This window comes from Pagrus pagrus, assembly GCF_965226575.1.
Source record: "Pagrus pagrus genome assembly, chromosome: 3".
NCBI classification, from domain to species: Eukaryota; Metazoa; Chordata; class Actinopteri; order Spariformes; family Sparidae; genus Pagrus; species Pagrus pagrus.
This window is the reverse complement of record NC_140187.1, coordinates 13,643,797-13,715,885: the sequence shown is the minus strand read 5'-3', so window position 1 is coordinate 13,715,885 and position 72,089 is coordinate 13,643,797. Positions and strand designations below refer to the sequence as shown.

Below are 72,089 nucleotides of genomic sequence, written 5' to 3'. Positions count from 1 at the left end.
TCAGAGGCAGTCAGGCTAGTACAGATCCTCTGGTCCACTGGAGAATGAATCAGTTTCAGCAGACTCCATGTAGACGTACAGTTCTCAGACACATTCAGAAGTATTCATTACATTTATTTAGCTAACTATTTTATCCCAAGTGACTTTCAATAAGTGTAATCATCCATGTGGATACAACCCAAAAATTATAAGAATCACGCAAGTACATCAGACTTCATCAAATATGCTGAAGTGCCTCAAGTCAGTAGCAGAGCTTAGTGGATGGGCTGATTTGACCATGGCTTGGTAGTAGGATGGACCTGAGCCATTTGCACTACGGTAGGCAATTACATAAATAAAATCAGACTCAGACTCTGCATTGTTTCAGGGCAGCAGAACCCATTACTCAAGTTGTCTAATGCTGTCATACATTACAATATATAATATTAATCTGACTATATGCATGGAATAAATGACCTATATTGTTTGTGTCTTGAGGTCTGGATGAGTATGGATGAGTGAGTCAAGAGCTGTTGGGGGGACTGGTGTTTGTTGAGAGTAATGTAGCACTGACCTTTGTGGACGTGGATTTGACCCAATTTATTGAGAACTTTGTTGGTTGTTATTCACTTGACCACCCAGATAACATAACTGGAACACGCAAAGTCATCTTTAGCCCAGTTCTCTCACATAAAGTTTCTGATCAGCATCAGCATTTTATCCCCATAAACTAAACTAACGATGCTCTGTTCACCTTCTCTTCTCCTCTCTTCTTATATCCTTCTTTGGATTTATATATTCTGTCTGCTTTTTCTAACAATAATTTAGAGATAAAGTTAGAGATAAAGTTAAGATAAAAGTTTTTTGTTATAAGATATATGATATCAGGGGTATGTACCAAAAACCAACAGAAAAGCATCATTGCCCCCAAGTTATGTGTTCAACCTTTAAATGTTGAAGCATCTGTTTCTTCACTTGCACATTTATTTTTTTCACTTTCACTTTTATTTAGATTTACACTTTTTAAGTAATTAACTAATTTCCAACCATTAGCATACAGTATGTTCTGTAGTAGCACTACTACCAAGTCAAATGTTTTTACAGGTCTCACATGACTACTACTTGGTAGTCCTTGGTAGACCTTACTACTCAGGGTTGAAGTCTTGGCATTTTGGGTCTGACTTGTAGAATAGAAGTGCATGACCAGCACATTGAAGTGCATGACCAGCACATTGCAAATGAAGTGGAGTAAAAATAGACTTCTGAGGAAGAACTAGCCAAGACATGATTTCTGTTTTAAATGTCATTTCAAAATCTGTCAGACGTGGCTCATGTTTTGGTGCCTCACCAAAACCTCTCTTTCCATAATTACTAGTGAAAAGAGCATGGTCTGCTGTTGAGTCAGAACCGATTAGCCACTTGTTGCCTGACTGCACGTGTGACCCATAAGTCACTCCATGGGAAACTTTTGATGTGATTTAGATTCAGGCTGCACTGATTTAAAGAGATGTCCTGCTCAGGGACCAGTGGGACTCATTGGTGACTCACAACATTTCAACATCCAGTCTTGAATATTATCTAACCAGCAAAGGTCAGGTTTCCAACTAGAAATATGTACTTTGCAATATGTGAAAAAACAACTCCATGTTGTACTGTATATTAACTTCCAACTACTGTAGTTTCTGCACACTGGCCTAAAGCAAAGGTCCCCTGAGCCTGGAAGATACAGCAGCCTGCAAACAAATGAGTTAACTGCAGCATGAGATCATTAAAGTGAACAATGCTGTTATCTCACTTGCTCTGCCTCAGGCGTTTGGAGGTCATGTTTGATGGTTTCATGATTATGTATGTTCATTGTGTATTAGAAAAAAATAATTGTCAATTTTGATACTACTTTGTGATAATGGAAAAATGTAACAATTATCGAGTGCTTTTCACCCCATGGGGCCAAAACTATTGAGTAAAACAGACTGGGGTTTACTGATGTGTGTTGTTTGAGCATAACAGGCTTTTAATTGATTTGTCCTCCAGCGAGACAAAATTGTTTTTTTTAAACAATACTGCCTTTGCTCTTGCACATTTGGGTAAAAAGCAAGTTTTGTATTTAACATTTCCAGTTATTGTTGACACTGTTGTCAGCATCAACATACAAAACATTTTCTATCCATAGTTTGTAAGGTTGTCTGACACAATGACATAAATCATAGAACCATTATTTGAACAGCTGCTACGACATTCCTCCACATTCCCACATTTAGGTCATTTGAGGATCTGGGGGCTTTGCAGCCTTTAGAAACCCTTTGAAATGAAGGAAATGGCTTATGTCAGCTAACAATTCCACCAAACTCAAATTGTGTTCTGTGGATTAGAAAATAAGTGTACCCTTCCTGAGTGAAGCACTGTTCACTGGTACAGACTTTAGTTACACAGAGCTGAACACACCACAAATAATTCTTATCAATTATCATCTTAATTCTGCACATGGGTATGAACGGTGAAAGGACTGCAAGTTTACTGTTTTGGAGGGCACTTTGTCTTCCTGTAACTGTAAGCCTTTGAGCTTGAAAAAGACTACTGACCATTGTGTATTATCCAGCAACAATGGGTCATTGGGTCTAAAAATGGTGAAATTTGGAGAAAGTGTCTCTGTTTAGGGCAGCACACTGAGCTACCAAAAACATGTTCGCAATAAAGTCATTATGATCCTCTCAGCTGTCTTTTTAATATAAAAATAGGTTCCAGTAGAGAGAGAGAGAGAAACGTTGTGTTTACAACTTGTTTCCACTATCCAAAAACAATGGACCAAAACACATCACTTTTTGCAGGTTTAAAGCTGCTGTATATGATATGTTTTTATTAAAATAAGTGTTAAACAGCTTTATATTCCTTCAGTAATCACGGTTATTGAGTGTTTGGTCAGTAACCCTCCGCCCGCTCATGCAGTAAAAAAAGAAAAGAAAAAAATTCTGGTATCCCTGTCCACTTTATCCAATCAGGACAGAACTCCATAAAGAGAGCTGTCTGCTCTCTGCTCGTGCAGAGAGCAGGACCCTCCTGTTTTGGTTGCATCCACCATTTTTGTCAGATTTCTGGTTGAGCAAATATTGATAAACATTTTTTTATTTAATCCCAAATACCTTTGTTAGCACATTACCAGTGGGTACTATTTTTCTTTATTATTGCTGTTTTGTGATTTGTTAAATGAGTTTTTCTTGTGATCAATTTACTGCTAATCAATTAAGCCATTGTGCCTGAATGTGTTGATTACTCCTCAGTGTCCAAAATCTCTCTTTACTCTTCACTACAGAGTAAGCTTTGTTATTGTCTAGTAGTGAATGAGCGAAACAAGTGGGTGATTTCAGACACAGCCTCAATGTATGTTTACTAGATGTATATGATGACTTAAAGTTTATGCCTTGATTGCATTCTAATTCGTTTAAACAGTTGGTCGCTACTGTTTATGGCACATCATCTATTTCTGTTTTTTGTAATCACTATATCATATAACTTGTCATCACTACTGTTTTCACACTTTCACAATTAGCTCACTGCTCCCCTAGACTCATAGTGAGGCTCACCACCATGTATTAGTGAGCTGTGAACGGCAGACAGAGAAAGACAAAGAACTTTCAGCTCCGAGTGCTTTGAGCAGATGCTTTCTGGAAATAACTAAAACAGCTTCTCTGTATTCATGGAGTGCAATCAAGTATTCTCCCTGAGCAGATACACAGCAGATGAAGAGAGAGAAGAAGAAGGCATAGTGATGCAGACTAGCATAGCATAAAGGCATCATGGATCATCGGTTTCCAACGCCGCTGGGCCTTATGCTTTTCTCCTAGAGCCACTCAGGGCATTCACTAACTTTATGAAAGGGGCCATGGATTAATTCCTCCAGCCCCCAGTAACCACTGCACTATGAAATCCACTAAATGCTAAAGACTGAATACTATGAGAGCTTTCTTTGCGAATGCCCATCGCCCTCAGCTCGTCTCGCGTCACGCCTCAGCTCACAGAGAGCCCTGAGAGCCTTACAAACTGTGACACAGTGACACAGAGATTATAAAAGATGGGTTTCTATCCTGAAGATGATTGTTGTGTAAAAGACTTGACATTGTCCAAATGTCAGTTTTTCTAGGAACGGCTACTGTATGTTTGGTGTATTCCTGTAGGCTCTTTTTTATACAGGAACACCCAAAGAGCAATTGAAATAACAAAAAGGAACATAGGTAAAGAAAAAAGGTAAATGGCAACAACTGATTAATTATTTTCAAACTTTTACAGTGAAAAAAATCTAATCTGTGTGATAATTGTATTGAAGGTGATTGCAGCAAAATGGCAACACACATGGAGTGTTTAACTGATAATACATCACTGTATAACAAATAATTTGATGATGAAATAGAGAAAAATAGAAACAGGTATAACTGCTGGGAATACTGATAAGAAAGAAGCCAGAAGACAAAGACACAAACACACAGTAGACCCCCTTAAAGCATCACACATTGCAGAGGTAATGACCTGCATCACCGTGACTGCTTCGAGAGGGGGCTGGGTGAGGTCGAGCTGGGGGCTGAACCTCCTCCATTCAACCTCAGTCAAAGCTCTAATTGACCTTGAACCTGCAATGACCCCCGATAATTTACTGGAGCCAGACTTACACAATCACAGCTTGGCTTCAGATATGAAAGAAAGACAATAGAAAGCACCTATGTTTGCTTGAGAGCGACAAAACACAAACAGAAGCCTCTGATGCCTTTCCATCTTATTTGGATAACCTTCACAAATGAAAGACCACACAGACAGCCAGTCCAGGCTACACTGTGAAATTGGTTGCTCCAGAAAATCAAGTCACGCCTTACAGTGTGGCATTCAATTTAATATCACTTGTTGGGAGACAAAGCAAGATGCATTTCTTGGAATCAAATGTCATCATAAATATCATAATGTAGCACGCTAGTGAGCCGAGGCGACATGTAGTGATAATGTTTCATGACGGTTTTTAGGTCACATACGTGATTAATAACCAACCACCTCCTCAGTGTTTCATGAGATGTTACATTCTTGTAATTAACATGATTGTAGGTCAGGTCATGTGCATTACCATTTTGATTTTTTTGTCAGAAGCAGGGCCTGCATGTTTACTAGAAGGGCCTATACATTTTTTTTTTGTGCTTAATATGTAACAGATTTCTTCCTATGTTTGACCTTACAGTATGTGTTGTGGTCCAAATATGAGCAAATAACGCTATAATTTACAGAGCCAGCAAGGCAGGGCCTAAGGACATTATTTGAGAAAAATAATAACCTTGACCCTCAAAATGACCCCTTTCCAAATGAATGGTCACAGTCAACACCTTGATTCATGAGTCAATAGGCAATAAGAAGGAGGCAGTAGCTCGACCCACACAAACATGTGGACGCACTGAGACAAAAAGGTGTTGTTCCACAGCCTCGGTGAAGTCGTAGTTTATTAGTCCCTGTGGGGAAATTTGTCCACAGCATGTGAACCATCCTCACTATTTCGCAACAGTGGGCAGCCACAGCTCAGCGCCTTGGGTCCAAATCCTGTTCAAAAGCCAGTGCTGCAGTCAAGGGCAGCCGCAGGAGGATTCCTGTCAGGAAACTACTGCACCACTAAGAAAATTGTAGGGATTTAAGGAGAACACATCAATTTTAAATTGATATATGTTTTTATTTTGCACGTTAGAACAATGAAACAGTCAAAACCAGTGAACAGCAGCATCATACATACACTGTCATTCATTACTAGAAAGCTTATTTCCTGAGACAAAATGTTCTTCATAGAATACTGTAAATGGAGAATGTCTTTTCACTTTCACTTACTTACTTATCACTTGGGTAAAAAAAAACTATAGTTTTTTGTACATTATACTGATGTTAAGGTTAATATGATATCCACATTTCTCAGGACCTTCTGACCTTTTCCACGTGCCACATTGTTATGCTTACTTCAGGCAACTGACTTCTTTTGTTAAATGATGTCTTATTTATTTCCCACTGACTAAACAAATGCTGATATTGCAGTTCTATAAATAAAATACTGTAGAAACAAGAGAAAAGAATTATGATGATGTCTTTATCAATATTTGGCCAGTCATGCAAAAATGAATGGGATGGTTATTTCGCTCATTATTTTGCTTGCAGAGCAGTGTGGGTTTGTATTTAACCCATTTGGATGGTTCTTATTGTTTGTAATTTTGTCATGAAGCCTTTATTAGAGATATAATATAAACAGCAATATTCAGGTTTTTTGTTGTTACACTTTGCTGTGACTTGCTTTAATGACACAATTACTTCACTAGTTTATCTTCCTATCTATAATTTATAATCCACAGGTGCAACTCCATCAAAGTTACATCTACTAAAAGTGCTTGTTTTTGCTACTGACCGACTAAGGGTGTTATTCTTAGTATTCCAAGTGTCTGGCAATGATTCCTACAGAGAGAGAGCTTTTTGGTAAATAATAAGATCTGTTGTTTTGCCAAAAGTTTGGAGGAGTTTGGAGTTTACCTGGAGGGCCTGCCAGCAAGAATTTATTTCCGAAGGCTGAATGGATGCATGGCTGAACTTTTGAACGAGACTGGTGTTTCTGGTGACAAGACAGATCTTATTATTTAACAAACAGGTCTATCGGCGTAGGAATAGTTTCCATAATGTTGTCAGACACTTGGAATAACAACCTCAGCCTGTCAGTGGCAAAAACAAGCACTTTTAATGGACGTAACTTTGACCGTCAGAGTTGCCTCCAAAGGATTATATTGCCGCTGAGGCGATTGACTGGACTGTATTTCTATCTGCTACTTTTTATTTTACTTTATGTTTTAATTGTCCCATTAATGCTTGTTTTAATGCATTGCCATGTCTCTGTAAACCACTATGAATTGCCTTGTGTCTGAATGGTACTATATAACTTGCCTTGCCTTGATCCTTGAGTCTTGACTATGACTCATAAAATGAAATGTCATTCAATGTCTCTGAAACACGTCAGTTTCAAGTCAGTTGAGCTGCGGAGAGATGCCATTCATGTCTGCGTGAGAAATACGCTATAAGTCATTATGCAGCTGCACCTTCTCACTGTGCCATTTCTCAGTTGGCATGTGATATTCCTTATAGGAACATCGGACAAAATGGTACAGAATCCTCCAGCTTGGTTGTCATGGAACGTCTCGCAATGTCTCCCCAGCCCAAGGCTTAATTCCCCCTCTCTCTGTCTGTCTGTCTTGATCACTCTGACTTTCTCTCCGCCTGCCTTCCTTTTCCCTTTTGCTCTTTTCTCTCCCTCGCCTTGGCTGAGATAAATAGGAGGTATTTAACTCTGATGTGAGAACATAATGTCTCTTGCTCAGTAAAAACTACATTTGTCAGTGCCACAGTGCTTTTTGCTCTGGGTAATTGCGCGCCATTGTCTTGCGAGGCTGCCTGGAGATATTCCTGCTGCAGAAAAGGAAGCGATGGGAGAGGGGAATTTCGTGCTATGTGGAAATGAAAAGAATGTGTTGTTCTAGCATGTGACACATGCGGTGGCCTGTATGATTAATTGTGCCATTAGCAGATGCAACCAGTTCCACGCTATTTGGGTCACACAGATCCTTAACATCTCTACTTTTGTGTGTGTGATTTGTGGTTTAAACATTCCTGACAATGTCTTAAGCTTCACTGAGGAATCACAATACTTTATCTCTGGTTTATTTGAGTGAATGTCTTTTTTGACATTTTTTGTTCAATGTTAAATAATTTTATTGTAAAATAGCCTCATATCTGATAAGTGGGTAGCGGGACTTGTGTTGCCATGATCTTTGAGCTAGGAAGAAGGATGTGTTTTCCTATACTTGTACATAGTAAATACAAGCTCACTAACTGAAGTCATGCTTCTTAACACACTAAGGAAACAGAGTGTAAACCACTTGATACTCAAATGAAATAAGTGAAAGTGGTGGCACAATGGCACTTTATGTGGAATATATTGCATTTTTTCTTAGAATCTGTACTCACAAAGGATGTATTGTAGATATTGTGTTGAGTGTCGCGATGGGTCACTGTACTCTTTGTTAGATTTGAAAAGTGACACTGAAATGTGAATTGAACATTTGTATTCTATAAATAGCACCCTCAGTGGGTTTCCTGTAAGGCTGCAGTAAAGTACTCTCTTTGTAATCAGGACCCGGTTGATGGTCTCGCCTCTCTGATGACGAGGCTTGTGAAGCCCCCATGTGGGGAGTAAGTGCTCACCTGCAACAAGGTTTTCACCCCTCCATCACTTGACCATCCTACTCTGTACAATCTGCAATCAGTCACCCTGTAAAAAGTGGTTACACAGTGTAGTCCTCCTATTACAAGCACAGGGTCTTTTATGAACTCCGTAAGCCAGTCCAAATTAGCTTGTACTCACTCACGCAAGTCAGGACGGAGGTTATATTCCCGGTCTGGTTTCTTTGTTGGTTGGGTTGTTTGTCTGTTTGTCTGTTGCAGGATTATGGAAAACAACTGGTCTGATTTTCATGAAATTTGGTGGAAGGGTTTAAGTATCAGGGTTCACTTAATTGTCATTCTACAACACAGGGTTTGACGACGAAATGTAAGTTGTACTCAATTTCTGGTACACAAGAAAACACTTTTTTTTTCTAACGGAGTATTGAGGATGAGTTGAGTCTCATGACCTGAGGAATGAAGCTGTTCTGTAGTTTGGTGGTATGACAGCCGATACTTCTGTATCTTTTGCTAGATGGCAGCGGAGTGAACAGACTGTGGCTGCAGTGGGTGTTGTCTTTTAGTTTGCTTTGGGCTATGTGCACCTGACACCTCACTCACTCGGTTTGGTAGATGGGTACTAATGATGTTCCTGGGGTTTTTTTTCACCACTGCTGCAGAGCCTTCCTGTCCTGGGCTATGCACAAATCATGCCAGTTTGTGATGTTTCCAGTCAGGACGCTTTCTGTAGCATTGGTCAAGGAAGAATCTGTGTATCCATCTCAAATCAGGGGATAATGTTTTTGCTTTCACTAACATTATGTGGGAATTAAACATTTTTTTTGATTCAGAAATCAATGTATGGATTAGAACTTGTCAGGAATTGAGATGAGGGGCGATTATCTTCGCCTGTGGTGTGGGGAGCTGTCAGGATTAGAACATGTCAGTAATTCACATGAAGGGCAATTCTCTTTGCCTAAGGTGTTATCAGATAGTCAGATTTGCTGACAGTTATTGTCCTTCAAAACATCAAAGGGTCATTGCTCTGGGGAAAGCATAATTAACACCTGTCATGAGGTCTGCATTTGTTGTCCTGATTTATATAAGTGAAGACAATCTGAAAGTCTGGAGAGAACACTACGGGTGCTCTTTTTATGTTGTACGTATAAAGAGATCTGATTCATCACACTAAGTCTGTAATTTTTCAGAGAATTAGCAACTCTCAAACTTCAACAAGGAGAATGTCCCTTACAATTGCCAGATAGGGCAAATTTGGCCTTGGAGGAATAAATTCCATACATTTTTCAATCCAATACCCCCTGATGTACACCCTGGTGTAGCCAACACATGTAGCTGCTCAAACTTCATACAGAAAGCAGTCATCATGGAGCACTTGGAGACAGTGATTTCATGGGTTAACCCGTGTAATTACAGCATCACCACAATTCCACATTTATCCAGACATAGTGTTTGCGTGTTTGTGGTTGCAGATTTGTGTATCATAGAAGAACGGACCATTGGCCTTTTCAAATGTCTGCGCTCTCTGAGGGCCCTTCTATGTTGGTATATAAATGGCCAAAATCTGGTGTCCAGAAAGTCCATGACTTGTTATAGTCCGAGGGTTACAAAGGTTAACCTGCATTCGATTTCCCACAGGCTTTGCCCTGACTGACTGCCTGACTACCATCTGCAGGCTGATCACGGGGGGACTTATCCTTGTGACATTATAAGACCATGTCAAGCTATGTGAACGACCACCAAAAGCAGTCAACTGCAGAATTATGAAGTATGTTCTGAACAAGGTGACCTCTCACTATGCAAATGGGCTCTGACAGATGCAGGAGTAATAGCTTGGTGGTAAATGCATGAATGTACAGTATCTATAATAAAGTTGATTTGTTAAAGGTGCAATATGTAAGATAGTTGATTGTTGAGTCTCACTCCTAGGTCATCAAATAACTGGAAATGAGACTCAGCAATCAGCTGTCTTTCCTAGAACTATTGCACCACCTTGTTTTTTCACCTGGACCCGTAACAGTAGTTCAGAATTGGATTGTTTTATAAATAAATGTGAGTCAATTAGCAAATTTTGCAAGCATTTGTCTGATATGGCCACTTTGAAAAAAATAGTGGAAATAGGTCAAAATTGCAGGTACACACTTAAAGAGTGTTAGGTTTTTTTTAATGTTAGAATTGTAATGAAGATGAATAAGACACTTAAAAAAACAGATACAACTTTTTTCTCTTTGTGTTGCTGTACAGTATAATGTCTTCCCACTTACACACAACATGCTGTGTCCCTGGAAGCAAATATTTAGACATGTAGATGTGAACCAAAGTGCATTCGGGCTGTGAAGCATCTCTTTGTGTCCAGAGCTCGCTACCTTCCCAAGCCTCCCAGTCATTCAAATGGTAAACCAGCAGAACCGAATCTTAATTCATTCGACAGCATTAACAGTCCAGTCCAGCTCTGAGCACTCCAGCCTGACTCACTGTTTCCCACTACTTTCTCCAAACAGAGAAAAGGAAAGCATTTACCATGAGAAAAGAGACAGAGAGGAGAGTTAGAGAGCTGGATGTGGCACGCTTAATCTGTAATCTGTCTCTGCCATTTTTCCTCGAAGCATGTCCTATTCAGGGTTTTGTTTGTGTGTGTGTGTGTGTGCCTGTGTGTGTGTGTGTGTGTGTGTGTGTGTGTGTGTCTGTGTGTCTGTGTGCGTCAGTCTTGTGCTCTTCTAAGTTGTACTCCTACCGATAACCACAGCTGAGGTTCAGCAAGCTTATTTTAAGGTAACGCAATTGATAAAATGATCATTTATATATATATATATATATATACATATATATCTTAACCAAATTCAAAAGGAATAGTTTATTAAATCTTGGGATGACATAAATGAATGATGAAACTGTTCAGATCAGATACACATCATGGTCACAGGCATGGTGAGTTATAACTTCATTTAATAACAAATCTTCTGTTGGTCAGAATGATTTGTAGAAGTTATTGTTTTCTTCAGCCGTGTCTGAAGAAAACAAACAAAGAAAAATCACATTATGTAACGATCAGATGAAATCCTTGTGTGGCCCATAAGTACTGTATGTATATAATTTGGTTTTGATTGCGGCGTGTGGTCATGTTCGCTTCCATACTCAATGCATTCTTCAAAATATTGGCAACAATACAACGCATTTTCAAAAAAACTAATCTATTTTATGGAGAAACATAACGCTGCCCAAATTCCCTTTATTCATTGAAATAATGAGGAAAAATTATTTCAATGAATGAGGAACAAAGTCCAGCTAGCTTTGACCTGCGTGCTGGAAGTGATGAAACTGGAAGTGAATGGGATGGAGGAGGGTCACAACGACGGCAGCAGAGAGGCGGATTGATTTAAGGTTTGGCAGCGTTGTTATGATGACGATCGTGGCATAATCTGGTTTGTTTAACTGAAAGAGTAAATGCCCGTAGGTGTTCCCAAAGGAATTAGGAGAAGAGGGAGAGAGAGACAGAGGAAGGGAAATGAGAATGATGAGTAGCAAAATTGATAGTCATCCTAATTGAACTAAGCTTAGCTCAGGTAAGGTATTACATTGGATCCTGAGGGGCAACAGAATGTCTGCAGGCCTAACAGATTTGTGTTCAGTACATTAACCTACCCCTTCCTTGACTGGAAAAACATTGTCAGTGAACAGAATCAAGGCAGCAATTTCCAGCCCAGTTGCCAGGATATGCAGCTCATATCTTTGTGGTTCTCAGCCCTGTTTAGTGTTATGTTCAAGCTTCTCCCAAAGCAAGAAACAACAGGACAGAAACTTCACTCAGAGTTCTCCTCAAACCACATTATCTCCATTATACATGTGCACAATCAGTGCTTACGTCCCACAATTTCATGATGGTGCGGGGGGGCCTTAAAGAACATCTGTCTGCAAACATAAAGTGACTGCAGGAGATGTGCGCCCGGCATTCAACACCATGTCGAGGGGTGAAATCCATGTTAATATCCAACTGCCTCTCAAACATCCGCCTAATTACATCTGATTTCTCTCAGCACGCCCCTCGGCAACGCTGAGATTGAGGCATGAAGCAAAGACAAGTGCATGTTCTGCTCCGGTGGCTCAGGTTATGGGGAATTGGAGAGAGAGAGCAGCAGAATGGGAGAGTCTCTGTGCAATCACTTAGTCATCTACAGGGGATTTGCATAGGAACTGTAGGCTTTAGAAACCCATATAAAAATGCCTTGCCTGCTATTTCCTCCCATATTCTGCAGACTAGCCTGAATTTCAATAGCAATGGTAATGATGAGGAAAAACTATCCAGTTTTGATCAGTTATTTTGCTTCCAAGGGTTTGTTTATGTTATGGAAAGTCTCTTTATGTGTTCAGAATTTTTGGAATCTCTTTTATAAGAAAAAAAAAACTGCAGTCGACATTTTCTTTTCTGAGATGACTGTCGAAATCATTTCGTGCATTACAGTGGGTGTGTCGTTGGTCATGTGTGAGTGTGGATCTGTAATGGTGCTCAGATTTTTCCTTCTGTATTATATATAGGCTGTTACACGCCTCAATAGTTTGATAATACTGAGTGATGGGCTTGCATCTGAACTGTCATGGAAGTAATTATACTGTAAATAACGTTTGTCTGTGTATGTGTGTGTGTTTGTGTGTGTCAGAGGGCTTGACAGCCGAGGGCAGGCAGGCATGACATCAGATTTCTTCCTCTCTGCATAAGCAGCATTAGGGAGGGAGAGAGGGAGAGATTGGGGGGTGTTGACATATGATGCATCCTTGGTTGGATGTTGTGCTGTTGAGCAATGAATCGCTGCACCATAGAGGACATTTATTCAAGGATAATTTTTTGCCAGCATCACTGTTTTATCCCTAACATGTGTTTTGTATACAAACAATTTAAATAGGGACGTCCGTAAATTGAGGTGTCTCAGTTTCAATACAAAATATTTATTGAATTGTCACTTTGGTGATCAGTGCCATTGCAATGTTGAATTTTTAATTGTCAATACTTTGGTTTGTGATCAAATACTTGCAAAACTAATGACATTCCCATCATCCTCAGGTGTAATTTTTGTTTAACTATTAGTCTCCCCTGGAAAGCACTCATGTTCTTGCATGCGGCCATAACCATAAAAAGTACCACAAATAGTCATGTAACAGTTGAATGGAATGAAGTGAATGAGGGATCATCGATTTTCAGCCTAGTTGCCAGGATAAAATGTTGGAAGTTAACGCTCCTGCAAACCACAGATTCTTTTAAATTTCATAGGCTACATGCTGTATTTACATTTATACGAAATGTGTCATATCAAGTTCACATTACATTTTTTCTATCTGAATTTCATGTCGGGAGGTGTAAGGGATGGTGGGACAGTTACAGGTGAGAAGGCTTCAAAGCCAGTGAATGCCAGTTTGAGTCTACGTTTCAAGATGTATAAGCGCAAAACTGCTGGATTGTTTCGAAGGCATTTCACAGCATTTAGACATTTGTACACGTCAGAATGTTTTGTAGACTTTGAAGGTAGTAATAACAAACAAACAAACAAACACACATTTGTTGTAGCATTGATGTAGCATTTATTTATACTGTTAACTATTGTCAGTTATTACACATTGCATGATTACTCATTAATATCTACACTGAAGTTACAAGGCATGGGGTGGTGGTGGAGTTACAGTTGAGAAGGCTGCCAAGCCACTGAATGCCAATTTGAGTCTGTTTCAAGATTTGTAATATCTTTAATGCAATTTTCCTAGATTTGGAAATTTGACATTAAACTTTTATATCATGATGATACAGGAAAAGAATGCATTTATAATATTGTTTTATTTTTTGTTTTATGTGAAACTTCATAGTACAGCCCTTTTTTTTAACACGTCACAGTTTAACACGTCACCATCAAGTAAATAATACAGTATGTACAAAGCCTTGTAGCTTGCTATGAGGTGGTTCTGTAACCTTTCATGAAAGTAAACACGTGAATCACTTTTGATGGTAGATCTTACAGTATTCCCACGCCAACAGCTACGGCTGAGTCTCAAACAGGAAGCTTTCACATTCATGGTACTGAACTCTTCATTTATCTCCTTTTGGTTCTCCCATCATAAACAAACGTACCTTTGATACAATTTTATCCCCACCGTTGGCTGTGTGGGTAGTACTCTTCAGAAAACCGTGTCAAGTATGCTGAGTTGGAGAGCACTGGGCTGATGATGTGAAGGTTCTTGACAGCAAACGAAACACTAATTAGACCTTCTTCAATGATAAGGTTTTTCTATTTCTGCTCATCGTGAGGTTATAGCACAGGTTTTCCCACAGCATTGGCTCAAAAACATTGTCTATGAAGAATAGAGGGACTGTACTGTGAAAAAACATAGGGGAAACACATAAAGATGAATTACTTGTCCAACTTTCCACCTTCTCTCACTCTACCGTATCACATCACTGGAATATGTGTTTCCTTGACATTATACTTAGTCTTGTGCCATTTCTTCTCTGCTTTAGCGTAGAAGAAGATGCCACAAGGCAAGAGCTCTGCCTCTGAGCTTTGGGATGCACCACACCGCCAGCGCTCCTGGTACATTTGGTGATAAATGTGGCGTGGCAAAAGACCCCAGAGACTGGAAGGGATAGGATGGGTTCATTGGTTGAGGCTCTGGCATGGCGATCACTCACTCTACCGAAGAGAAGAGAAGAGAAGAGAAGAGAAGAGAAGAGAAGAGAGTATGTGGGGAAGAGGCAGCTGAGACTAAGTAAGAAGAGGAAGAGAGCAAAGAGAATGAGCGTTGAGCTCTGTTTGGGGCTCTTTACTCTTTTGTGCCAGGAGAAAGGAGCTGTTTCCAGCTGGAAGTCAGGCTCCCTGTTTTGTCACACAGGCCTCCTCTGTCTCCATTCATCGCTAAAAGACAGAGAGGGTCTGAAGAACACCATTTGGTTCAAGCCTCACACTGCTGCTGTTGTGAAAATTATTACTGTTTGAACACTACAGCACATGTAGCTATCATCCTGGTTTAGCTGTTTTCATTTGGAATTTTTACTTTATGTGGACAACATTTCTCACAGATGGTCTGTTTTTGCTCCCTATTTCTCCACAAGCTGTTAGGTAGAAGGTCAGTCGTATCCCGTATTGTAAAAGGGCTGCCTCGAGGCACTTTTCTTCACATTCGACTATGCTAGCACCTTGTGTTGATTAAACAGTGTGGCCTTTTGCTGTGTCATTGTGTGGCTTGTGTTGTTACAGACATTCTGTTTCTTCCTCTGCTCAACAGTCGGACCAGCATCATAGTTTGCCACCATCTGCTTAATTATTGGCATGATTGGTGGAGGGCGACTGCTGCTGACCATTCTGGGATATCACGGTGACTGGTTCCCCATCCTCGGACTGTGTCTCCTGAACTGTTTGACAAGTCAAAATAGCTGACTAAGAGTAGGGAATGGCTAGGTCGGTTCACTTTAACTACAGGACATGCACATTTCAGTGCAGTGCTGTGCATGTTCAAACATGAGATCATAGAACTTTGGGGGGAAATGCTTAACTTCTGATTCTTATTTTCAAAGTGCCTTCAAACCATTGGCTGTATAAAATATGGACAGAGCTTCTTGTATGAAAAGTGGGCCAATGCAGATACCCTGCATTCTTTCTAATAGCCAGTGGGGGGTGATTCCACTGGTTTCAAAAAGCAATCTGATTGTATGTAGGCTTATGAGAAAATGTCCCTTCTTCTCAATTGATTTATTACCTGAGTAAACAGTTTCTTAATGAGTTTATGGTCTCAATCACTAGTTTCGAGACTTCTTCAATACAGCATGATGTTCATTTGGTGAATTATGGTCCCATTTAGAGTGAAATAGATGATAAAGCAGGAAATGTTTGAGGACGTGGCTGCCTGTGATACATTGTGGTCTAGGCCGTAAAAAGGCATTAACACAAAAACTACAATGCAGGGTGCACTGGTGATGGGTTGTGGGGGGTATATAACAGTTTTATAGCATAAATTATGCATACAATGGTGTCCATTGCTTTTCCATATTAGCCTACATGTTCACGTAATGTGGGACAGTGATATGAAATGTTTTTTCAAATAAAAACAAACTATTTATTTTAATTAATTACTATAATTTCTTTTGTGTTTCAACCAGTTGTTAAACCACTTCAGTATGAACCAGTAATACAGTGTGTTACCTAATTTCAATTAATTTAACTGCCTTATAAGTTAGAAAAGGAATGCATGAAATGTTCGCACTTGACAGACCATCTGTACAGACAGACCACGCCCACTCTGATGATGTCAGACAAAGCCAAACCATTGATTAGAGGCTAGATGTGTTATAGCAACAATTCAATATCAGTTTTGGTGACTGGCTGTTGAATTTGTACACATTAAATCATGACAATGCATATCTGTCCCACACTTCCTGAACTCACAATAATAATAATAATAATAATAATAATAATAATAGTAATATGTTTACATTTGGAGAGAGAGAGAACAAGAAAGCAGTTTTCCGGACATAATAAACAGAAATGTGGTGTTTACTGTGGAGTAATCTCTCTGCCATTTGATTGACAGTGCAGAGCATATAGCCACTGTAACCTTAAGAAATGGGCTTCATAGGATGGGCAAAAGTAGACCAAGTCACCTGTCTTTCTGAGATGTTTACTGATCCAATGAAAGCAATAGCACCCCTCATCACAAACTAATGACAAGTCCAGTCAGACAAGACATCACATATCTATAGAATTGTATTTTTGAATGGTATTTTTGTAGAGTGAAGTGAAAGAGGTTGCCCTCTGCCCTGCTGTAATCACAGGGGCTTTTAGGTCAGATCGCTGCTGAAGCCCCATGGCTGCCGTGAGGCTGCACTGTGATATGATACTACAAGATAATCAAAAACATCTATTGATTTCAATTAAGTCAGCATTGTGTGAGGGAGTAAATGGAGGTTAAAGTCATCTTCAAACCCATTTTCTCTGTCAAATTGTGCACCAATTGTATTGGAATGACAGCAATAATGGTCTGTTTGTACTGCAGTGATGAATACAAATTCTGTATCACTTGGACACCATTTCAGATGGGACAAATATGCGTCACAACTCTGCATTGGAGTGTGTGTGTGTGTGTGTGTAGTTCAGGCAGGGCTTGGCAGGGTATGCCGTGCAGGCAATTAAAACTGCTCATTAATGCTTTGTTAGACAACACTCAAGCTAATCCCATCATATGGCAGGCAGTGATAAGGGCATTTGCTTCTCTCACTGCCTGTCTGTCTGTCAGTCTGCTGGGAGCAGATATGCTATCAGTAGCCTGTTGTTAAGGTGAACAGAGGGAAAGCCATGAAGGCTCACTGATATTCTGATTCAGCTTTGGTCAGCAGGAGATAAATGGCTCCTAGGTGAAGGAAAGGTCTTGCAGTGTACGCTAGATAGCCTTTAAAAATGTTGCTACTGTGAAATAGTTGCAGACATCTGAAAAATCCCTCCATATTATGACGAAGTACATTGCAGTGTTTGTCTATGCCCTTCAGAACGACACATAGCATTGTTTTATGATTTTAGCCCCATATCACCAGGATGACATCACTTGTTTGTGCTGTCCAAAACCTTTACAAATAACTGTTGAAGTATAAATTATTTAATGACATGACTTTGTTAATCAAGGTTGTGTTACTGTAGGCATAAAACGACTTGACCATTTTGACAAAGGGAACCTGGGGCTGAGTCAGCAAGGACCACTTACCAAGCTAACGGCAGCTAACTACATTTAGCAGCAGTTAGTGCTTACTTTAGCAACAAAGATACTGGTATCTGTCTTCCATGAAACCATAAATCACCTCGGTTTTTGTTCAGTAAAGTTGCATTTTTGCACAGTAACTGGTGAGGTCCGGTAAAGAGCAACACAATGTTGGGAAACAATTGTGGAAAAAAAGTTGCTTTAAATGTAATCAGGAAAATCTTAAAATGAACAGTAAAGGCTGTCTGAGGCTATTATTATTATAATTACTATTATTTTTTATAAGAACGTGTTAGTATTTTTGACTGGCTCCTATTAACATACCCATGATATCACATCTCCTATTGCATAAAGTCAGTTGCATAACCTCCCTGCATCTTTCACATGAAACAACTTTGGGAAGTATTTTTCTCTCTTTTCTTGCCCCATCGTGCTGCGTACGTCAGCGTCCAATGATTGTGATGCAATTGGAGAGTATGCATGCTACTGGGAGCCTTGGCCAAGCTGGCAGGGAGGGAAAACAGATTACCATTTCCACAGTGTGTGTGTTGTTGGGGCCCCGGAGGTGACTTCAGAGCAGCTACTACCTCTGCTAGACTGGAGCTGTCAGAGCTGCTCCGCTCATGTCTGTGTCATCACCACAACTAACACTTCTACTACTGCTGCATGCTCAGATGAGCAGACACAGACTCATATATAAATATATATGCATACTCACAAGGACACGCTGAATCACATGCATGCGTGCCCACAGACTCACACATGCTCAAAAACACACAGTCATCACCACTGCTGTACGACAGAGGATGCGTCTGACCAGCTAGAAAATCACTGCCTCTTTCTAGATTCCTCCCGCGTGCTGTCACACACACAATAACAAATATACAGACGCACCATTCAATAACTTGCACGAGTAGTTTTCAATGATTATGAATTATTAACTCTCAAAACAAAGGGATCCTTACAAACAAACACCTGAGGCACACCAGACATGAATTTGAGCAACACATTACAGAATGTTGCGGCACCAAACACAATAAAATTACCTACTTTGGTATTTTGGCTTTGAAGGTGCAATATGTAAGAATTGGGACCTGTTGAATTGATACTTACAACAAACTGGGGGCAGCATATCACCAGAGTAACCACTAGCAGCTGCTCACTGTAGCTGCTGTTAGCTAGTTAGCTAGATAGCTCAGTTAGCCATGCAGCTAGCGGCCCAGACTGAAGTGTTGAAGTGTTGGTGTTCATACTGGTAGCACAGGGGCAAGGACAGGCTGGGGTTAGCTGGTTAGAATGCTAACTTCAGTAGATAGCTTTGCAACACAATGCATAGTGTTAATAATGTTGAAACTGTTATTTCTTTGCATTCTGTTGATATTTGTGGTAAATTCTTGAGTGATTTCAACTAAAATCTGAAACATTCTACACATTCTTAGGAGAACATCCGGAAGCATGGTAGTAAACTGTATTTGTATCCGGTTATAATTACTGTCCTCCGACTTAACCTGATCCCTTCTACTTGAAATTTCATCTTAGTTTAGAAGATGTTCGGTATCCATCTATCATTTTCTGAGGTGCCAGAATAACAACAGCCATACGATGGTTAATGCCAATGTGTACCACTGAGTCAGGCACCAGTGCTCAGTAGATTTGTGGTCTGAAGTTTTATTTCGGGAAATGGCTGAAAGTGCTTTGCCACAAGGATTCATACAGAAGATTCAACATAATATGTGGTGTTGGGCTCTGCATCTGATGCCTGTTTTTGAGGTATGTTTATTGTCATCCCTCCCCAATCTCTGTTTTGCTGAGCTAGTATATGCTTGCGAGGAATGATGATGTCAGAGCCTAGATGCCAATTAAAAAGTCTATATATATTCTGCATTCACAATAAATCTGTTCCACATGATTAGGCTGACTGAAAGAATGCAAAGCCTGTGAGCTAGTTCAGAAAAAAACAAAACTGGAGTCTACTCTCACATTACTCACAGTGCACTATGCAATGTATATCCAACACACCCCGCATTCAAGAATATATTTAAGCTGTTATTGCTCAGCTTAGTCTTTTGATTTGTCATGTCTCAACTGAAAATGTATCGGCTGTCACCTGATGATACTCTCACTCATGCTACTACATCCTACAGCATTTCATCAGCCCCGTCATCTCCACACCCCAACATCCATTTGTGTGATGTTAGTGTGAGGGCAACAGTATGCTTCAAATTAAGTAGATCACCATGTTTGAACAAATCTTAATGCAAACCTTTCATCCCTCTTCCAAATGGCCACCATCGAAGATGGGGGAAAAAAGCCTGCTGTCATAGAGAGGGAAGGGGAATAGCTATTGCGGCTTGCTGAACAGCCTTTTCCCTCCAGTTACTCCAGTCAATTGCAAAGCTTGTTCTATTTTGTTTCGACCTCCTTCTGGCTTCTTTCCATTACCTCCTCCTCCAAGACTTCTGTGTCTTTTGCATGTCTTTGTAGTCTTGCCTCAATAAATCGGAAAAAAGGGGTATAACTCTCAAAGGCATTCATGGTTTTGGGAAAGGGATGGAAGTGATTGTTAGAAGAATAGCTTGACAGAAGTTCAAATTCTGCCTATTTTCACACCTCTACACTCCCTGCCACTCACTGCATGATTGTCTATTTCGGTAACTTTAAAAAAGTTGACGGACGCTGCCCACTGCAATTCAGTAGTTGGAGAGGACGTGTCATATTCTAGGAAAATATCTGACAAACCCCCGGGCAAACCCGGGCAAAAAGTTGCCCAGTGGAACTGTCACTCCCCAAACTCTGTTGAGCTTGTTGTACCCCTTTGGGGTTTGATGAGTTTGGAGCAGAGACATCAAATACCAACTCTGTATATACGGTGCATTCACATAATCAGCTTTACAAGATGCCCTTCCAGATGCACAAGAGGACCAAGCCATATAAACAGTGAGACAATATTACATACATACATATTTGATGCTACAGAGAGACTGGAGGAGATGTGACCTTGGTGTGTATGAGTAGTTAGTTAGTGTTCCAGAGCATAACTGGACAGGAGAGACCTTGATGTGTGTAGTTAATAAGTGGTTAATTCATTTGAGAAAGACTGATGCTTGTAGTTCCCCTGGGTGGTGATGCTATTATTGTCACTCCCCAATCTATGTTGTCTCGAGATTGGTGTATTATTTGGGGGGTGATAAGGTCAAAGCCTTGACACCATTCTCTGTATGTATAATGCATTCACATCGTACATTCGTGCCTCTTCCTTGAAAGTTGTGTCATTGCAACTGTAGCTGGAAAAAGAGACAACAAAGTATACAGGATACCTTATATGACATTCAAAAACGCCAAGCCATATGAACAGTTTGACAAAGTAAAGCTGTAAACACGTAGATTCAAGGTCCTAGAATTACTGGAGGAGATGTGACCTTGGTGTGTGTGGATAGGACATAAACAACATTTAAAACATTTCATTAGTGTTTGAAGTAACAACAAATGTTAAGTAGAAGAGCCAAAAGAGATTTATGTTGACACGTTATATCATGACATGTTAGTTAATTCAAGCATTTCCCTATCTCATGTACAATACCAGAAGTATTATTTTATTGTTCACTTGTCATAAATCCTTTCAAATAAAGATGGCTACACATTGTGTACTTCTTTGTCCCTGGGCATTTTGTGATGATTTGGTGGCTATTTGGATTATAGAAATGTAGGCTAACTACTGCATAACAGCAGGGAGATGGATGGTGCATTGTGACTGGGAGGGATTGGCTGTCAGCCATGGCAGCCATAGAGTCTCTGCTGGCACAGCTCTCAGTGCAGGTGTCACTAGGATATTTCTGTTGCAAGAACTATTTTGTCAGAAACTATCAGCTAAGTTCACAGAGAACATCTCTTGCAGTGATGGAGCTGATTGCATATTCATTCCCCCTTACATAATAAATCAAGCATTAGCATAACACCGAGTAGGTCAGTGTCAAGCAAAACCATCCCATTCAACAATGCAGAAAGCATATTTGAAGAGCATTTGCATGCCTTTTAAGTCAGCGCTTGTAGCTATTCAAAGAGTCACATCCATTTAACAAATACAAATGGTATTTGTACTTTCTAAAACTCCCCATTGGCTTTTATGAAATCCCTTTTTATAATGCATTAAAAACTGAATGGACACCAAATATTGCCTGCTCCTCCTCCAACAGAAAGATTACATGACACAGACATTATAATCTATAGGTCTTTATTTATTTTTGCAGATAACATATATTGCAATCATGCTTTTTCATATAACACCATCTAAAGACATTTATTATATTTTTTTTTACATAGAATATTTTACATTAGGCCCATGAAACAGCTAGAAATATACAAAACAATATTCTCTGACTAGACATTTCTATTACATTATCATCATTATTATTATTGTTATCATCTTTATTATTACTCTATTCTGTTATTGTAATTATAATTTTTACAGTTGAGAGAGATATGTGCTTTAGTTTCTGAGATAATAATATTATTGCAGAAAACAGCAAATAATATCACATTTTTTGTTCAACATTTAGACAAAAGAAAAGAAAAACTCAGGTTGTACGGACATTCACAGATACATGTATTACACAGTCCAGTTTACAACATCATTCAAGAGAGAAAACTGCAGTATGGTAACTTTATACAAAATTCACGGAACCCTTTGTCATTGCACATTTTAATTCACATATCTTTGAGAGAAAAAGAACATAAATTAAAGAAAATAAACGGGACTGATTCAACCTGATTCCTGTCGCACGTAGCTGCCACAGAAGCATATTTTCTTGATCCTCCTTCATAGTAATACAGTGATATCTGTGGTCTGTCACAAAGTCAGCTTCTATATATATGTTTTTATATTGCCGAGCAAACTTGATATGTAATAATAGGTTTTTCTTTATCCCTTGATAAGGAGTAGTTTCAGTGGTGTTGGCCTATACAGCATCTGGCTATGTCCTGCTGTGTTAACAGTGCTTTTGCCGGCTTTGACCTCTGACTGAGCCAAAGTTTCTCTCTCCTAGACTGATATTGAATATCTGCACACGCCACAGGATAGAAACACATTATGGCTTCTACTAATATGACTGAGTGAAGGCCATCACAGTTCATTTACACTGAAAGAAATGATGCTCGCTGAATGGCACACAGAAAAGAGACATTTTGGATCAGCTTTCGGTTGTGCCCAGTTATGTATATTTTATACCGCTTCTTGTTTTCATGTTTTGTTGCTCCTCAAGGTAAATTGGATAAATGGGAGGAAAGGGCAGAAATTTGATAATAGTTGTGTTTTTTCTTTTTTTTTTTAAATACAGCATTAATTGTTTCAGTGTAGAATGGTAGTATCTGAGAGAATTTGGTCACGTCCACCTTTGTTCCTGAGAAGTGGGTTACTAAATAGATATACAAGTAAATGGTTCCCAAATCTATCATGCAGTCTTCAATGCAGCAGCCACTGGAGCATATTCAGTCTCACAGTTTAAAAATATGGATCAGAATTAGCATTGGCTTATTGCGACACAACTCTGTCTTTCCACTTAACTTGTTGGCAGGAGAAAAAAAAAAAACATTTTCCAAAGAAATATAGTACGCAAAGTGCAAATGTGGGAATTCTGTATTGGCTACATTGTTATAGTTGGAGGTGGTAGTTTACAGATTCAAATTGTGCTTGTAGGTGGATGCTGTCTTTACTTTTCTACCCTGTTGCTCTTTATAGAGACAAGAGGGGTGCTTGATTTAATCTATATAGTCAGTGAGTCAACTGTCTGCACCAATCTTTCAAACTTGAGTATGATTTTGGTCCTTCTCACTCTCACATATAGAAAACGACCTAGAAATGACTCTACAAAAAAGATTCAGACAACATACAAAGTTATTGTTCTTTAGAAAACAAAGAAACAATTATAACAGTCTCTTGCTATGTATCACATGTAAGTTATTTTTGCTGTTGTCACAAGTTTCAATCGAGCCAAAATGAAGTTGGACGCTTCAAAATTCCTTACTGTGCTTGTGCTTTTCAAAGGTAGTCCCAGACATGGGTGGTAAACATTTCAGGCAAACTGCAGGATCCTGCAAGGGAGTGATAGTCCGGCTAAATTATATTTTACACATACGAGCAGATTTGGCCTTACCTGTTGCACATTCCCATATTGTCTTTGCCTTAAATTGGTCAATATTCAATTTTCACTTTACAAACTTTCAAATAGCATTTTTTTCACCTACAACACTGCATTCATTTTAATGTATTTATTTCATGTACAAGCAAAATGCATTTAACCCATATTTGTCTTTGTACAGTAATTGTAGTTTAGTAGATTAGTTAATATCTTCAAAGTAGCACAATACTATTGAATCAACGCGGGCCTCCAAATTTAAATTATATATTCAATATACAGTAATTTCCTAAGTCACATTTCCTTTTCTAAAAAGACTAACTTTTTTGCATAATGAAATTCATAATATCACAACAATTTTGCTGGGTAGTTTGTTTTTACTCATCAGTTTTATAACTCTGTATTATACAAATAAACAAACAGAAAAAAAACCCTAAAAACAACTGTGTAATCAGGTTGGTCTCACGTGTCCCCAGGAGGTAGGTGAATAAAAGCAGACATGGAAGTCTGGTGGTCGTTCCCAACCTTGATTACGTTTCTTCTGTGGAGATCGCCAGTCTGGCCGTCGAGACAGAGACAGGCAGAAGTTTCTAGATGTAGGCTTCCTCGTTGGCAGGGTTCTGACTCTGGTTTTCTGTCTGCTGGTCCGGGCCATTTTCCTGAGCCTTCACCAGTTTCACCGGCTTGATCATCATCCGCAGACGCTGAAAGAGAGGAGTGGTGAAATCACTGGTATCACACAACTGACAAGTGCACAGATGGTGTCAAAATTACAATGAGACATTGTCATATACCATTAGGAGGAACCAAACAGCTCAAACCCATAAGCTGTAACAGAACACGCCAGCTACACAGCTGTGAGCTTGATGAATGCACAGCCTCAGGCTCTGAATCTAAACATCCTAGATAGTCTCAGAATAGACTATGCATTTTCCATGATATACAGCCGGAGATATAGCTGATAAAGGAACATAAAAGCCAATATTAATGACACTAAAAACTGCTTTATGGGCCAGATTCAGTGAGCCTGCAAAACAAAATCAAACCATCCCAAACTTCTTCCAAACTATGAGCAGCGTTGGACCCGGGCTCTGCGGCACAGTCGGCATTTATATGGAGTGTTTGTGAAAGTAAGCGTTCGCCTGGGTGCAGAGCACTAATCAGCTGGCTGATTGCTACAATTAGACAATCAGCCATCAGCTGTTACTGCAGGATCTGACACCTGCACATCGCCTCCGACAGCCTCCGTTGCACTGCCTGCAATTATGGCCCATTTATTCTGTCAGTGGCGGCTATAAAGCTATATCTGTACCGTGTAGATGTAAGGTTATTATTTAGCTCACTGTGAATGACTGCAAATCAAAAAGCTCTTTAATGTTAATGGCATGCCGGAAAAGGTATAATGTGTCATTGATTAGGATCATCAGATCAATAAAAAAGCAGTGTACCATTCTGCTGCATACAAATTAATGTAATATACCGAGAACTCAGTGGCTGGTGTAGCAAAAAGGAATCAAAAATGGTTTAACAGAACTAATTAGAAACTCTATTTTACTAATCCTTTTATCTCTGTTCTACTCTTCATGGCAATTTATCACGTCTTTACCCAGCATGCCTGTGTGTTTGCTCATTACAAAAGCATTGAATCACAGTACAGTTATAATGCACAGTGGCTTAAGCTGAGCATTTTAACATCCAGTGTGAGTCCTCTTGCTACTGAATTACATTTCAGGTACGGCCTTCATTGCCAGCCTTTATGTAATGTTGTAAATGTAAGTGAAGATGAAATAAATCCTGGATCAGTATAATTCTGGTAAACATATTTTAGCCTAACTGGTTGTAAAAATCTACAGGGTGACCTTAAATGTTTATTCAAGCGTCCCCACATGGTTAAAAATGATCTTCTCTGTAAAATCCTCAGGGCTTGTATGCCGCATTTACATTATCCTCACAAAATATCAGCACCCTCTAAAAACACCACTGTGTTCACTGTGTTGGATTTGTCTCTCATACAGTGTGTAGTAATATATTTCAGCCAGAAATCTTGCATACCAAGTAATCTACTTGAAACTCTTAACACAGAGCCTGCCTCGGTACTGACTGACTGCAGATTAAAATTCAAACCAGTTAATAGATGTGTGAAATGCTCAGAGGTAGTATACGTTCTGGGAAATCTGCGGCTATTGCATTTGCTCTGCAATAACCATAACTCTTGGTTTTTATATACCCTTTCCTTTAAGTGCATGGATATAGTAGCTGTACTCCCTTTTAACACAAGTATATTGTATAGTATATTAGTACAGTTTTAGACTGAATCCAGATTGATCTTACCTCTTTGTATGTGCCTTTGAGTGTGAGGAACATGTAGACCATGTAGCCAGGGATGAGGGTCATGGAGGAGAGGGCCATGCACCAGCCAACCCCCTGGCCCCAGGCTGGGAACACATAGTCACCCAATGTGAGGGGAACCATCTGCACTGCACTGAACAAGAAGACTCCCTGGACAAGAAGGACACAGAAGAAGATCTCAGCACCTTCATCATCATGCTCATAGAGCTCGTAGTGCAAAACTTTTAAACCAAAATTACAGTTGACTTATATATTGTGCTAGTTTAGACGTTTGACTAATAATTTGCAAATTCTTGGCCATTCACATGAAGATATCTTACAGTAAGGTAGGAGGTTTCAGATAGTAATGCCATTAACTACTTTTGGTTTCATGAGCACAACCATCAAGCTAAAGTAACAAGAAAAATCATGTTATATAGCAATCATTCTCAGTACATAGCATCACCTGAGACCTCATAAGCCTAAATATTGTGCACGATGTGGTGTTATTCTCCCTGCTGGTGTCTGGAACAGTGTTACTTACAACCACAATGAGTGGAGTGAATACAACCCAGCAGGCCTTCCACCACAGACAGGGCCTGTGGCCAATCATCTCCTCGATGTTGTCATAGAACTTGTCCACACCTGGAGATAAATGATGATGAATAGTTTTAGGTATCATGTTCATCTATTATTCAGGATCAAGTGTGGATCTTAAATGTTGAGATTTTGAGATTTTAGAGTTCAATGAGTCAGCAACAGAAGACAGAAATGTTTATGTCCTGTTTTTAGTTGGACAAAAAACCTTGTGAGTGTGGCTCACCATAAAACCAAGAAATTGAGATGCACTCAAAGAAGACCAGGAAGAGCAGGCACATTCCACTAGCTGAATAGTAGTCGAATAGCTTGAAAACGTACAGTCCACCCTGCAAAAGGAGAGGAGAAAAACAAAAGATGAGAAGATGATAAGACCGATGAAGGCAAAGGGGGAAGCACTGAAGATGCAATTATAGTGCTGGACGTGCAGGACAGGACTAAATCGGTCAAGTGGAATAACATCAAGGGCGAGAGCACCAGCGGCTGTGGCTGGTGAGCGTTAGTGACATCTCATTGGTGAGGACAGAACTGGTGCGAAGACTTGTGCAGCACAGACATGACCAGCGCAGGTCAGGCATCTCCCTGAAACACTTCATGTCTGTCCACGATCTCTTGCAGCTATCAGGTCATTATGGAGACCAGCGCTGAAGGACCTGCTACAGTTCGTCAGCTCTTACCCTGTGAAGCTGGATACATTTTATACTGCCTGGAGCAGTGATTAGGGTAACTGCCTCACTCTAACAGGGCTGTGCATGTGGCATGATGACAATCCAGTTTGGCAGAAGTAGACGGACAATGCAGGGTCCTCTAGTGTCATTAGATAACATGACCTTGGCCTGCGGTGATTCTGTCATTTTTAGCTCAAGAGTAGCCACACACTGAAGCTTCTTTGCCAACTTTTTGCTGAGCTCGCCTCCATCCCTTGTTATTTTTTATACTTTACTTTTGGTTTGAAATGTGATAAAACTACTGCCAGCAATGTTTTGTGGTGAAAAAATTATAAAGAAATAAAATATAAATAAAATGTTTTTAATCCGATGAAGACAAGATAGCCAAAAAAGTTTGGTGGATAAAGCATGGTGTGCTTGAGAAGAAACACTTCCAACATCTCTTCTGATGAGTACACGAAGTCTGAAACTGAAAATTAAGAATTCATGCCAATCGTGTTAAAACGTGGCTCAATAATGTCATCTAATATTGAGAGATAACTATAGACCAATACAATTAAATCTTTTAATTCTTTGATACAAAAAGATCTTTAATACAACATTAAAATAAATGAATAATATGAATAGAAGATCTTTAAGTAGAATTATGAAGTTTTTAAAACTGAATAAATACATATATTATTCCTTTTTTTTAAATTAGAGATATCAGGCTTATTTTCAGATTCTTAATTTTATTTGAGGTTACTACTAGAACAGGTTTACATCCTTTAATGCTCAAAAAACACTTCTTATACTGTTCGCTGCTGCAGCACTGTATTCGCACTCTGTCTGAAACACTCTGTTTCAGCTCCTGTCTCTTTAAGGCCCCCCACTCGAATACCCGGTCTGCTCTGATTGGTCAGGTCACACATGCCTGAGCCAGCACCGCTAACAACAACAGAGTAGCTGTGCTAAATCAGTTCTTATATGCCAAACTAGCTGCTAGGCATAAATTATGCAAATGTGTGACATGGTAACCTACTGTGATGTCACAAAGTCACAGAATTAAAGGCGAGACTACTGACAGGGCATTTCAGGAGCAGTGTTTTTCTGTAGGAGAGAGGAGCTTTTTAACTTTCAAGATCTTTGACATGCACAAGAAGGAAAGAAAAAAACTAAAATGCATAATAGGTCACCTTTACTCCTAGGGGGTGTTAGAGGAAAGCTCATGAAGTACCCATCATTCTCTGAGGGGCATGAATTTGTTTAGCAATAATAATAATATCATAAAGTACATTATATCTTCGTATTACCTATGATAAGTGCCTCTCAGACATTTTTTTCACTTATTTAATGTAAATTGTGGCCTGATGGTGGCACTAGCAAAGCATTAAAGAGCATTAGGATTCATCATCAACACATTTCATGGAATTGCAGCCGTTACAGACAAAGTGGGGCAAAGTGTCGGTCAGAAGTCAATTACGCCCGATGGTGGCTTTAGACAGTAGTTCATTGTAGTGGCAAATCCTACATTTCAGGGCATGTATATGTGAGACCTTTTGCTCTGGACCAAAGTGTTGAACAAACAAACCAGCTGACCAAGTCATCATCCTTTGGTCCAGCAGCTAGCAGTTAACCAAGTGTAGGATATCATGGCTGTGAACCTGTTTCATGTTGTTTCACGTTTTCCGTCTAAAACATGATGCTAAATGACCTGAATCGCTGTGGCTGGGAGCTACAGTCTCAGAGGAGGTATGACCCCATGACCTTTTGACTTACATGCTGTTTTCATATGAGGATCACTGCACAATTTAGGCCGAGCTGAGTTAATGGTGTTGCAGGATACTTGGTAAACTGAAGAGGTCACACTGCTGGTGTCCTGAGGGAAGCTTTCAAGTCTGTGGAAATGTTTTACTATCCTTTGACAATGCCATCGATGCAATCCCCATAGAGATGATGTGGTATGATTATTTGATAAACTGAACAATACAGACTCAACATTGACCCAGATATGGGAAGAGACGTGTAATTCAGTTGGAGGCTATTGTGAGTGCCTTTGAACTAACTACCCAGTGATGAAGTATTTACCTGTGTGATGTTGGACAGTCCAATGATATAAGAAATAAGGCAGACGATTGCGATGAAGATCTCTCTGCGTTTTCGGAGAATATGAGGGAATTCATCAACCAGAGCAGTGATGAAGCCTTCCACAGTGCAGAACTGAGGAGATTGGAGAGTCATGTCAAAACTGTGTTACGTAATACACTGTTGACACAATCAAAGAAACTGGGCCTATTTCTAAGGATCAGAGGTAACTTTAATCAATGAAAGACGTTCTACGTTATGTCATAGCATTCTGTTTACATGGCTATCTACCACTGTGAAAAAACAATAAAAACCTGGCCTTAGACATGTTATATGTTTGGAATCAAAAAACTAAGAGCATGTTGTTGGGTAGCGTTTACCTGGCTGTCGATTCCCAGCATCAGTAGCATGGAGAAAAATAGTATAGCCCAGAGAGGAGAGATGGGCAGCTGAGTGACGGCCTCAGGATAAGCCAAAAATGCCAGACCAGGTCCTGACCAAAGAAAAACAGAAACATGCTGATGTGAATTTACAATGGGACACTAATAACATAGCAAAAAAATAGTTTATTTTGAAATGTGTGCAGGGATGACATATTTTTGTAGGCTAACCCGGATTTTTCAGTCAGCTTTGGATCAATGTAGAAAATAAACTCTGTGGCAGACAAAACAATACATACACCACTTAAATGATTTTTGAAGTTTAAAATGCAAAAAAAGCTAATATTTGGTTATAAGCTAGCTACACCATGACTTCAGCATCACCATAACTAAGCTTCCTACTACAGTATACAATGCACTCTTTGGGGGTATGAGTGGGGTATTTATTGATGTATTTCATTCATAGAACAAAAGTTGAAAATCCCTTAAGCTTGTGTTGAACACTGACCTTAACTCAAACATCAAACTAAAATCCCATTCAAAAAACCCTGACTTTAAGACGAGGAAACAGAAAGTGCAAAATTGCTAACTCATCTTTGGGTTTTAGGAAACATTCCTGCAGCAATCTATAATGACAGTAACTGCAATACTTGATAAAAAAAAAAAGAACATCCAAATCCAAAGTGACCTTGGAAGAAAAAAATGTGTGAGTGCTTCATGTCAAACTTGACTACTTACAAAGGACAGACAGTTTTGAAAAATCATTGAGCAATTTTTCTTCCTTATAAACCCAGAAATCAAAACTGACGTATAGTGACGAGCTAAAAGCTTCCTTTTCTGACTGATAGAATAACATCTTGCAATTTCAGGACCTAATTTTTCGCACCCCTGCAAGTATCTTTTCTGGCCTGTGCCTATTGTCACTATCGAGATTCAACATTGATTGCAATTACCTGAGGCTGCCACATCAGCGATGGGTCTTTTTGTTACATTGGCCATGAATCCGACGATGGAGAAGATGACAAAGCCAGCAAACATGCTGGTGAAGGAGTTGATGCAGCAGACAATGACAGAATCTCTGTACGGGAGAGACAAAGCACAAGGCAGCCATTGTCACGCCTATATCAATTCCTTATCAACCCGTCACACATTGTCGAGAGGCATGGGGGGAAGGGACAGCGGAGAGCCATTTTGCATCCTGCAGCAGCACAGCAGCTGAATACATTTATATTGACCTGTTCTTTTAAAATGGCAGCGAGCTCCAGCAGTTTCAAAATAGTTGGAACCAGAGATGAACAGAGTTGGGCTGCAGGCCAGTGTTTATCTGACAATGTGACAGAGGCAAACCGAACGTCTGTGCCTGTGAGTGTAAAAGGGAGCCAAAATAATGAAAAGACTGATACAGCTGGAGGCTCAAATAGTCCCAAAATAGAAGGTACAGCAGACACTATGTTGCCAGGAGACCAAAATAATCCAAGAAAGAGACATCTGCACAGTCTCCTTTAACAACAAGAACAGATGTGTGAGTGACCGGTGCTAGATATTTCATCTGGTAAGGTTTTTGATTCATGTGGTAAATTGATCTGAAATGTAACATATAATAATCACCTACCTGTATACGTTGTTATTGAAGGTATTGTAGCTGCCAAGAGCAATCAGAGAGCCTAATCCCAGCCCATAGGAAAAGAAGATCTGAGTGGCAGCATCCAGCCATACCTGACACACAAACATTATAAAAAAAAGATGTTAAAATAACCCAATGTAGATTAAGCACAGTCGATGCTAAACAGAGATTTTTGGTTAAAAATGGCCAAGATTTATTTATTTCACTGATGATCATCATCATTTTGAGCCAATATTCTTTGTTTGGCTGATCAAGCCATGTGCACAAATGTATTTTGTCTCTTATAGACCTTTGATGTAATGTCAGAAACTGAAAAACAATTTCTGGGAAACTGTAACACCTAAGTGCTGTTGTGTTACACTTATCTGATGCAGTCTAATCACATTGCACCCCATCTTGATCAACTTAACACAGCTGCCTTCTCTCTTCTGGACATCAGCCTACAAACTGATGGCACACTTCAGCCTTTCAGTAGCTGTCTGAGGTATGTTACAGCATACAGTATGCTTTATACGCCTGCATCAGCAAGATAAATACAATGGTACATAGTCATCACAGGGGTTCAACTTTTTGTAATCTTGTTGCTCTGCTGCTCAAGGGAAAATATGCTAATATTAATGTTTATCTCGGTGTGCTAATAGATGTCCTTATCTAAACTAAACAGATCTAAGTGGATTCTTAGTCTTCTTTGGTACTGTGCACTAATCAATATTACAGCGTTGACTTGTCGAAGACAAACCATCTTTTTCACGTTGGCTTTGTTATGTTCTACAACTCCTCCTATTGGGAAGGCTCACACTTGTTCTCTAAGGAGACCTGGATTTTCTCTGTCTGGAGCCCCATTATAGATTGTATTGAAGAGGACTGTGCTGAAATCATAATAAAGGTTATTGCAGCTTTGGAACCAAGTAATCCCCAAAACATAAAGTCCATACATTCATTAAAGTGGCAAATTTAGTTGTGAACCTTCATAAATTAACTAAAATTATCAACCACAAAAAGTGAACAATCTGCAGTTTTGACATTATGATGTCTACGTATTATGTTGCAGAGCTGTCTGTAGAAGTTTGCATGCTAACCAGCTAACCTCGGCTTGACCCGGTCCAAAGCGCCCGTGCTACAGGTGTCCACACTTAGATTCCCCTGGTCCCCGAGCTCCCAGTCCAAACCACTAGCTGCATGGCTAACTGAGCTAACTAGCCAAGGCAGCTACAGTACTCTGGTGATATGCTGCAGCCAATTTGTTTTTTGACAGGTGGCCGATTGTCACATATTGCACCTTTAACATTTCATTGTTATATCAGTTAAAATATTGAGGATGATGATTTACGTTTCTGTTGTTGCCTTCTTGTTCTTCGTCAACAGTTAGCCATTGTCTGTGTCTATTGTTTGTGTTATGTACCTTGCTTTTTGTATGCAGCCTATACAAATTGAAAACAAAATGATTGAGCCCATTTAATCCACATTGATTTTAAGTGTTAGTATTAACATTATGCAATCACTGAAAAACTATTGGACTAAATTGAGGTCCATGCACACTTTAATGACCTCTACAATGGCATTACTTTAATCTGTAAACAACCTGTATGACGCATCCAAAACGCATCCCACTGACTTAGATTGTCCTCTGCAGCCACCTTTATTTCAGATGATCTACACAGTGCCATATGTTTTTCTAAACACAAGACATGTAGGGCTGCGATGAGAGAGCAGAGGTTGAGGAGAGCCTACCTCAGACTGCTTAAGTTTTTCAAAGTCTGGTGTGATGTAGAAGAGGATTCCATCAAAAGCACCAGGTAGAGTGACGCCACGGCAAAACAGGATGAACAGCATGAAGTAAGGGTACGTGGCTGAGAAGTACACCACCTGTGGGACACAAAGAAAAAATAGATCAAATATATTGTTATTCAAGCTGTGTTAAAATCAGCTGGGGAGCATTTTTTCACTTGGAAAATTTGCCCTGCAGGGCAGCAGAACAGGAGAAGAAATTGAAACTGCTGGGTTGTTCAACTTGTCATGAACAGTGTTACAGTACTGTGGCACCATCCCCACAGCACCGTGCAGCACAGTGACCTAGTCAGCCTTTCCCCAGAGGCAACATGACCCCAGCATGGTTGGGTTCAGCACACTTGAAGTGCACTATTTCCCTCCTTATCTGAACTAATTTTGCTCTGTGCTATCAAAAGTCAACACACTTCAGCGCAGTCATGATATAATCCACTGAATAAGAAGTGAAGCAGCAAAGACACAATCCCTGACACTGCTATGTGTTATGGTTTTGTAATTTTGTGGGCAAGAAGTTTAGGCCATCATTCTCTTTATGTAACATGAATTCAAGTCAAGTCAATTTTATTTATATAGTGCCAAATTAAAACAAACGTTATCTTGTGACACTTTTCAATTAGAGCAGGTCTAGACCATACCCTTTCATTTATAGAGGCCCAGTATTAACCCAGTGAGTAAGCACTTGGCGACAGTGGAGAGAAAAAGAGCATAAAGTAAAAAGTAACGGTCCAAGCACAGAGCCTTGTGGAACTCCATGACTTACTTTGGTATGCATAGAGGATTAATCGGACCAACTCAGATCCATGTGATAAATAGGACTTAAACCAGCACAATGCAGTTCTTTTAATGCTAATAAAATGTTCCAGTGTTTGTAACAGGATGTGAGGGCCAGTGGTGTCAAAATGTAGGCGCATGTAATACTTAAAGCAACATAATGTAACTTTTTACCCTGAAATAACAGCTTCAAAATCATTGTAATGGTACAGTGTCTTGTTATAGGGTGAATGGTGTCTCTGTCTCAGCCACTCCGCCCCCTGTCACTTGTTTCTGCACTATGTAACTTCAGTGAGAAGGTAGGATCAGAGCGTTACATACATGTTTACTTCAACGTACAAGTTTTCAACGCACAATGTGGACATAATGAGTTTTGTTTGTAGTTAGCACCTACATTACATATGACAAATTGTTACAGATCTGTGATTTGTATTTATAACAGTGGTGTCGCACTCAGGAACTGAGGGGGGCGCCAAATTGCACAAAAGGCCAAATTCTACATAATGTTGCTTTAAGGTGCTTTTGATTAAATGGAAATTGCATGTATCATAATGTATCATCTTTTAATGAAAGACTGCTGCCAGTCACCGTGTTGTTTAGCTTAAGTCAAAGTTGTGAAATTGTCATGTATGATTTCCAAATATTTCATGGCATTAAAACTTACGAAATCATGAAAACAGCTGAATAGATTAAGGGTTCAGTGAAGTTATGCAATCCCTTTATTCGAACAATAATCCAACATGTCATAGTGCCCATTCAGTGACCTAAACAAAAAGATGATGCAAATTCAATTAAAGATGGACGTAGTTTTTCCATTCTGTTTAGTTCCTATCTTAACTTACTTTGCCAGTCCAGCTGACCCCCTTCCAGATACAGAAATAGACGAGCACCCATGCAATGGCCAGTGTAATAGCCAGTGGGACCCTGACCTCCCCGGGCTTCTCCAGACCATCGGTCATCTGGTGCATGTTACGTCTGCAGGGAAGAAGTAAAGTGGTTTTACTATAACGCACAAATGCATCTTAATCTCAAACATGCAGCATGAATGGGTGCACACACAAATATGCACACATGTGTCTAGATATATACAAAGACCCCTCTGCCTGGCTTGCTTTTCTCACCCCTAAAGCTTTTTTAAGTCGCCACAGTAAAGGGATGTCATGCTTGCTTGCACGTATGTCTACATGCATTATTTAAACACTCATCAGCTTAATTTAGGCTCATTTGAGGCCCTTTATTGTACGTTCATAATTTTTCCTTCTAGAAGTATCTGGAGAGACAGATATTAGAGGATTTGTTGAACCAGTGGATCCTCAGATCCAAATGGCAACATCAGACTCCAACCCTGATCTTCATTATGCACAGAGAGGACCATGAGCTTTCTGTGCAGCTTAAAACTTCACAACGGAGCTCTATCCTCGTGATAAAAACAGACTCGTGTCCAGCTTACTCCCAGAACTCCACCACGGCGCTGGTGAGGTTTCTGGTGTCTGCAATGCTGTAGTTGGTGTAGCAGCGGTCTGTGTTCCAGGGATTGCCACAACTCTGCCATGGCAGGTCCTGAAAATTAAAGAGGAAAAAAAGAGAGAAAAATCACACAGACAGCTCTTTTTACTTGGACCACTCTCCCACCGCCGGGTCCCATTCTCTCTGGCTGTCGAGCAGCCAAGACCATGATACTCATTGAGATTTCATGCTTTTCTCAGAGGAGTGAATGCCTCATCGCCAAATGCATTTATCAATACCTTGTGTAAGGAGCTAATTATGTGGGAAAGGAAGTAATAAATGTCATACCCTGTTAAGGTCCGTGCACCCTTAAATAAAAGGTGCTGGCAAACAGAACCTACCACATAACTAAAAGGGTTACTATGTTAAAAAATACAACTTGGGCAAAAACAAAGTGCTTTGTTCCAATTTAAAGGGGCACTTCAAGGAAACTAAACTACTATGGGAATTTTTTCTCCCCTAAATTTTCAACATGTATTTGAGTCCTGGTATTACATTGTTGTATTAGGAAACAGCATGAATATAAATATCAAGTACTCACAGTGGTGAAGGAGTTGTACAGATAGTAAATAGCCCAGGAAATGATTACAATGTAATAGATATTTAGCCAGAAGGACAGGACAGCAGCAGCCAGACCCACACCTGGAACAAAGGGATGTTGTTAAATTATGCTGGAATATTTATGTTGAAATAAAACAAGAATAATTATATATGTAAGAAATGCTTGAAAGGAGAATTCCTTCCCCTTTGTTATGTAATTACAAAACCCCCCAATTTCCAGCTTTGCCTATGTCTGTTATTCAGCCTGGCCTTCGCCCAGTTAACAGTCTAAACAAAGCAGAGTTGAGGGCCTTATGGGTAACATAAAGGTGTCTTTTACCTTTGAACATGGGGGCCAGCTTCCACACTCCAAGCCCTCCAATAGACGTGTACTGACCAAGAGCCGTCTCCAGAAAGAACAGGGGCATGCCAGCAAATATGAGGGTCAAAAAGTAGGGAATCAAGAAGGCCCCTGAATGAGAGGTGAGAGGTAAAGGTGTGTAAGTGAATGTGAATCATAAACGTTTAACATTCATAATAATCCAGATAAGATACTTGGTTAAAGGGGTATTTGGTTTCACACTGCGCCCCAGATCACAGCGCAGGCTTTCACTTGTGCGCAATTACGCAGGGCTTAGATTGGGGTTGGGGTGGGGGATGGGGGGAGATAGACTTTAATTAAAAACCTCTGGAAGGCAAACTGGCAGGTTTTGATGTCGAGATCTTTGCACTCCTTTTTGGGGTATGGATAAAAGGAAAATTGCCAAGAATTCCTGTTTACCTCCTCCGTTTTTTCCACATAAATAAGGAAATCTCCAGACGTTTCCCAGTCCAATTGCGTATCCGACACAAGAGAGAAGAAAGTCAAATTTTCCACCCCACGTTTCTCTCTCGGGTATCTCATTTTTCGTCTTCTGCACTTTCACCACCAAGGTTTTGGGTTTGTCGTTTGGCGTGGTGGTGGGCGCGTCGTTCACCGTCTCCGTTAAGACGTGTCCGTCCGATGCTTTGGTCCCGTTCGTGGCCATGGTCACTGCGCGTGTCGGGTAGTCCTGACCAGTGGAGAGGAGGGGGTTTCAGCACCGGTCCAGGCAGACGACAGCTTCTCCGTCCTGTGAACCCAGCTCCCAGACAACCGCCGAGTAGAGACGAATAACTGGGGTAATGAGAGTGATCGAGAGCAGAAGCAGGGGCAGCTTAGCAGAGATCCAGCGGCCCTTAAAAACAACAATACATAAAAAAATGTGAATAGAGTTTGTTTTGTTTTTTTACAGAAGATATACGTTATCTGATAGGATTTTTCTTGCTGTCAATGCAAATCTACTTGTTTGAAAATATTTTCTGAGGTCGAATGTCAGTAACAATCATTTGCGTAATTCTGCCTTCACTGTTAAATATATTAAAATGTTGAAAAGAAAAAAACTGATTCTGAACTTTTCTTCAATGAAAGTGCATCTATTTCCCACATTAAGTGAATAATCACCTGTTTGCAAGAGGGAGAAAAAAAAATTAAGATTTAATCCGTGGCTGAATTGCTTTCTTGGGTGAGCATCGTGCTGGCCTGTGCTGGAAAAAAGAAGTTTGATATTTCCTGGTAAAATATTATTTTACACGGTTATTCTCCATGCATCAGTTCTAATTGCATGACATTTCTTAGGGATAGGGGGAGAGAGAGAGAGAAAAATGTGCCCCTCGATCCGTGAACCCCACGGGATCAAATAAAGACTTCTCATGCAATAAGAATTACTTTTAATTGCCTGGAGTGAATGCATGTTAGGCGAAATTTAGAGGCTGCTTTTGTCCTTGATTCATTACGCTCTTAATTCAATGGCCCACTTCCTACTGCTCCGATACAAGAGAGGAGCAATTAAACACATTTAGGAGTCAGACGCGACGACAATGTCCAATGAATCACCTGGAGAGGCTCATAACTCACTGGAGCTTTTTAATAGTAAATATGATAATAACACTTTTTTTTCAAATATCTGCAGGAGTTAAAATATTTAATTTCTATTTATTTTTTCTAATTAATTAGTACAAATAAAATCAGCTACACTTGCTTTAAACAACATACTTTAAGAAATGTTCTGCATTTAAAAAAGATTAACGTAATTATTTTTACTTTTTTACTAAAATGAGAAAATAAACACCTGCTCCTGACAGTTGAGCGGATGAAACACGGAGCGCGCTCCCTGCGCCCTCCTTCACCTCTCGTGCGTAATTGCGAAGCGCAACACGAGGCATCACGGGCGCAGTATCCTTTCATATTTATATGATAAGCATTTAATACCAAACGTGTTCATAATATTTCGAGATCGCGTGATGCTTCTTCAGAGAGACACACGACGTCAAGACGAATTGAGATTTAGTGAACAAAGAGCTGTGTGGGCATTTTATCTGCACAAGTCAGACATTCACGTTTGGCATGTTTAAATCATACGTGGCTGGAGGACTGAATGATCAAACTCGCTAATAACCCTCGTGAGATAAGTCTCTTCCGTCGCCATCAAGTGAAGTGTAGGCGCACATCCGCGCACGATGCCAAATTCGGCGCATCTGCATATGCCCAATCCCTCCGTGGTGCTCTATCGTTACAACATGTCAACAAACACAAATCTCTCTCTAGTTGAAGTAAATTCATACTGTGGAGCAGAATACTTACAATAAAATCCTTTAATTCCCCGATGGGAAAATCCGAATTCCTTTTTTTAAAAAAGTTACTTCCTCGCACTTTTCGAATAAAACCAGGGTGAAAACTTTGCATCCGTCGACACCGAGCGCATATACGATCCTGAGGGGGGAGGATGGCGGACAAATGCGTCTTTGAGAGCGAGGTGCTGTCCTGGAAGGAGTGGTGCTGAAAGAGAGGAGGGGAGAGAAGACGGGGAAAGGAGCTGCCGCCGTCTGAGTTGAGTCGAGCAGGGACGTAACATGGAGCGCAGGATCCTCACTCTCATCTACATAGCGTCAATGTCACCTCAAAGTCGACCCTCCCCAACTCCAACATTTCCACCACTGAGATGGCAGCGGGTTTGAGAGAGGAGCATCCTCTTGTCTCAAGGTTTTATATCCTTACTCCTGCTGCTTTTTTTTTTTTTTTTTTTACATCAGCAACTTCTCTCTCTCTTTCTCTCCCTCTCTCTCCCTTTCTGAGTCACTCAAGGGCCAGTTGATGCATAACACGGACTTCAATGGGTTACTTAACATTTTGATGGCATCCTTTGATTTGCCTTTGCTGTAAGTTTCTAAAGATGACTAGACGCCATAAAGTTGCTGCACACTTAAGTGACACTTGTTCACTGTTTCCATTTTCTAAAAACTTCCACCCATTCAAATGTGGGTGATTAACATGAAAACAGCTTGTGTTGAAAAAAAAAAGAAGCCACGCCATGAGTAAAAATAAGCAGCATCAAATGCAGCCACTCCAGATACAAAAGAAGATGCCAATGGCTGCTCTCGCCCCTGGCAAAACATGATAAGAGGGTCGCAGCCAATAAAGGGAGTCAGGGTGTGTGAGATAAATTGAAAACTGTGCTTATAATCTTCTTAGCCCGCTGTCTTCCAAAATGAAATACCCTTGTGGAACATCCCAAATGAGCAGTCTTAATGCAGACTTTAACTCCCACATCGAGATAACTTATTAGGGTCTCGCTGGGAGATTAGGCTCTCGCAGGGTTTAACAGTTAAAGTTTGAGTCGTGAAAATGAGTAAGGATTAAACCAATGTTAGTATTTAAAAAAAAGAAAAAAAAATCTGCCTCGAGATGTGACAAACGTGCGAGCGATGAAAAGTGTGATGGTGATATTTAATTTTCAAGTTTGTCGTAAAGCTGTCAGGTGACGCCCTATCATGACATGTGATATTTTGGAGCCAAACCAGCTTCAATTTAATGTTAAGTGGCATCATATGCGAAGTCATGGCTTATGTCACTTTTATAGATGCATGAAATGCATCAAAAACGTTCGACAAAACCCTACTCTCTGACATTCCCATATCCTCCCCTTTTTCTTTTTTCCACACCATCCCTATTCCCCTCAAGGCTCGCTTCCTTTGCTCCCCCCCTGTGCTCATCTGCCCAAATCTTTCCCTTCCATCTTTGCTTCTTTTTGTCTGCTTCCGCCATACTGTAGGCTGTGCGGTGCTGATACAGCGCTACTGCAAAGCCACACCACTGAGCGGGAAGGCAAGAATGCCCAGATGGTGAACCAATGAGGGGTGAGCTAACCCTCTAATGATACAAAACAAAATTTAGCATTTCTAATCCCAACTGGCTGATTGGCCTGCAGGCTGTGGCACCTCAGATGTGCAAAAAGCCTCCCGTCGGCCTGCAGCTCTCACACGGGGGGAATTCAAAATGCCACAGTGATGAGAGCTGCTGGTGCTGTGCTTGTGGCCCTGGCCCCACCTGATGGTGAGCCTGTGTGCAGTGGAGCTTGTAATTACAGAAGGAGGTGGTAGTAATAGAGAGTGGAGTACAGGCAAACACACAAGCAGACAGCTGGGCCCCTGTCAGTTTCACTGCTCAGACATCGGGGACAAAAGTGATGCTCGGAAACTGTAGAGCAGATTATCGCTCATGTGAGAAAGATAAAATGGTGATAGAGATGATGATGACAGCGATAATGATGACAGATTAATTTATAATGCAGGCATGTTTGCAGGTGTGTTTATGCATAAGAGCATCACACCTCAAAGACAACTCCACCTCAAAATGGGAGAGTTTGTATATTGATAAACTGCAAAAACATTAACAAACATAGGGTCTGTGACGCTGCTGACAGTGGTGCTTTGAGCTAAATGCTAATGTTGCCACGCTAACGTGCTTACAATATAAAATGATAGTAACAAACTTCATTTCTGTAGCCCCTTTCAAAACCAAGAGTTACAATGCGCTTCACAAAATACAATACCAAATAATATACTGTAGGTGCGAAGCTAGTGAATCATAGAGAAATAACACAAAATAAAATGCAATAAATTCAAGAGCAATAAACGTGAAATATAAAACACAGAGAGATAGAATAAAACATAAAAGAGCAACATTGCTTTACAGTGACAATCCCAACATGCTGATGTGTCGTAGGTATAATGTTTAGCATGTTGACCAGTGCCGAACACATAGGGGCCAAAGAAAATCTAGAAAAAACGATCAGTAATAGTCTGCTTTCATGTAAAATGACTTCCACAGAAAAAAATCTGTAATAGCATATGATTGACAAATAATCCATTTTATTATCAGCAGTAAGCACTTTACTGCAGTATCATTGGCCCTTTTGCAAACTCACAGGACACTCCAACAGGGTCAAAATGTGGCGAAAGTGCTTCTGTCACCTCATCAGCATAATTACATATCATTACAGTCTTATGATGTTATCATACTGGAGGACCATGTTAGCTCTGAACCTGTGTGAAGTGCATGAATCTACACTTTCCAGATCAGTTTCAATGCTCGACAGTCAATGCAAAGTGTACATTAGCATCTCAAACACCTACTTTGAGCTAACATTTTATTTACCGTTGTTGTATGTTGGCTTAGCACTTTAGAGCTTATGGAAATCAATGTGTGTGTTTGGGCATATGAAAGAGAGATAAAGACTGAGAGGTAAACAGAAAGACACACTGACAAACAAACAGACAGACAGACAGACGGAGCCCTGTACTGTAGCTTTTCCATGTCTCTTAATCCTAAAAGCCTCTGTTCCTTTCGGGTGGTGGGTAGAGGGAGGGATTGTTGTCAGGACCAGTTATGTGTAACACTGCAGGTCCATAGAATGTGTCTGGCTCTTCATTGGTAAGTCAGTCAGGTAGGACGCTGCTAGGCCTCTCCAGAAGAGCCTCGGTGCGACGTTTCCGCTCGCAGTGAAAAGATGGAGACAAAGTGATGTGTCTGTTGCCGGGTGATTCACAAAAAGAACCCAGGGTGCATTTCTAAAAAAAGGGGAGGGTGGAAACACAGCGGCAAAGTAAAACAAATACTGGCCTCCTTCCCTGCCTCCCTCACTCTTCTCACAGCCAGGCAGGAATGTAGAAGTCAACGAGGGCCAAAAACGGTCCTGCCAAGCCAGCTTATGCTGAAATGTTTCAACATCTTCAAGAACTGCATCATAATACCACAAATACTCACCGAAGCCACAATGTGGTTAATTCCCTACGAATTGTACATCAGAAAAATTCCAGTGAAGAATAAGTCTAAATGAAAAGGAATTTATAGTAAAAATAGTCATTTTCATAATAATAATCATTTTTGTCCACATATCATGGTAAATCACAATACACACACATGATAAATAACACAAATATCTTTACTTTCTACTCCTCACATTTCAAAACAGGCTTGTTACTTTAGTTTGAACGCATTCCAGGAGAATTATTGATTGATTTTCATTTTGCGTCATTGCACGCCACCTTCCCAACACAAGACTCACATAAGACACAAGACTTCAACCTATCAGTGCATATCACGCATGGTAGACGTAGCAAGACAAAAGGAAATAAAAGATGTAACAGGACAGAAACAGACCAGAAACAGTGAGAGAGATTCGAATGAACAATGAATAATGTTTACAATTTTAGCAAGCTATAGCACTTGGTATGAAAGACTCTTTAAAAACGTTCTTAGTGGATCAAATACAATTCTTAAGGCTTTGCCTGCGTTTTAAACATCCCAGTTATTTCTGTTTTTTTCTGCTCCTTATCATTTTCCCAGCCATGTTTGTAGTTCTGGACAGTCTGTTATTGTCCCATTCGATTCGAAACACTTTCCTTTATAAATGAATAGATCTGTTTCCCTTTTGATGGCTGTAAAACATTTTCTCCTGAATCAATTACGGTGAACGAGCTGTCATGGTCCAAGTGTCAAAGAAGTGTCGAGCTGGTAGAGATGTCTACAGAAACGTGATGAGCGATGTGTTGTCTGTAAATGCGCCGTGACATTGTTTTGACCCCCGTCATGAATAATTATAAGGTAAAAGGTCAATTAAGACAGAAATGGCTGTTTTCCATGACTGATGACAGAGCTGCCACGTGTGATGTTTACAACACAGTGTCATTATGTGCAAGTAATTATGTGGCAGGGAATGGTCCCTGTAAAGCCGCAGTTACAAACCTGCCACAGGTTCATTGGTTGAATATCTAGAGAAACACTAAAGGTGTGCTTAAAATTGTCTTTCGATTCAATGGTATAAGTCTGGATAAAAGTGGTGGGCCAATCATCATTGCCAACCAAGACCATGAGCGTCATAAAATACCAACAAAATACTGTTTTTTCAATTCCACAGCAATTATTCCATTAGTTGATGACATATTTCAAGAAAACCAAAACTGTCAGCTTAATGTTTGCACTACAGAAAACATCAGGGGATCACTAAGAGACATTATCCTCTGGGGACCATGCATGAGACCATCTATACAATAGTTGACATGTTTCGATCTCAGCCCAAGTGGTGGGCCTTTTCAAAACCTTTTCAAACAGGCTCAGTGTGCCACCACATCTGTGTCACTGATATGCTTTCATTTATACAACAATAAAAGAGCTTATGAATGCAGAAATGCAGCATTAACATGGTAATTATATTAGCTTTATACATACTTGTTTAATCATCACCACCTCACTTGTCTCTGCCTGTAGACGTTGAGACAAACAAACAATGTGGATCATTCTTGAATGTTTGAATTCTCGATTATGCGTGTCATCTTCAGAGCACTGCAGAGTGAGTAGGTTGCAGCCATTTGAGCTTTCAGTGTGTGGATGTACAGTACATATATAGCCTCAGAGCAGTCTGCTGTTGCTACAATTGCCTTGAGAAACGTAGTACTATTTGTCTGCTCGTTTGTTCCACTGAAATTACTCTTAGGAAGCAGGTTTTGAAGTTGTGCATAAAGGCAATTTAATTACTTTGTGTAATTTCTTTGCTCACGGATGGGAGTGAGTCATCCTGCTTAAACCCAAAATTATTCTTCTGAAACTGCTGTAAGCGTCGCGATGAATCGTCCTCCCGCAGCTGAAAACGTATGACTAGGCACACTGTACTCGGGGGACTGTACTGACAAATACGTCCTATGTCTCCTATGTTTGCAGACGGCTGCTGCAGTATTAAGAGAACCAAGTGCACGTACTGTACTACAACCACTCTCCAGTGATGGAAGTATTATTACACATGCAATTGATGCTACCAATAATGTAAAGTCGAGTGAGGACCTTATTTCTAATGAAAATAGTTGCGTTTCCTGAATCAGTGTGGTCAACACTGTTTTTTGACCAGGTTATTCAGCGATGGTTCAACCAAACTGAACTTTGAAATGCACTTACTGTACCTTTACTGTACTATGTGTATCCAATGGGATTCTGTCGTTGTCAGGAAGCAGAAGTTATCCATCCATCTATAAGCAACATGTTGGGGTAGATATTACTGTTAAGATGGGATAGTCTCTCAATTGGAGTTATGTAATATCGCTCTCTGATCCTACCAGTCATAAATCTAAAGCCTAAGCATGCTGTGGGAGCACATTTATAACAGTGACATCAGAGCCTGGTAGTTATCTGAAAATATTAATGCACAAGTAATACAATTACACAAAACAAAACAAACAAATAGTGTGATTTATTTTACAACACAGGGTTACATAACAAAATGAGAGTTTGTATGCTCTTTAAGCCACACAAACATAGAACATATACATAGTTACTTATATACATATATACATAAATACACAATGCATCTTTTGAATTAGTGTCGAACGAATGTGAATGAGCAGCAACAACAAGCAGATGATGACAATATGGTGGACATCTTCATATTAGAAGTTTGACATCTGGGAAACACTGTCCTCCCACTTTGACTGCGTGTGAACACTAGACATCAACGACGTAAACACAGAGTCCACCTCTCCAAGCTGGATTAGCATGGCTGCCATCCTTGAGTCTCTCCCCTCTCCTCCCCAGGTCAGTCCGACAATTCAGGTTGGATGGTCAAAAGATGCCATAGACATTCATCAACTCAAAGTCTGCTGCTTTTAATAAAAAACAATCTCAAACGCCGATGAATGTATTTCTGTTTTAGGTAAGGTGTGTTTCAGCAATTAAGCCAAAAAAACAAAAACAGATAATAGACGTGTCTGCATGTGCAGCCGTTGCCATAGAAATAGTATAACGAGTTCTTTGTGGCCAAAGTGATAAAAAAATAAATGATGTCAGATTAAATATGTTATTAAACATTCAAAACATGTTCAACAATAGTCCTCGCTGTCGAGTGAATGGGTCTGAAACACTATGGGACTTCTTGTGACACTTTTTTATTCATTCGTTCTCGTCCCCTTCCTGGAAAGAAGAAGTATTATTCTAGGGATTTAAAAGTGACATTTGGCTCCCCGAGTTCATTGTACAAAATGTGGCCTGTGACATTTAATAACTTGTACTTCTTCGAAAGGTTTCTCCCAGAAACTGCTGTATCAACACTCTCCCTGCTGTATTTACTGTGTGTCTGACAGCCAGCTGTATTTTGTAGAACAGGTACAACACGAGATGGCAGCTCAGAGGAATGCACTGTATGTTGTTTATGTTCTGCTAACATGTACAGCTTTTGACAGACATTTCAACACGCACACACTCACACGTCAACACAGTACACGGGAGTGTTACATCAGTGGACAGTTGTGCCCTTTGCCCCACATTACCAACCCCACATCTTCACATCGTCTTTACTCCTACTGTATAATGATCATGAGGTCAATAGAGTACCTATAGTTTGCATATTTGCTATGCTGCTGCAGGACAAAGCACAAGATCGTTACTAGTTATTTACATTTAAACACATCAGTCAATTCTTCTTTTTTAAATTCTAGTCAACAAAAATATAAATACTTCAGCATATAGTCTTTATTTCTGAAAAAGGATACAGTCCAATGGCAAACTATTGATCTGAAAGCACCAGAGGAATTATTGACTATTAAAAATCAAAACAAGTTGCTGTTCCTTTTGTCCAGAGGGCTGCTGGGTTGTGTTATGGGAACATCAATACACTTTGGCCTCTGGTTATACTATAATTTATAGCGGAGGACATTTTTCTTGCTCGTACACCTGTATTACTGCTCCACATCAATCTTCTGTTTCATACAACAACAGAGCAGAGCAGAGTGGGGGGGCTTTAGATGCCGGATGACTGAGTTTGATTGGTTTGTAGCTGCCGAAGCTACAGAAATATGAATCACAGGACGGACTAGCTCTCTGGACTCAGTGGTTGGAGCCATAACGAGGATGTTCCACTCAACTGGTTTGTGTTGAAGCGATGTATTAGTAATAAAAAGGTTCTGTTGAGAAATGAAAGCTCAAACTATCGTTCAGTTTTACATTTGAGCCAAAAACACAGCACCTATTCAAGCCAGAATACATGTTTGCAATGTATGTTTCTGCAAACCAAGGATATGTCCAAATGTTTCTTTAGATTCCGGTTTCAATTTTGTGTCGTGGCAATGCTGTGTTAACACCTAGTTTCTGCATACGTATGTGACTGGTGTCCGTAGACCTGTAAATATATGGATAATACCCCTAGTGTCCAACGCCAGGACGCACTTCTCAATAAGTGGATAGAAACTACCTGTTTAGCGTACTCGAGGCAAATGTTACAGAGGGGAGAAGTTTTGCAGGCACATCGGATATCACGCAGATTCCCTTAGAAATGAATGGACTTCCGGTTGACTCGCCTCCGTACACATATGTATGAGGAAACGAGGCATTATGGTCTGGTTAGGTTTAGGCACTGAAAACCCTAAAGTTGTTAAGGGCTAGAAAAAATTCCATGTTTTTGCTTAAAATATCTTGTAATGTCTTGACTTCCTGTCAGAAATGTATGTTTTGTTACCATGAACATGGCTGGAAATTGTCCTGAAGTCTCCTTAAATATATCCAGCGGTGTCACACCATCAGCTTACATAGCCGTGGAACAGGAAGCTGTGTTCTTTCTATGGGTTTTAACTCTGTCCCCAAAACCATTTGGGTTGTTACCCCTAGTCAAAGTAATTGAGGCAGACAGATTGTGCTTTATGAGTCAGGAGTGATATTTAGACTTAATGACTTTCAGAGAATCTGCATCCTCTGCCACCTGCACCCTCAACACATGGACGCCACACAGAGCAGAGGGAATGATGGAGAGATAAAAGAGAGGAGGTTGTGATTGCTCTGAAAGCCTTTGATGTTTTTCACTCCTGGGCTGGTTATTACGGTGGATTTAATGTGAGATACTCGTCATAGATATTCACTGAATTACATAATTAAACGGGGTCAAAGGTAAAAAGTGTTCTGGGCTCATTGCACAGCAAAACATCACAATCTGCATTTTTGTAAAGCAAACCGAGGAGCCAACTACATCAGTTAAATTCACACCGCTGCTTAAAAATGAGGTTAGACCAGGGTCTTGTACTGAAGAGGACTGCCACTTGGGAGGATGGGCCGCATACAGAAGGGCTGAGGCTCTCTGAGGTGAAGTATCAATTAAGGGTGCAGCCAGGAGCATGAAGACCGAGTGAAAAGGCTGACATCAAAGTTAAAGATAGGCTGCAAGATTGAAGGAGACAGTTAAAGCCGATGTTTGGATTGAGGGGCAAATTCTGAATTCTGGGACAGGGGAGAGCAGCAGACAGGCAGGAGACAGGACGTGGAGAGTGCAGGAGGCTATGTCTGATATGAAGAAGAAGACTGAAACAGACAGAGGCGGCTGTGTGCCTGCTCCTCCAGCTCCTGTGGGCTCCTGCCGCAGCTGCTGAAACAGGCCTCAATAAGTTTCATAGAAACCCTATTATGGGTCCTTAAATGAGGTTTCTGGGGGTTAATTTGAATTTGGTTCGCTCCATCAAATGCTTTGTTGTTTTGCAGTTTGAAGCCTGTATGCTTTAATGGTTTCATGATTGCTAAAACCAGTAGCACTGCATGTAATCAAAACAATCTGATAGTCAATCAAGCAAATGCTTCTCATATGTTGATTAGTGCTACAGAATATTTTTCTTTTCAACTACAGGGTTTCAAAACAATATTAGTTTGGAGATTTCACCTATAAAATGAAAATTAGGTTATTATCTACTAACCCCCATGCTCATGGAAAGTCGGAAAGCATTTCCTAAGCAACTGAAGTAGATGGGGGCTTAATATAATAAAACATTACAGTAAAATAAGTTTCTGGAAAACCAGAGACCCAAAATTGATTTGAAATGAAGCCAAAATATTCACTGTAGCTGCTAAAAGCCTGAGAGCCCTCCTGCCTGAAGTGGGTGCAGAAGCTTGACCACATGTCAAGCTCTAAATAACTTCCAAATGAATTTGGGTATCTTGGGCTTCCAGGGACGGATGAGGTGTATGGAACCATTTTATGTTTTGTTTTTTTGTTTTTTTTATGTTTTAAAAGAAGACCCCATCTTTTTCAGTTGTTTACTAAAATGATGCAGAGCCTTTTGGTGTTAAACTCCAGAAATGCTTTGAGAACAGCATCCGACTTTCCATTAGCATGGCGGTGAGAATATTATGACTGAATTTTCATTTTTGGCTAAACTTATTCTTAAATGTCCATATACCTGAATTAAATTAAAAATAAATGTATGATTATACATTGTTTACATGTTTAACTGTGTACATTTATTTCCATGTAATCATAACTGAACAGAGAACATCCAACTGGAAAAGATGCCTATTAGCATTACTGCTGCAGAGTATTTACAATAAAACAGCTTTAATTTGTATTTTGTAACCATTTACTTGTTACGTCTTCCCCTGCCACCGTTTATTTTTGACATTTCAAGGACAAGCTTTTAAAACGTTCCCAAGAGGAGGAAGGGCAGCACTTGAAGGAGACACTAGAAAGTCTTTTTTCATGCAGAGTTGGAACATATCTCATATTTGACTCCTCTGCAAATCTAATCCTGACTAGCAAGGTCCTTTACTGTACTGGAAGTGTGCAATTCAAAGTGATGCATGTTGGCATCTCAGGCTTGTGCCACTGTTTCCGGGGTTTGGCATTTAACTCCCATTGGTGCCTGCTAAAAATTCATATATGCGTGGCGCTAGAAGACACTTAAATTAAGACATCCACCTAATTGCATGTGGACCTTTTTGGCATTTAGATGTACCACATTCTGCTACAGGAACTTTTGCATGTCAGTGAATAAGAGATAGTCCTAAAAAAGGCTTCCCTCTTATTGGATTTTGCATCCTATCACTTTTGCTCTTTTCAAAATGGTGTCACTGGAACACGTGAATCCAAATACCAAATATAACCTTCTTGATCTAAAACATTTTTAGATTTTTTAACAAATTCCTGTACAGTGCCCCACATCTCTCTTATCTTCCATCTTGTTTGCATAGCTGGTCCAGGAGCTGTTCAGTTGGATGTAGGTTAGTTCAGCATAATTGGCCGTGTAATGATCCAATCACACACCTCCTACACCCCACTAACTCCTCCTGGGAGGACTTCCTCTCCTGCAGGATTGCTCCATTAGACCATTTAAAGGGGAACATGTATGCTAAGGTCACATTGAGTTTAAACATTTTTCTGTGATATGTTATTATGCAAATGCTGCTGGCTGCTGAATGCAATCAGAAGTGTGTGTGTGTACAGTTCCTGTCATCCCTTTTGGATCACACCACAACCTGATCCGCCTGGTGTTTAAGTGTGGGTGTTTGCTTCTGCTTTCTTTCACCTTACTTTCACCTTGGTACATTTGCTTGAGAATAAGCTAAGATCCATGGTAGCTAAGATCCATGGAAGCTAAAATCCATGGAGGCTAAGATCCATGGAAGTTGACCGACTGTACCGCGTGTTCAGTACCATGAAGGTGTCCCTGGAGACTGCACAATCAACATTAGGTCAGTAATAAGTGTTTCTGAGTGTGTCCCCTCAGTGTTGCTATAAGGCAGCAGATGCACATTAACTCACCAGTGTAGTCACTGCAGTTTCCCACTGTCACTCCTGTTGTCTCACCCAGCAGAGAAAACTGTCTCCAGTTACCACCAACATACATCCCAGTGCACGGTTAACAGAAACAGTGACCGGCAGAGAAGAAACACGTCACGCAACAACTTTCCTTCACTTCCTCTTCCACATGTCACAAACAACAACAACTGCAGCCTTACGGCAACTCTAAGGTGACTAACTATTTTCTTGTGCTCTCTGGTGGGGTGCCTTTAAAATCATGATGTGACGACGGTCAGGGCTCATGCTCAGCTGTCAGCCACCGGTGATGACATTGTTCATCGGCCCAGATACGTCATAGATGTAAAGAGGTGAGTCCTTTGGTGAGTTCAGACATGTCTGTAACAACAGCAGGACTCAACGATGTAGACGTAATTAAACAGCAGAGATTGCAGCTACAAAGTCGGATGAATGTCTTTAGAAGAGAATGTTTAATGCATATAGACAAATCCGAGTTACAGCGGCAAAGTGGAAGCTGTAGTTTTTGTAATTTTTGTCTTTTGTTCTTAAAATCACGAAGTTTTAAACTGTAATAGTGAGCACTGCAGTGGAAGCAGATTTGCCTCAGAAAATGGAAAGTAAACAGAAATGTTGAAGAAAAGATTGTGTTGAATTTCAGAAGCTACACAGAGACTAGCCTGGATGTGACACTTTGATTTCATCACATGACAATCATGTTGGATCTGCAGGGGCGCCATGTACATCCAGTGTGTACATTTGGTGCCTTCTATGAAGGGCAGAAAACAGTAACAGTATTGGATACAGTGATCAATACGGGAATAAGATGTATTCTTTGTGTTTTTGTGTCTTTTTCTCAGACTGTGTTTCCTGACAATCTAGACCAAATATGAAAAGTAACTCACAACATCATACAGACAAACTACTTTGTCTGATAACAACATAACAAACCAGTCGTCTAATTTCCTGTGACTTCTTATTCCTGCATTTTGATGATGTGGGACTTCATCTCGTTTGAAAGGATGAATAGAAAATTAAATAACTGCTTCCTCAGTGAAAGTGGGAGCTTTTCTACACTTTTGGGTTTTGAAGTGTAAAGAATAAGAGTGGGGGGGAAAAAATCCTCCTTAACACAGGCAGAATCCAATAAAATCTGCTGATGTTTCAAGTTACTTGTCCTAATGACAGGGCAAGGTGAATACACTTTCTGATTGTGTGTGTTCACGCAGTAACGTAATGTATATATGTTTGTGAGGAATTTTACAGTACATATACTGTATGTGTGTGTGTGGGGGGGGGGATAGAAAATGAAGGAGAGCAGGTGTCAGCAATCTCTCCATGCTCCCCTACTTATCCCCTATTCACACAGGCCGTTTCTATGGTAACGAATGAATGGATTGCGACATGGATGATTGGTGCCAATCCTCCAGTCATTGGCCTCATAATGGACACCCACTCAGGGAAATAATAGTAAATTAAGACTGAGCAAAGCCTTGTATGTATGAAATACATCACTGAGGGATTTGAAACTTCTCAGTCTCCGGTTTTCACCACATTATAAACTTAAATTCATTACATGAAGCATAACATGGTGAATGATCGGAACAAGAAGTGGTTACCTCCAGTGATTACCATAATACATATTCATGCACACTGTACATTTTAAATTTTTCAACACAGAGAAGTGCATTTGCATATATACTACCATTCCTGTCACCTTGCAAAAACCTTTTGTAAATTGCACATGACTACCCACATGCACACATGTTAACATGCCTACATAAAGTGCTATCATCTTGATTTTAACTGGTAACAGTTTTACAAGACAAAATCCAGTTTGTAGAACCAATAAGGCATTTACACACGATAGCTGACTCCGTCTTCACAGTCCCGAATTCAAACTTCTGCTTGTGAATGGATTTCAGCACCATGGTGAAGTGGACAGCTCCACCTCAGGATAACCAGGGTTGACTATGACCCCAGACTAAAAGTCTCAAGTCTCAGGTAAATAAAAATAAAAATAAATTCATGATGATACAAATCCAGTATTAAAGTTAGCTGTCCCTTAAAATGTGATAGAAAAAATATGCCTGAATAAATACACGTAAAAGGAAATAAAAACGATAAAAGAGGCAAAATCACATAAATGCAATACAAATAAAAGATAAGAAAATAAATAATTAAAAGCAATAGAGGACGGTAAGAAGACTAGATTACATATGTAGAACTAGAAACTGGTAAACAGTTTAAGAACAGTAAAAAGAATAAATAAATAAATAATTGAATAAATAAATAACCAATGTGAGTAGCTGCCAGATCTGAGTACGGCTACACCTCTTGGACAAACAACACACTGGGCTTTACTGACAGGGAAATTATAAGAACAGTATTGTCAAAGCATAAAAGTAGGCAACAATGTGTCCAAATATCTGGACAGTAGACAGATGTTGCTATGACAGGCAACCACACATAGCTGTCTGAAATAAGTATAAGCAAATGTAAACAAAACCATAAACTAACTTAACAAATGCTGGTTTTACTGCAGTTCTGCATGTGGTTTGTCTGAATGTTGTTGCCGGACCTAGCCATCCAAGATGGTGGATGTGCTCGTGCATGTGCTACTCACACTGGGTAGTGACACCCAGCAATGCAATTTTAAGATTCTTGCGCAGACGGGGAAGAAAACAGACAACGGCAGAGTTAGTGTGAAGGTTGAGTTGTTGTGAGTTAAACTACACGAATCACAAATACTTCCTATTCTCCTATTCAAAGTCAAAGTCAACTCAAAATAATTCAGTTTGTAAATGTATTACCCGAATGAAAATGTACCAAGAGGAGGGCACCTACCTGTTTTCTCTTCATCGGTTTCATTTCTTTTTTCTCTGCCAGGATTCAATACCACATTTCCAGATTCTTGTTTGATGTGCTTCTGCTGTGTCCTTCACCGTAAACTCTCTTCTGCGCTGATGAACAGTTTCTTGTCGACACTCTATGATGAGTGCTTTGTCGATCGATAAAAGTGTTTGTGGGCAGTGTAGAGTTTCAGCATACGCCTTGCTGACAGCAACCAGGCTGTTAATAAGGTCTGATGGAGGTGGCAGGCTCATGGCCGTGGATATAGAAAGGGCTTCACTTTAGTAGAATTCTTAAGAGAAAAATACCACCATTAGTTGAAAATGACTCACAGAGTCTCTCTTGCTCGTGCTGCTGTTACGTTACCTGAATTTAACTAACAGAAACATTCAGATAAGTGAACATCTGCTCATATATATTGCGTATTATACCTATATCTACAATTTTTTTTGCACCAGACATCAGGCATGCTATATTGTACCTGTCATATTTGTTGGGGAACTACAGACTACTTGTAAAAACTAACTTACTAACAAAGCTCAGGTTAGCAGTTACTTCCTTTTCTCATTTAAATCACTTGTTATGTTAGCTACAGCTGGTGGAGTATGTGTCATGATAGGGAAATAACAAAGAGTGAACGTTGGCTTAAATACACAGGCGGTTATTGACTCATGAGACACAGGTGTACAAAGAAAAAGGGTGGGAAAACAGACAAAGGGAGGAAGTGGAAAATGAAACAAGACACATGAGGACAGATCTACAAAATAAAACAGGAAATAACTCAACTAAATAACTAAACTAAAAAATAAAAGTCGAACCATGACAGGAACATCTGTAGTAGTGGTTTATTTTCTTTCTGTGATCAGCAAAATGACCTTGATACCACCATTTGTGTGGCTTTCTGATCATAATGTTTGCTTTTTATTAACATGCATCATCATGGTTATATAAATAATATGGTTGCATTGACTAAATAAACTTATCTAGGATTTAGAGTAGATTATGTAGAAAAAACAGTTTCCTTCAACACATCCAGGAGAGACGCTCTGGTAACATCACTGTTTACTGCTTTTGAACCAGGATGCCCAAGAAGGACATTCAAACAACAGTCATACACAGTTTCAGTGTTTGCTGGGCGGTTTATGCATGTATTTTTTTGAATTTGTAAAGTGAGGACTGTTAAGTTGCTCTTCAGAGAGATATTGTTTTGTCTTTCAAAGGACAGCTGAGAAGGAGCATGGAAGGACAAAGTGCACAGATTACCACATTTGTATATAGGACTGTGGATTGTAGTGGTCTACACAGCTTTGCAGGAGAAAATCACTGTCCTTAGTGTCACAGCTTGTCTCTGGCAGTATGTAACAATTAGACTGTGTAAACCCGAGACAGATGCATGACTGATGACCACTGTTAAGACAGAAATATACAATCTCCACCATTTGTCATCTTGTCAATCCATCTCATACTTTTTGGAATCACAAGAAAGAAAACTGCCTAAAGAGGTAAAGAAAAAAAAAACTTTTATCGTGTCGAAACAAGATGCCTTTCATACTGTGAGTTTTGTGTCATAAAGCAGCTGGTTTGCACTTTGTATTAAAGAATACGCAATGTTATCTGGCCCGTTTCCTCTGACTTTACTAAATATTTGCAATTATCCATAGTATCAAGCTGATGTGGGTGATGCATTTGCAAAAACACATCCATGAAAGCAGTCCCACTCTCAATGGAAATCAATCCTGCCAATTAGAGAGCTATACGAGGGTGTTAAACAATATATTGATCTTTTCCAAGGTACTAAGTGTTCATTGTGTGAATGCAGAGGTCAATAGCCACAAAGAGTTATAGTTATGGATTAAGGCAGCCTTTAGTCAATCCCTAACATACGAGTAGTCACAAGGAGACAAATAGATTACTGCTCCACAACCCTTTTCAGTTTTTCTAAACGAAGGAACAATTTCAACTTAAATGCTAGTTTTGAATTGTTAGCTAGCTGCTGCTCAGAGTTGGCCAGCTCTGGAGTAGAGAGACCTTTGGAGGAACTGTTTACCAACAGGAGGAGAGCTCAGAGATATTTTTTTTTACTTTTGAGATTAAAAAGTAGTTGTTTTGTATCTTCACTCCTGTTTATCAACTGACTACAGTAGCAACCTGTGGAGCTGACCTCCATTATTGGGTTTTTATGTACCGTAATATTTACTGCTGACTTGAGCTTTGGAGGAAATGTATTTCCTTCATCAACGTGAGAGAGTAGAGGGAGATAAAGAAGAGTGAACTGGAGTCTCTGGTGGATGCTGAGTTTAGTGAGTGGTTGACCGGAGTTCAAACACAGAGACACACTCTCAGTGTTTGCCGTTGCAGCTAATGTACAGTAAAGTAATCTGGCTGTTTGGGGCAAATAAACACTCATATGCCAAACGTGAATAAACACAAATGATCCAGCACTCATACTTGCGTGAGTAACTAGGTGAACACAACCTTGAGGAACCATTAAGTAAACCTGTGGATTTCTTCGGGTTTGAACATTGCTGAAAACATTTCAGCTGAGTACTTGAAGATATAGAAACTATACATTTGAAACTCTGCCATTATTGACATGACATATTAAACAGGTTTTAGTCTTTAGTCTGATTTCGTACACTGAGGGTAGTTTTACAAAAGCCACACTGACCTGCAAGTTTTTAAATAAATTACAAATATGAAACACATTGATGGCCATCCACCATTACATTTTACCGTATATTTGTGAGGAAAATAGTCTAAGCTAACTCAATGTAAAGAGTGAGAAAGTGGCACATAGTGAAAAAGAAGATGATCAAACTGAAGCTAGCAGCTGGATTTTAGGTAGGTTTTAATTTTATCAGTGATTTACTCTCAGTCTGTGATCAAAGATGATCATGTATTATAGCCTCATGGCAAAGAGAGTTCACACACAGATAAAGGATAATCGCTGTGACAATGTTTCTTTGAACATCGTCTTTCTGCCCCATATTCAGTATTTAGGACGTGGATATTTTAAAATACATTCATGCCTTCAGAGGACAGGCCAGTCACGAGACATATTCTCACAGAACAACTCTGGGCTTAATTCATTTTACAGAGGAAATTGAAATTGAATGATGAAAGAAAAAAAAAATCAACTGCTCTTAAGGAAAAATTAGGAAATTAAGTTGTATCATCTGTTCATCAGATGTCTAGTTAATTAAGTTATGGTGAGATTGTTTCCATTATATATCACACTGTTGCTTTCCAAACGGTCCCACGTGGATTTTTATTTGGAAGAAAAAATTTAACCAACACACACACACACACACACACACACACACACACTTGCATGGAAACAACAGCTAATCTTTTTAACATACAACTAAGACAGAGGAAACCCATCTGGCATCCTAATCTTTTTAACAAATGCTAAGGCTAACAATTACCAGTCGTGACAACTTCACCATCATCGTCATCGTCATCGTCATCGTCATCGTCATCACCAAATGAAGTAGCAATAATTGTCCCTGAGAGATGACAGGTTGCATTAAGGCGCGTCATGCCCCTTTGTAAACAGATGATGCATTGTACCACTCTCTTACCATCAGTTCCAAAAGACAATCTCAGGACCTTTGTCAACACCGGTGAAATCTGCTCCGTCTGTATCTTTTAGCTGTCTTGGCAAAAAGACAGGCATTTCTCCATATCGGGGCTCCTAAAGAGACATTTAGTATGAGGAGCAGATGTGTTGTGACATGGCTCTCAGGATGGTTGTCTGTTTGGCTAACTCATGATGTAGACTGACAATGACAAGTGAAAAGGTTCCAGCGGGTGTTTTGTTGCTGAGCCACCTGCTGAAGCAGAATACACAACCTTGCCCAAGAACCTACAGGCTCATGAAGGGCCGCAGCCAAATTAAGTTTAATATATTCTGACATATTACAACACTGAGCCCCTTAAATAAATCTGAAACTATGCAAGTTAACTTTTCAAAGCCCTCTGAAATAAATGGGGACATAGTTCTGTCCACAGCTGAGTCCTATTTAGTATTTCCTGCATTATGCATTATATTCAATATCTGCCATTTTAAAAGTGTCTGAATTAAAATCAACCCAATCACCAGAATTAATGTTGGCAATGTATTTTGCCACAGGCTGCTGTCTAGCTAGTCAGTGGCGCTCTGAGGCAGGACGTAGAGAGCGTGCAGTTTATAAGTGTACACGTGCGAAAGGGCAAGGGTCAAGCGGACGGTGTGGGTGAGGTCAAAATAAAGCCAAACATTTATTTCACATTATGACAGGTGCATAGTGTCACTGGGTGTGCGCGGGCCAGACATTTGACTCTTGCAGGCTGGATCTGGCAAACAAGCAGCTAATTGGGGTCTGCTGGAGTAGACCATAAACTAATCTGTAATATAATAATACGTTTATATTCAACATGAATGTCTTGGTGTAATGTTATTATTCTGAAATGGATTTAGTATTAAATGTGTAATGAGGTAGAAACTGTATCATTGGAGTTTCTTTATCACTAAACTATAAATAATTAAGTCTTTTTGTAAAGGCTCATTGGTTGTGGTCATACCAGTTGCTTAGAAAGTAGTCTGTATTACACATCTCCTGTTCGAACCCAGCTACAAGACATGTCTTCTTCCGGTCCAACTGCAAGAGGTGTGATTTAGGAGAACAATTATCATGGGTCATGTTCCCATTAACTGGTTCATTACCAGCCCCAGCACGGTTTCTGCTCTGACCCTCTACAGTAAAGGGGATTTGATGACTTTAGTGCTCAGCAGCTCATTTTCAAAAGGATGCCTGATTTCTTCCCATTCATTCTGCTGTATTTATGAAAGTGTAGATTTTCAGCTACTGAAAGAGATGTCTTTCCCATGCTGAAGCTGTCTATGCTCATTCACCCCCCGTGGTGCTCAGTACAGAGATGCAAATGATGGTTGAGAAAAGAGGGAAAAGCAGGATAATATGAAGAGATGAAAAGAGGTAGTATTACAAAATAAAATTTGAGGTGGAAAAATCATGGGACATGAAAGACAAAGTAAAACATAAATGGTTTATGACAGGATATAGGAACAAAGATAAACATAGGGAAACAGAATAGGAGAAAGGGTTGGAGGGGGAACAGCCAGTTGAGAATTAACATCCAGGCACTGCTGCTGGCTTAACTATTGCATGTCTTCATCACTGAAAGGTTACCATGAACAGTACTGACAGTTCTGCCTACTAGGCTCTGACTGGCATGCTTTACTCATAGCATAGGGTGGAGGAGGAGAGAGGAAGAGGAAATAAAGAAGAAGTAGAAGAGATGACAACAAGGGAAAAAGATAGAAGATGCAAGAAAAGAGAAAGGTAGCATAAGGGAGGAGGTGGAAATATGGGGGGGAGTGAAAGGGATAAGGATTGGGGAGGAAAAATGGAGACGACAGAGAAAGAAAGTCAGAGGGGTTGGGGGGAGGCTAACATGGAGACCTTAAATGAACACAGATGATGGCGTGATGCTGAGTCATTAGTCCTGGAGTAACAGCTCTCGTCACAGGGCCAGGGTAGGAAGAGGACGGTGGACCCAGCTGATAACTGCACAAGATTATAACTGTACATTGGAGCCAGAAAAAAAAGTTTTGTTTTCATAAAGGGAGTTTGACTTTTAAAGTACGTTGAATGTACCCTTCAGCGTTTACATTGAGGATACATTCAAACTATTAGCATTACCTAAATAGCTTGGAAGCTCTTCTCTGTCACAGTGGCCAAAAGCATTAATAATGAATGTGCCGTATTTGCTACTTTTGACAGGCAGACTAAACTTCTTCTGTCAGTAGCCCCAGAACTTTTATACAATAAATCATGCAATGAATTTGCCTCATTCTCCATGGACAAAACTCAAAAAATTAGACAAGCAGTCAGTTCCTCCATATCAAGTATGGGGTCTGAACTGTCCTTGTATAAACTTAAAAGCAATTAAGTTAACGTGACACAATATGATCCTATCAGCTATGAAACCTCGGAGGAAATTGTGCAACATCTGAAGTCCTCCTGCTGCTGCCTTTAAATACAGACTTTTTGCATATAGTTCTCTACTCTCCAACAGGCCATGAGAACGGCAGTTATTAAGCCACTTGACAATTGTTTTTAATGTTTTCAAGGTCAAGATTTAGACCACATTACAGCACCGAGACTGCTCTTGCTCTTGGTCTTGAATGTCATTCAATAATATAATTATTAGATATTATTACTGCTATCAACAGACAACATATTACTAGAAAGACTTAAAAACTAGGTACAGTGGTAAAGTGATTTGAATCATTTTAGAAGGACAGGAACTATGTTGTGTTGATTAATTATCTACACGTCTGAGCGTACAACAATTATATGGTGTTCCCCAAGGCTCCATTCTCAGACCACTTCTGTTCAGTGTATCATATCATACCATAATAATGTGGGTGACACAGATTGATATCACCAAATCACAAGGTGTCAAGTGATCCCATACAAGCATGTGTAGGTGCACCGAACAAATACATTTTTGGTTGAGTAAATTATCTCCAGTTGAATTAAGATAAAACAGAAATTATTATCTTTGGACTCAAGTTGCTAATGTAAAATAGCACAAACCAAGCTAAAAATCTTGGTACTGTCGTTGACTTAGATTTTAACATCCACATTAAGACGATTACAAATTTAGCAAAGTATCACCTCAAGAATATATCAAGAGGGACTCATTCCTTCATCTTTTGTAGACCTGTAGAGTGTACTGCCGTCAGGCAAACAGCTGCAGCTGATTCAGAATGCTGCTGCTAAAGTCCTTACAAAGACCTGGAGAGACCATCAATCGAGTCTGATTATCAGATATCTATATGCTGGTTTTCTATTGATCAAATAATTGATTTTCAAATAATTCTTATTGGTTTATTAAGCACAAGTAGGTTTAAGGCCAAAATACATTTCTGAGCTGCTTCTCTGTTATGAACTGTTCAGACCTTTCAGATCATCTGGGGAAGGTCTGCTTACTGCCCCCAGAGTCAAAACTAAACATGGAGAAGCAGCTTTCAGGTTTTATGCACCACGTATCTGAAACAAACTCCAAGAAAACTCAAGGTTTGCTTCATAGAGCAATTTTTCTGTTTATCACTGCATTTTATTCAGTTCAATTTGGGACTATTTTTCCATATCTTGCTGTAGTTTTTGTTGTTCTGCTTAATATGTCTTAGTCCTATTTATGAGTCCCTTTATATTGCCCTGTAACCCTTCTAATTAGATTAGATTTGTTTGTTTCATAAGCCTTTTTTCACCCCTGCTCTATCTTTTCTTACATCTTTATGCTCAGTGATCTGGCTCTGCCTTTCTGGCTTTTTGAGAAACATTTAAAAGAAAAATTGTGCATCCAAATAAGCAAAAGCTGTGCTAATTCATTCTACAGTGGATTTCTTTTCTGAAAATGCTGTTGTACAGGTAATTAATGTTCAAAAAAAGTTCAGACTTAAGGAATTTGTGAGACAGAATTCATATGCAAGGAGACATTCTTCGCCTTCTTCCTTCTATATGAATATAAAGCTAAACTGAAGCCTGGTCACCATATTGCTACTTGAAACTACAGCATAATGTAATTTCTTGTCTAGTTGGCTTAGCCTCCAGTGTAAAGCACAAATGATGCTATGGAAACCCATAATCAATCCATATGTTCCTCCATTTGACAGTAGATCAATTTCTCAATGCTAATTCTTACTAAGTGATTGACAGTGAATTGCTGCAGCTGGAACTTAAGATTGGGAATCATTTCTTCACCCTTTCACCACAAATTAATTTGAAAGTAATTATAGAATGATCAAAGATCAATTTTTGTGCCTCAGTCATGTGATGTATATTGAAAATTAATATTGAAGGTTTGACATCCACACTCTCAGATGGATTTTTTCTAATAAACAAAGAGTACTGCTTGTTGAATACAGTGGGTTTCAATTGAAGTACCTTGACAATCTGAAACTAATGAAAAAAAGAGTTTAAGTGTTAAGGTTGTAAATGATGTTATCACTTTGCAAATGTGGCTTTATGAGTCACGTCTGGGATTTGCATTACACCTCAGTTCGCTTGAGTGTAGAATGAAACAATGACAAAGACATTTGTGGCTTTGTTAAACATAGATTTTGTAACAGTGAGTGTTTGCATGCTACCATTTGGAGGTATTTGGTCATAAACCAAAGGGCAGTTTTGACTTGGGTTTATTACAATTCATCTTGACAGGATTTGGATGTCTGCACCAAATTTAACGGCAATCCATCCGATAGTTGTCGAGACATTTCACTCAAAACCACAGATATTAACCTAGAGGTAGTGCTTGGGAAAAAGCCAGGAGATCATTAAAGTCATTAGGTTTCATTGTCTGGAAACCCTGAATGATTGAGCCAATCCAGGGCTATTTCCCTGGACAGATGGAGACCTTAACCTGCGGATGGTGCTAAATGAAAAGTCAGTAGTCATCATCCTCAGGGGACCATGAACATGTTTCAATCCATGAAATAGTTGTGGTGAGATTTCAGTTACATAATGTTGCTTTAACAAAAAGGAACAACCAAACTAGCAGCAGACAGTCGATGGCTCATTTGTTCATATGGAAATGAAATTTCGAGTTGCCTGGACAAACTGTAGCAGAAGGATGTGGTCAGCAGGATTTGCATCTTTTCATTCTCGTGCACCATTGCACCTCTGATGCGACAAACTCAGATTAGCCTCAAGGAGAGCGATTACTACAAGAGCTTTCTCCACCTCTGACGCAGTGTATTAAGTCATTGTACCATATTACTGTAAATATGAATGAAATATTTTCAGAGATTGAAGATATACCTACTGCCATCTTCTGCCAGGACAGGTTAGAAGGTTTACAATACTGTGGGCAACAAACTTTGGCTTTATTTCACTGTCTCACATATAATGTCCATTTATACAAAATCACCATGAGGACTAAGATTGGAGGGGAAATCGATTCACATCCACAAATCTGAATATGTTCATAAATTCTTGAAATATATATATTTTTTTTCTGAATGCTGCAGGACAAAAAATAATTATTGTGTGAATACATCATCCACTATCACCCAGACTTGCATGTTTCCAAATCATTGGAGTTGACTAAAAATATACACACAGTCAGACAGTAATCTTCATAAAGGCTATTGATCTTAATTATAAATTATTCTTTTTTATTGTAAATCATAAGTGAATGATTTGGCACACTGTACAATGTAAAATAGCATGAAAGTTTCTAACCTGGCACCGACAAATGGAATAAAAGTTTAAGGAACGCCTCTTAAAGTCATAATTTAATAGAAACATTTCTATGACTTACATGTTGAATTACATTCCTTCAGTATTATATTGGATAACTATAACCTTCAACATAGTATCCTTATTTTTGCTTTTCATTACTGACATTAAACATATCTGGAACCCTGAAAGACTAACATATAAAATGAGGCTGTGACTCTCAAGATAATATACATTCCACTTCAATTAACCTGACAAGATGAAGAATCACGTTAAAGGTTCGTATACTGAAGAAAGACGATTTAACAAAGTTACAGTCTAAACTGAAGGAATCTATACCACAGTTTTGGGGGGTTTTTCAATTTCATGGGATACACATGAATGAACATGCAGCATATTACATCACATAACAGCACAAGAGGACAGAGGAAGTCACCCACTGATAGTGTGCAGCAAAATTAAGCTGAAATAATATCCAGTCCACTATCTGATATGTGTTGAGGAAATTTGAAAGGATGTGATGCTTGCACTGCATCCACGGGGTCTAAAATAGCCTTTCACCATATTGCACTCACAGAAGAGGAGAGGCACTTCATACGTATAAGAACAAAACGGATAAGATCGCCTCGGGCAGCGAATTAGGACCGAATTAGCCTCCTCTTCTCTCCCCCCCGTGTTATTTCCGTGCAGCCGCTCATGGCATAGTAAACCAAATAATCCACTCGTTATCACAAAGCACATCATTATACGTTAATAGTCTATTCATGTTGACACATCATTAGGCATAGGGAATTTGGGTAATGTGCTATACCAACGTTTGCAGTTTCCTGTTTTTCTCAGGGGACGTATGCGAAAGGCAGTGAGAAAATGAGGAATGAGGAACAGAGCCATACACGTAATGCTATTTTTTTAATGGAAGCTTGTTGTTGAGGCTTTGTAGGAAATGACTAATAACCTTCGTTATTCTGATTTGATGACGAAAGGTGAGTTGTGATATGACAGGACTACTACTAATGGAGCCATGTGATTCACCCTGTGAAAAGAGGGCAAGTGCCAGAGACACAAAGAGACGGAAAGAGAGGGGAAAAAGGAAGGATCCAATGAGGGTAGGAAAAAGAGAGACCGAGTGGGGGAAAGGCAGAGCAAGAAAGAGAAATGGATTAAGTGTAAAATGAACCTCTAGAGGAGGAGATGTTCTTCTAGCTTTGATGCTGCCATTGAGGTCTGCTTCCTCTGACCTGGCAGACAGACATTTCCACACACTCCAGTTCACTGCGCTGAGACCGGAGGCACCTTTGGCCCGCTTCTTCTCGAATTGCATAACTGAAGTGAAAATAATTCTGTATTAAAATCTAAATCCAGTTAAAGTTTAGTCCCTTTGATGAGGAGAGTAAGGTGGTTTTAAATGATATTTCACTTTGGCATGACTTTCTTTTGACTCATACCCTGTCTGTTTGAAGCAGTCAGTCGCCAGAATTAGCTTTTCTCTTCTAACGTGGAATTACTAAATCCCCCTGCTCGACAATCTCTGCTGCAATAAAATCAGGAATGTTAGATAGATTTGTCCCTGAAAAAACTCTCAACTATACTACACAGTATGAGTGATCCTCAGAGTGTTTTACATTTAAATACGATCATGCGGATGCTCTACTGTAGTTGTACTGTATGCATAATGATTGTATGGCAGCTGAGCACAACTGTGGGAGGCACTCCATCTTCAGGCTATCAATTCTCTCTTCCGCTCTCATGCAAACAGAATTGCACCATCTTCTTTTTTTCAGATAATAGTTGGATTATGCACAGACACTGTGGGTGGACAGAAAGCTTCTATCTCCAGCTGGCTGCATTCCTTTTTAGTGTTTCATCTCTCAAAAGACAGGATTATTACCCCTTAAAATCGTCTTAAAAGTTTCTCACACAACCAGTAGTTTTTTAATTTGTTTGACATAATTAGCATGTAAGTTAATTTGCCAGACATGTGTTGGCATGCAAATCCACAAATGGCAGGCGCTGAGGCTCATCCTTTTAACAAGTGCTTTAAGTATTTTTGATCATGTGGAAGAACATTTTTGCGCATCTTTGTTTTGTTTCCATATTACAACATATCTGACGTGAAATATTTTCCTAAGATCCTAAAATTAGAGCAGTTTCTTATCAGATAACCAAATGCTTCAGGGACCTATTCTCCTTGATATTAATTTGATTTCACACTTCATTCAGAGAGAAGGGAGAGAGAGATATAAATAGAGGGAAACAGAGAGGGAGAAAATAGATAAAAATAGGATGACAGAGAGCAAGACAGAGGGACAGCGAGATAAACACAGGGGAAGAAAGGGGAGAGGAAAACTGAGACAGTGACAGTAGAAGAGAGACTCTGGATGTGAAAGGTTGAAGTTCAGGCCAGCGTGAAAAAGTTCACTCACACTGAGATCTCTTAAGTCTGAGTCCTCACTAAAGCAACATCTTGTCAGCTGGCAGCTTGTCAGAAAAGGACTCTAAAATGTATTCCAATGTTTTCTTCCATATGCTTCTTCGTTATCAACATCTTAACTTTTTTTGTTTTGCTCCCCACTGAAAAACATGTTGATGGTTAGCAGGAAATGAAAAGCAAAGTATAGTTTAGCTGGTAGGACAGTATTTTGTAGTAAAAAAAAAAAAAGAAGAATGGTGAAAGATAAAAATTGAGGGGATCACCGAAATCGATGCAGTTCCTATTGTGGGAAATATGAATGTAAAATTTCACTTAAAATCCAAACAGATCAATCTCATGGTGGCATTAGATGAAAAGTCAGAGGATCAGGAAAGAAAATATGACAATATATCATAAGCTACACCACAAATGTGTCGTAAAGGATACATAGAAGATGTACGGTTGTGAGGGAAATGTATATACTTTTTAGCCAAATGAGATTTCTGAGCTACATCAGCTCTCACACAGAAAAACAATTAGACACAGAGTTCAAATGAGACCATCAGCATCACCATAATGTTCATCATAATCATGTCTCTGACTCTCTTCAATATCACACTTCATTATATACATATAAAAAATCAAACTTCGCCTTCACACTTAATGTAATCACAATGACATGTATTCAGTGAGTAGAATTGGACATTGTGTGATGCCACCATCTGTTATCAAAACCTGTGCTGTTGATTGATAGGCTCATATTCCTGTATACATGACAACAAGTGTGCTTCCATCAGCCCGTCTTTGGCGCATCTTCAATTTGTGCGTAAAAAGACCTGTTGGAAAATAAAGTTGGTGTGTCGGTAACAGCAAAATGCAACAACATGCAAGGGAAACAGGCGTAAACAAAACGCAAATAAATCATGATGTACATTAAGCTTGTGACTTGTGATGGATGAAAACATCAGATCTGTGTGGAGTGACGCTGTAACCGTCTTCAAATTAATTCATGAAACAAACAAAAAATGTCATATGTGCATCATGTTTTCTTCATGGTTTTCCACCTTTAGAGGTTTGACTTGTGCTCTTTTAATTATGTCATCTCACTCCTAGTACATAGATTTGAAAGGCCCTCATTAGCCCACCTCTCCATGCATATCTAAATAAACTGTACCGTATGTTACATGACTGCATCAGTAATTCTGTAATTCCCTTGAGACAAGTGTTTTCCTCCAGCAATGTAGATACTATAAAGAAATGTTCTCTATTACAACATAATTAATCAACTTAACTGTTGGCTATCAGGACCCAATTACCAGTAATAGTGACACACACACACAATCCCCAATCCACAGCGCATACCAAAACCTCAAGACAGATGTCACCCCAAGGAACAACTTCATTTATTTTTTCCGCTGCTGGCTTTCCATGGTGACCTTTCTAAGCGGTAGGTGTGGAGCAGAGGGACCGAGTGGCAGGAACAGTGACTCACGGGGAGGTGTTTCTGCCTGCAGCTAAACTCATCGACATGCATGTTTTCAAGTCCCTGGACTCCAAAAGGTGCCTGTGTGTGTGCACATGTGTGCTTTGTGCCATGCATTTGTGGCAGGGTATTTCTGTGTGTGTTTTTTTTTTTTTTTTGACTATTTAGGTGTCAACAGTGTGTGTACTGGTGTCTCTGGGTAGTGTTGCGGCACTTGTGGTGCGTTAGCTTTATAGCGCTCCAGGCTACTGCACCAATTCTCCAGAGATTTCTGAAAGGTGGACGTGCACAGAGTAGTTTATTGTGTCCTCTTGGGAGGAAGAAAACGAGAGGGAGGAGGGCGGATGTGAATGTTAGCAGGCTCAGAAAATGTGACACATTGGATGATATGGATATTTACAGTGAGAAACTAATTTTAACACTAAACACTGAGCGCCGTTTTATGTGAGGGCGAGAGAGAGAGAGGGCATAATCATAACACTTTCCGTTAATAACTCTCAGTATTGAGTCCATTTTATTTTTCTAAAACATTTTATCTGCCCTTCCGTGTGATGTTTGCTCTCTGTGGCACGGATTTAATATGCTGCTTCACATTACAATCCTTCTGGAGCTGTAGATAAGAATATTCAAAAGGTGGCTGTTTCTTACATTTCCACAGTTTAGCAGAAAGCGTTCCAACAGAAGCCACACAGAAGCGTCAAAGGTCAAATTACACTGTTAACCTCAATTACCCCGTGCTTTACAACAGGGGCTAGAGGTCACAGGCAAGATGAGGCGTTTCATTTTAGAATAGCCAGAGGTGTTTTGGACAGATAGCATCTCTCCCTCTCTCTCTCCCTCTCTCTCTCTCTCTCTCTGTCTAATTCTGTCTTTCTCACATCATCACCTGACTGATTGAACAACAATACAATCAATCCTTCAGTTGATGTGTGTGTTGTGTTTACAAAGGGCTTGGAGCTAAGATGCTTCTCAGAAACAACAAATGACAAACCGCAACGTGCCTTCTTGTTTCCAGTCATACCAAAATAAGCTTTGTTTTGTTGCCATTTGTCTTGCTTGGTCATCTGAGAAAGATGAATAAAAAGAAACAAACCCACAAAAAAAACACAAATGTATGCAAAGCTTGACATGAACTTATGAATAGGAGGTTCGCAGGGGTCACAGATCATCTTAAAATATAGCTGTATCAAGGCATTTTATATACTTTTCCCAATGTAACAATATTTACTTGTATTATCCCTGTAAAATTACCAAATGATCAGTTGGTGCACAGATTCCAATTCACAATTCACTACCTGATTTGCACTTCTAGCTGCCATGCATTCGTTGCAAGCAAATTTAAGAGATTGCATATAAAGTCAATGCAAAGATATGAAAGGATGCACACAGAAGCTAACTTGCTCTAGGTGGTTCAAATTGAAGAAAGCATACATCCTCCAAAGGTTGAATGAATAATGCACACTATCCTAAAGCTTAGTGACACAACTACTAGCTCATGAATATAGAATGAATGTATGGAGTTCTTGGCAAGTTTAGAGGTCAGGTTGAGCCATTACGCCAACAGAGCACAGACACACTCCACAATCACAGGGTTGGTGAAAAGATTGCTAGCCACTTACAATTAACGTCTGTACAGGTGCTACACTGGCTGGTTGGGGCCGAAAAGTACACGCAGATTTGAGTTTGCTATGTGGAGTTCCCAAGGGATATTGTCTTCATCCAATTTTTTTTAATGTATATGCTACTCTTGTTGAAACCACTGTTATGCAGATGATAGACAATTGTATTTAACATCTGGTCTGAGCCCTTTCATTGAAACTGATAAGCACCACAATTGTCTCCAAGGCTGTGAAAACTTGATGTCACAAATTTATAAAGCTGGGTAATGAATACCTGTGATAAATAAATATTATTGATCTCGACAATATTAGCGTGCAAAATAACTGAGTGCTTGGTTCTTGTTTTATTCCAATCTGTGATTTCTGTTGTGGTTAGGCATTATCTCACTGCATCTTAAGAAAAGACAAGCTAAGACAAGCTAAACTAAAAACAGAAGAGGATGAAGAGAACATGGTCATCCCTCTGACAACACATGGACAAAACAGAAAACTGAAGAAGTTACAGAAATGCTACAAGTTGTAATGTACACAACCAGTGGTAAGTGTCCCAGTTTGTATATCTTAAAAGGCCCCACCTGATTGACTGACCTACAGACTGATATGTGAATTATTTCTCAGTTTTGAAACACTATGGATACTATGTTCAACCATTCTATTAAAGAAGGGTTATGGTTTGTTGAATTGCAACATGGAGCCGGATCAGATTTGCCACCTCAGGCACTTTGGTGCATCCTGTCGGTATACTGGTGCATACTGTCAGGATAATAAAAATTGAATTGAAAATCTGAATTTAACGGCTGCACTAAGATATGTCCAATGTTGCTGGGAAGCATTATCGACACTCAGGGCTAAAGACTTCTATCGAATGGGCAGTTACAGCTCCTTTATGCTCTTGTGGGGTTGGCTGAGAGAACACGGAACAGCATCATAAAAAGAGCAGTAAAGGTCGGCAAGCGGGGATTCTGTCACATTTACGAAGTTATTGATAAATGTCAGGGTTGTAAAAAGAATGTGATGAAACGCACATGTGCACATGCAACACATAAAATGGTGCGTACACATTTATACAACAACTCAAACGAGTTTGGGACAGCAAGGCGATGACCAAAAACTGGTTAAAGCCTGAAGCATTTTCTTGAAATGTGTACCAATTTAATCACAGTGAGCGATGTGTTAGGTAACTGTTCCCGTGTGTGATACACTGCATGTACCCAGTGTAAACTTTGGCACTCACTATGACTCATAATGACCTGAGCAGTGTTTTGAACAGAAGGGCATGTTGGTTGTACTTTTAATTCACACAGTCTTTACTTCGACAGTCTAGATTTAGAAATAGTGCAGAACATAGTTAAGTGGTTTTTAAGAACACCACCTCCATGGTGACAAAACAACATGAACATTTTTTGTTTCTTAGTTAGATTCAGAACAATCACTTATTGTAAAACATCATTAATATGAGATTTAATCCCAAAGGTCTGTGTTAATACATCTGTTTCTTGAACTGCTTACCTTAATGGGTTTATGAGCTATATCAGCTCTCGCACAGAAGATTTGTTTCATTTCGTGCGGATTCCTCCTTCACTGAGTTGTTAGTTCTTACTTTATTTCGGTGTGTGCCTCACTGAAAATAGGTAGGTGCAAAAGGTGGTATTTTTCTGTGGTACAGAAAAAACAAAAACAGACATTACATTACACCTTTACATCCATAATTTGCCTAGTATTATTTTAACTACGTCTTTAGTAAACTGCAATTTGCGGAGTTTTAACAAGCTAAAAAGTAATTTATGTATTTAGCTGTCAGTTCAGCATTGTCATTAGTAGGTACTTTTTTTATTGCGTATCTTAAAATCAAATAAATGAAGTTTGAGATTGAATTGGTTGCCTTGAGATATCTGAAAAAAAGAGAGGGTTTAACATTGTGTTATTTTTGAGGCCCCACAATTTCTTTCTCCATCTACTATAACAAGTACGCCTGTGTATGAAGATGTGAAGTGGCTTCAACTGTTGCTATTGATCAGTTCTCCCTGAGACACACAAAGATGCCATTTGAGCAGTGAAAGGTGGGATGATTGTGGTAGCACGAGTAAGAGGGTATTGACTGCTTTGGTGATCAATGACAGAAAAGTGTGATGAGAGGAAAGAAGGATTTAGCAGTTACAGAGTGAGAGAAAAGCCAGGGAAGCAGCACAATCAGCTCAGTAGAACATTTAACACCATTAGATTATTACAACATTGATAGCTATTTTCCAACGTTTGTGACATTATTTTTTCCGGTGGTAAAATGTCAACGCTTTTCAGCCATAAACATCTGATGGATATTGTACTTATCCTCATTAAAAACTTACTTACTTATTTACTTTCTACTGATAATACATACTGTGTATACATACAGCTTCAGATGAGACAATCCTTAACCACAGATAGAGAGACTAGGCCCAGAGTAATAAACACTGTCCCTCCCGAGCCTAACAGAGCTGGTGTCCCATCTAACCAGTGACCCATTCAACCAGTCAACATTACTTGAGCAAAATTGGAAAAAATGTCATTGGCTGGTCCCTGAATGGAGACCTATTAACACCAAATGTGTGCATGAAGATGTGTTGATGCAGGGTGGTGGGGGTGAATGTATGAATGTGAGCTGGTGCGTGCATATATGTGCGGTGGGTGCATAATTAAATTGTCGTTTCTGTTTGCTTGTTTGGCTCTTGTGTGTAAATGTATATACAGTATATGCTTGTATTTGTATTTGTGTGTGTGTGTGTGTGTGTGTGTGTGTGTGTGTGTGTGTGTGTGTGTGTGTGTGTGTGTGTGCGTGCGTGCGTGCGTGCGTGTGTGTGTGTGTGCCTTACAAACGACACCTGCACTGCAGAAGAAGAGTTTTCCAAGGTCAGGGATAAATCAACAGAAATTACACAGCTGCCAAAACCTATTACCGCAGAACCGTGCAACACAGGGCCTACCCAATGGGCATAGACCACTCATTGAGTGTACTAAGCAAACACACATCATGAATCAGTGTGTGAGTGTGTGTGTCTAAACTCAGTACACAAATAAACAAAACAACACACAGTCTAAAGCGAATATATTCATAATCACACACTAGAACACAGAGGCACATTAATGCATTTCATGTCCGTCCTCATCATTTGTGAAATCATATTTTCTTCATGCTGCACAGTATTTATTGTGTAACCTTGCCTGGGGATCAGCAGGCAAAGTCAGCGTCCTCTTTTGAATCTCTTCATAAACTCACTTTATCTTTGGCTTTTCCAACCTGTTCTCATTCCCAAGTCACGTTAACCTGGGACGAGTTTTACCCATCTATCCACTCCAGTCTCCTCCACCTGACTTTGTTACTCGGCTTCTCCTGACTTCCTCTGACCACCAAATATTTTACATTGGAGTTAAAAGCCAGGTGTGTCTAACACAGACGACACCAAGGGGCTTTTTTTCTTAACTAATTGTAATTATTGTAATTATTTTATCTATTTTAATGTCTTCTGTTTGGATTTTATTTACTTTCATTTCATTTTGTTGTACATTAGCTATATTTTGAAAGGACAGAAACATAAAATACAAAAAGAGATTTCACCCACTGACTGTAAAGACCAACCAAGACTCGTGTTGATGGACTATAAAACCTTAAAGTAGTTAATAACATTACATTTACTGAAGCGAATCACTTCCAGGCATTTAAAAAGATGCTCAGTCCCCCAAGCCATGCATCCTCAGACGGAGCTGACTTTAACCTTTCACAGCAGTCACTTAGCCATTTCACGGTCATTTATCTATGCTGGCTGCACACAGGTAGGAAATCAAGGCCTGTCTGGCTTTTGTAACAGGTATCCATATCAAGCTATGAAATTGTGTGGACAGGGACAAAGCAGACAACACTTAAAAAGTAAAGAGATAAGGATAATGAAAACATGATATTTCAACCGATTTTATTTTTGGTACTCAAGACTTATGTAGATAAAGCAATATTTCAAAACAAGAAGTAACCAGATCCTGCGATCTGGTGAAGTGAATTCATCTGATGAAGTGCTGTAGCTGTGCCGAAACTTGAGGCTTGAAATGTTAGTAAGACAAAATTACAGAATGAGGTACAGCTGAATCGGGTCACTGGATCCCCCGTTTGTTAGCTAATAAACACTTCTCGACTGCATTAAAGATGCTGGTAATGATGATGATAGATGGTGGTAACGCTGAGTCTTTCAGGCTACACTTCATTTGCTGCC

General features: G+C 39.7%; 1 protein-coding gene across 2 annotated transcripts; it reads right to left on the bottom strand.

Annotated features, from left to right (window-relative positions):
* Positions 1-22,142: 22,142 nt before the first annotated feature.
* slc6a1b (solute carrier family 6 member 1b) lies at positions 22,143-39,371 on the bottom strand. Of its 2 annotated transcripts, none has more exons than XM_084349261.1 (15): positions 38,988-39,371; positions 37,107-37,542; positions 36,666-36,797; positions 36,327-36,427; positions 35,730-35,839; positions 35,122-35,254; positions 33,452-33,586; positions 31,709-31,812; positions 31,050-31,174; positions 30,097-30,209; positions 29,720-29,851; positions 27,211-27,313; positions 26,932-27,032; positions 26,391-26,558; positions 22,143-24,763 (listed from the first exon to the last, which is right to left on the bottom strand). In XM_084349261.1, the coding sequence occupies exons 2-15, from the start codon at positions 37,351-37,353 to the stop codon at positions 24,650-24,652; spliced, it is 1,818 nt and encodes a 605-aa protein (XP_084205387.1). In that variant the 5' UTR covers positions 37,354-37,542; positions 38,988-39,371; the 3' UTR covers positions 22,143-24,649. The 2 variants fall into 2 exon arrangements, with proteins under 2 accessions (XP_084205387.1, XP_084205388.1); XM_084349262.1 differs by having other exon boundaries at positions 37,107-37,481.
* Positions 39,372-72,089: the final 32,718 nt, after the last annotated feature.

Excerpts from the sequence above, each read along its gene's own strand:
- slc6a1b (XM_084349261.1), bottom strand. The coding sequence starts at position 37,353 with ATGGCCACGAACGGGACCAAAGCATCGGACGGACACGTCTTAACGGAG. Across the intron at positions 35,840-36,326 it reads TGTACAACTCCTTCACCACT|GACCTGCCATGGCAGAGTTG; the intron begins GTGAGTACTTGA and ends TTTAATTTTCAG. Across the intron at positions 30,210-31,049 it reads CGCTGATGTGGCAGCCTCAG|GACCTGGTCTGGCATTTTTG; the intron begins GTAATTGCAATC and ends TTCTTTGGTCAG.